This window comes from Sapajus apella, unplaced genomic scaffold (genome assembly GCF_009761245.1).
Source record: "Sapajus apella isolate SASKATOON/1434 unplaced genomic scaffold, GSC_monkey_1.0 scaffold7, whole genome shotgun sequence".
NCBI classification, from domain to species: domain Eukaryota; kingdom Metazoa; phylum Chordata; class Mammalia; order Primates; family Cebidae; genus Sapajus; species Sapajus apella.
Window position 1 is genome coordinate 31,480,535 of NW_022436947.1, and position 72,089 is coordinate 31,552,623.

The 72,089-nt window shown below is 36.4% G+C and overlaps 1 long non-coding RNA gene across 1 annotated transcript; it reads right to left on the reverse strand.

The window, feature by feature from the left end:
- Nucleotides 1-8,658: 8,658 nt before the first annotated feature.
- Nucleotides 8,659-24,714, reverse strand: LOC116550308. The gene is made up of 4 exons (XR_004268323.1): nucleotides 24,704-24,714; nucleotides 22,383-22,389; nucleotides 22,161-22,165; nucleotides 8,659-8,821 (listed from the first exon to the last, which is right to left on the reverse strand). It is a non-coding gene; the product is annotated as an uncharacterized LOC116550308 (long non-coding RNA).
- Between the last annotated feature and the right edge of the window lie 47,375 nt (nucleotides 24,715-72,089).

Here is a 72,089-nt window from a genome sequence, read left to right on the forward strand (position 1 = left end):
ACAATAATGGAATGCATAATCAATTTCCTACATAGGAGAGATTTCCCGTGAAACTTCATGCTTATGCAGGATGTAATAAGCAGTAAATGCTTACTGAAAGAATGCAGGCTGAAACAATCTAAAGTTTATAGTGAAAACCAAGTAGCTGTACAATAATTGAAGCGGTGCCCTCATTTCAAAATAGGAATATATAAAGAGATTGCCTCAAAAAATCAAAGCTAATATTCATATTAACCTGAGTTTATAAAATGTCTTAAGAATGTTGGATTTGATTTTTAAGTTTCTCCTAGAAACTTTTTTGTCTTTTTCAAAAACAACTTGTCAAATAGTCTGACAGATCTTTGCCTACTATGACCCAGTTTTCTTTTTACTGTCATTCTTGTTTGCCTGTAGATTTCAAATATTCTTAACTAGAGCAATTCTGAGGTATATCGTTTAAAAAACAGGATATAATGTGACAAAAGTTACGATTTTGGTATTTCACTTCAGGATTGATACAAACAGCAAAATGTTACACAGTTTTTAAGACTCAGATGTAGGTTTACATCCTATATTGTCAAAAATTAAAGTATTTCTACTTTATGAAAGATAGGAAGTGGACATTTTTGACCTGAATGGCACAGTGAAAGTTACATATCAAATATCATGAAAGGGTGCTTCCAGGACTAATATACTGAGAAATATGGTATTTGTCTCACACGACACTGGTGAGTTTTGCTGACCACACATGGCCAATGAGTCATGCCTGCCTGCGTGATCTTACTCAAAATCTGCTTGATATCAGACACATTTAAACAAGTATTTGTAAACTTTGTATCGCTGGTAAATACTCTAGACAAATAAAGGGAAATTATAAATTAAAAATAATTCACTACAAATGCTTTAGTATTCTTGTTGTATCAAAATCCTGAGGACAAACTTCATCATTCTCAAGCAGGATCAAGAAGAATTAACAGTTTCTGCCCTGTAACAGCTCTCAGAGTTTAAGGAAGTAACTCACTTATGATTACTAAATGAGCATTTTCAACACATCCAGCCACAGTCCCTTTTAATACAGAATTCACATATTTGTTATTTTGTAGAATATCACTGATTACTTCATAATACTGACAATTTTAAAAGAAGAGATTGTTTCAGTGAACGATAAAATCAGAATGATTTTATTTTTAGAGGAGCAAACTTTTATCTGTCCTTGCCTGTTTGCAGGTCATGTTTTCTTCCTTCTTTCCTTCCTTTCATTGTTCTTTTTCTCCTTTCTTACTTATTTCCTTCCTTCCATGTTTAATAATAATTGCCAGTGAGCATCTTTTACAGGTGGGACATTTTATACACTAAATGTTTAAACAAGCTCCTGTCTGCACAGAACTTTATTATGAAATCTAAAGCAGGGCAAAGGAAACAAACATTACTCTTTGCTGGAAGAGTGCAGGTGTTATTTTATATATGGTAGTTAGCAAAGTCCTTTATGACAACATGATATTTGAGCAATGACAAAGGGGAAATGATGAACTCCATGGCTCTGTGGAGGAAGAATAGTCAAAACAGAGGGAGCAGCAGGTGCACAGGTCTGGAGGCAGGAGAATGCTTTGTTTGTTCAACTTCCAACAGGAATTTAAGAGGATGACATTGGAAGGGAAGAATTCAGAGCGGTGGTAGTGTAGGTTTTTGAAAATACATAGGAGTTTGAGATTTACTTAAAGTGATGGAAACCATTGTTGAGTTTTGAGCAGGTAAACGGCAGCATTGGACAACAACTGAGAAATGACAGTTCTAGCTGCTGAGTGGAGAGGAGAACGTAACTGCTCCAAGCATTATAGAGCAACACAGACAGAAAAGCCATTTAGAATGTCTAATAAAGAAAAAACCTAAGCTCTTCATCCACAATATATTCTATTTGTCTTTCTCTGTAAAAGAAAACTTTCCTGTGTTAATAAAGGCAAGAATCTTGAATTTTGGTCAAAGTCCTTATACCACACTGGAAATCTCAGGTGAACATCTGCCTTCCTGATCCCTAAAGAAGCTGCTTTCATTGAGTTTAGTCTCAATTGTCTGTGTTACAAAGTGAGTTCTCTGCATTCTCACTTGATAATTTCTTTCCTCTCCTGTCTTGTTTCTAGACCTTGGCTGCTGCTGCTCTTCCTCTTGCTCTCATGGAAACCCTCCAGCCTAGACACAACTTCTGGAGGGTACAGAAGCCATGAAGTAAGGCCAAACCCATTGCTAAACCTTCATCACTGATATTTTTAAGTTCTGGGATGCATGTACTGAATGGACAGTTTTGTTACATAGGTAAACATGTGCCATGGTGGATGTATGCACCCATCAACCCATCACCCAGATTTTAACCTCTGCATGCATTAGGTGTTTGACTTAATACTCTCCTTCCTATATCCTCCAACATGCCCCGTGTGTGATGTTCCCCTTCCTGTGTCCCTGTGTTCTCACTGTTCAACTGCCACTGATGAGAGAACATGTAGTGAGAACATGTGAGAACATTCAGTGTTTCGATTTCTGTTCCTGAGTTTGCTGAGAATGATGGTTTCTAGCTTCATCCATCTCCTTGCAAAGAACATGAATTCACTCTTTTTTATGGTTGCATAGTATTCCATGGTGTATATGCACCACATTTTCTTTATCCAGTCTATCATTGATGGGCATCTGGGTTGGTTCCAAATGTTTGCTATTGCAAACAGTGCTGCAATAAACATATGTGTGCATGTGTCTTTATAGTATAATGATTTATAATCCTTTTGGTGTATACCTAGTAATGGCATTGCTGGGCCAAATGGTATTTCTGGTTTTAGATCCTTGAGGAATCACTACACTGTCTTCCACAATGGATGAAATAATTTACACTCACACCAATGGTATAAAATATTCCTATTTCTCCATATCCTTGTCAGCATCTGTTGTTGCCTGACTTTTTAATGATCACTATTCTAACTGACATGAGATGGTATCTCATTGTGGTTTTGATTTGCATTTCTCTAATGGCCAGAGATGATGAGCTCCTTTTGTTTGTTGGCTGCATAAATGTCTTCTTTTGAGAAGTGTCTATTCATATCCTTCACCCACTTTTTGATGGAGTTGTATTTTTATCTTCTACATTTAAGTTCCTTGTAGCTGGATATTAGCCCTTTGTCAGATGAATAAATTGCAAAAATTTTCTTCCATTTTGCAGGTTGCCTGTTCACTCTGATGATAGTTTCTTTTGCTGAGCAGAAGCTCTTTACTTTAATTAGATCCCATTTGTCAATTTTGGCTTTTGTTGCAATTGCTTTTGGTGTTTTAGTCATGAAGTCTTTGCCCATGCCTATTTCCTGAATAGTATAATCTAGATTTTCTTCTAGGGTTTTCATGGTTTTAAGTTTTATGTTTAAGTCTTTAATTGATCTTGAGTTAATTTTTGTATAAGGTGTAAAGAAAGGGTCCAGTTTCGGTTTTCTGTATATGACTAGCCGGTTTTCCCAGCACCATCAATTAAATAGGGAATCCTTTCCCCATTGCTTGTTTTTGTCAGGTTTGTCAAAGATGAGATGGTTGTAGATGTGTGATGTTATTTCTGAGGCCTCTGTTCTGTTCCATTGGTCTATATATCTGTTTTGGTACCAGTATCATACTGTTTTGGTTACTGTAGCCTTGTGGTGTAGTTTGAAGTCAGGTAATCTGATGCCTGCAGCTTTGTTCTTTTTGCTTAGCATTGTCTTGGCTATATGGGCTCTTTTTTGGTTCCAAAATGAAATTTGGAGTAGTTTAAAACTACTTTAAATAAAATTTAAAGTCATTTTTTCTAGTTCTGTGAAGAAAATTAATGATAGCTTGATGGGGAAAGCACTGAACACATAAATTACTTTGGGTAGCATGGGCATTTTCACTATACTGATTCTTCCTATCAAGGAGCATGGAAGGTTTTTCCCTTTGTTTCCTCCCTTATTTCCTTGAGCAGTGGTTTGTGCTTCTCCTTGAAGAGGTTCCTCATGTCCCTTGTGGGTTGTAGTACTAAGTATTTTATTCTCTTTGTAGCTAATTGTGAATAGGAGTTCAGTCATGATTTGGCTCTCTACTTGTCTATTATTGTATCCTAAGACCTTGCTGAAGTTGTTTATCAGCTTAAGGAGTTTTGGGGCTGAGGCAATAGGGTTTTCTAAATATACAGTCGTATTCTCTGCAAACAGAGACAATTTGACTTCCTCTTTTCCTATTTGATTACCCTTTATTTCTTTCTCCTGCCTGACTGCCCTGGCAAGAACTCTCAACTATTTTGAGTAGGAGTGGTGACAGAGGGCATTCTTGTCTTGTGCCAGTTTTCAAAGGGAATTCTTCCAGCTTTTGCCCATTCAGTATGATACTGGCTATGGATTTATCATAAACAGCTCTTATAAGTCTCTTAGACTGACTGATGGTGCCATGGATGCCATGGTAACCTGTGTGACCTGCACAGACACTCTAGGTGAGTTCCTGAAAAATCTAAAGTAACTGGAAGACCATGAAAAGAGGAAGAAATGATCAATCCCTTCGTCTACTTAACTTTGAGACATTCTCTATTGTTCCTTATCCCTGCCCTAATTGATAAGGCCATTTGACTTTGTAACTGACCTTGGTCAATCGTGTAACTCCACACCCTAGGACCCCCTCCCAACTTGCAAAAAAACACGTACGCTGTAGCTTTCCAATGCCCACCCCAAACCTATAAAACCAACTCGTATCCCACCGCCCTTCGCTGATGTCCTTTTCTGCCTCAGCCCACCTGCACCCAGGTTAATAAACAGCCACGTTGCTCACAAAAAGCCTGTTTGCGGGGGTGTCTTCATTTAGCAAGAGCATTTTAACATTTGTGCTGAAACCTGGGATAGGGGATCTCCTACGGGAGATGAAACCCCTCTCCCTGTTCTTGTGTTCCCTCCAGGAAGAGACCTACCTACGACCTAGTCTCTCAGACCAGCCCATGCATCCACTCACCATCCTCATGTCAGGTAAGTGGTTTGCCTCAACTCTCTTCTTTAGCCCCTCACCACCTGTCAACCTATCAGTTTTATTTCCTTCTCACTTTCAAGGGAGACAAGAAAGACAGGACTTTCCATGAGGTTTATGACTGGAAAATTTCCTGTGTATGTCACGGAACCCGTAAGAGTCTTCCCTCAGTGACTCATCATTGCAGAGACGTCTGCTCTGGTTACTCACTCACACTCATAGGTGACAGATCAATGCGGGGGATGCCCCATTTGGCTGATTCACCTCAGATTCAGACCAAGGTTTTGTCCAGGACACCTGCTCAGCTGCTTGGTCGTGCATTCACTTTCTTTATCTCCGCTGCTCTTCTTAAACTATGGGCAACCTCCCGCCCTCCATTCCACTCTCCTCTCCCTTAGGCTGCATTTTTAAAAACCTCAAAACGTCACCGGCTATTACCTGACCTGAAACCTAAGTGTCTTATTTTCTTTTGCAATACCACTGGGCCACAATATAAATTGGACGATGGCTCTAAATAGTCAGAAAACAGTACCTTCAATTTTTTTATCCTGCAGGATTTAGACAACTTTTGTTGTAAAAAGGGCAAATGGTATGAAGTATCCTATGTCCAGGAATTTTTCACACTTCGCTCACTTCCCATCTCTACTCCCAGTCTAACCCCTCACAAATTCTTCTTTGCCTTCCACCCGTGCCCCCTGTTCTACTGCCAAGGCAGATCCTTCACTGTCAATAGACCCTTCTGATCTTTCCCTTCCCCCTCAGGCTGCCCCTTAGCAAGCCGAACTGAACCCGAATCTCCGCACCGCCCCATCCTCTCCTTCATATATCTCCTCTATCACTTCTGCATCCCACACCCGCTCCAGGACACAATTCAGTCCTAAAACTAGATCTCCCTCCTCCGTCCAATGTTTCCCCTTTGAGAGGTGGCTGGAGCTGAGGGCACAGTTAGGGTGAGTGTTCCTTTTGCTCTGTCTGATCTGTCCCAAATTAGTCAGCACTTAGGATGGTTTTCATAGGATCCCACTAAATATATCCAAGAGTTCCAATACCTAACTCAGTCCTACAACTTAACCTGGAATGACTTAAATGTCGTTCTAACCTCTACTCTTTCTCCAGTTGAACAAAACAGGGTTTATACCCTGGCTCAATACGCTGACACCTGCAGATGCCATCAGTCAACCCTCCAAGAAGGTGTCAGGGCAGTACCTAGGGAAGAACCCCAATGGCAATACCAGGTGGGCTTGCTGAGATCGGCAAGCATGACTCTATGGTCTCTTGCTTGGTGGAGGGACTTACAAAGCCGTTAATTGTGACAAGCTTAAAGAAACTACCCAGGGTAAACATGAAAATCCTGCCCAATTCATGGCCTGCCTAGCAGAAACTCTTAGACATTTCACAGCACTAGACCTAGAGGGGCCAGAGGGTCACCTTATTCTTAATATGCATTTTACTACCCAGTCTGCCCCCGATATTAGTAAAAAACTTCAAAAACTAGACACAGGCCCTCAAACCCCACAACAGGATTTATTCAACCTCGCCTTTAAGGTATTGAATAACTGAGAAGAGGCTGCCAAGTGGCAGCATATTTCACAATTACAAATGCTTGCCCATGCTGTAAGACAGACCCCAGCCTCTCCTTCAGGTTGCACAAGTTTCAGACTACCAAATCCAGAGCAACCAGGTTTCTCTTCAGGACCTCCTCCCCCAAAGTGTTGCTTCAGATGCCAGAAAACTGGCCACTGGGCCAGGGAGTCCCCAGAGACTAGGGCTCCATCCTGCTTCAAATGCCAAAAGCGTGGACATTGGCTGACAAATGCTAACATCCCAAGGTCCTCTCTAAGCCGTATCCTGTCTGCGGGGGACCCCGCTGGAAGCTGGACGATCCAACTCAAGTTGCTGCTCCCAGAGCTCCTACCCAAAACTCCCAGAATGAATCCTTCCCAGATCTCCTTGGCTTGGCGGCTGAAGACTGACGCTTCCTGAACATCTCAGAGAATCCCTGGATGATCACAGACCCTGAGCTTCAGGTAACTTTTACAGTGGAGGGTAAGTGCATCTCCTTAACACCGAGGCCACCCACTCCATGCTGCCTTCTTTTCAAGGAGCTGTTTTCTTGGCCTCCATAACTACTGTGGGAATTGATGGCAAGGCCTCCAGGCCTCTCACAACTGCCCAGATCTTGTGTCAATTAGGCCAGCACTCCTTTACACATTCTTTCCCAATCATCTAATCATCCCCACTTGTCCAGTTCCCCTGTTACTCAGAGATATCCCATCAAAATTGTCTGCCTCCTTAACTATTCCTGGGCTACAGCTATACCTCATTGCCGCCCTCCTCCCTGAACCCCCACCTTCCTCAATAGCTCCCCTTACGTCCCCCTATCTTAACCCTAGGATGCGGGAAACCACCTCCCCATCCGCTGCTACAAGTCACTTACCCCTTATCATCCCCTTAAAAACCTAACCACTCTTACCCCGCCCAGCACCAGTACCTCAAAGGAGTATCGTGTATCCCTTTCCAAAGCCTAAATTTCTTCCCCTATCCTAGCTGTCAAAAAAAAATATTCTACAGAGCGAACCAAACAGCTCTCCTCCCACCTTCAGATTGGGTAAGCAGTCTCTCCATCTTTCTCTTTTCCTTCAGAGAAGAGGAGACAAGCCTCTCCCTCTTTCTCTCTCTTTTCCTTTAGAGAAAAGGAGACAAGTCTCTCTCTCTAAATCTTTCTAGTAGAGACAAAGACCCTCTATCCGTGTAGAAGCCAGAGGAGGCAAGTCTCTCCCTCTCACTCTAAAACTCCAGCGTCGGTCACAGACTTGTGAAGATGGTCTCCCCTTGGTGTCTGTTCAATTGCCAGGACGCCTGCCTTGATCACTCACCCACATTACAGCCCAGGAATCGTCAGGGATGCCTACCAAAAACCTGGTAGCTGCTCCTTCTCCTAGTCTCTACTCCTTTCCTTAAAATTTACCTCCTTTGCCAGGGGCAATATTCTGCCCTCTATTCCTCAGTCTGGACCTCTAGCCTGCATCCTAAAAACCTAAAAGCTCTTCAACTGTCACCCAATATGAAACCTAAACGTCTCTGTCACATGGCCTGGCCTCAATCCAAATGGCCAGAATATGGCACTTTCATTTTTTCTTAGGTAAACCTGTCCGGCCTCTTATATGATGCCATCAATAAACTAAACCTGGCTGGACTGGCTGGACACTCTAACTTGGAATCACGGCTCTTCCAATCCCTAGCCCTCTGATACTATCTTTCTCCTTCTCTTATTTGGACCCCATGTTTTCTGATTGATCTCTCAATTCCTACAAAATTTTATACAAGCGACAACCAATCAGTCAATATGACAAATGCTGCTTCTAACAACCCCACAATATCACCCCTTGCCCTGAAATCTCCCAGCAGTTTACATTCTTTCCCATTTTTAGTTTTCTGTGCTGCCCCCAATCCCCCTCAAAGAAGCCCTGAGAAACATCGCCCCATCACCCCTCTTTGCTGCCCTTCCTGATAATCCACTGCCCTCCACTCTTCATTTCTTTTTCCTTTGTATTACTAATAGAAAAAGACAAGAATGTAAGGTCTTTTAGGCTGACTGATGGTGGCATGGATGCCATGTTAGCCTCTGTGGCCTGCATGGACACTCCAGATGAGTTTCTGGAAAATCTAAAGTAACTGGAAGACCATGAAAAGAGAAAGAAATGATCAACCCGTGCAGTGCTTACTTAACTTTGAGACATTCTCTATTGTTCCTTATTCCTGCCCTGATTGATAAGGCCATTTGACTTTGTAACCAACCTTGATCAACCTCGTGACTCCATACCCTATGATCCCCTCCCAGCTTGCAAATCTACAACCGCTTCCTAGCTTACAGAAAACTGTAACTTTCCATTGCCCACTCCAAACCTATAAAACCAACTCCTATCCCACTGCCCTTTGCTGACATCGTTTTTGGCCTCAGCCCACCTGCACCCAGGTGAATAAACAGCCATGTTGCTCACACAAACACTGTTTGGGGGTTTCTTCATTCAGAACACACATTTTAACAGCTCTTATGATTTTTAAGATGTGTCATCAGTACCTAGTTTATTGTTTTTAGCATGAAGGATGTTGAATTTTATTGAAGGCCTTTTCTGCATCTATTGAGATAATTATGTGGTTTTTGTCATTTGTTTTGCTTATGTGATAGATTACATTTACTGATTTCTCTCTATGTTGAACCTGCCTTGCATCCCAGGGATGAAGCCGTCTTGATCACAGTGAATAAGCTTTATGATGCATCACTGATATTTTTAAGCCTCTTATTTGACCCCAGTAAATGTTTGACTCCATAATTTCCATTATGTGAGAAATAGAGACACCTATTTTCTTAATCTATCAAACCCAAATATTATTCTCTGTAAATAAGTAATCTTAACTAAAACAAAGAAAAAACCTCCTTTATTTCTAATCATAAAAGTAACATTTCTATACTTTTATTGTGTGGTAATTATGCATTAACCACTTTAAGTGTCTGATTGCTAAAAAGAAAACAAAAGACTCAAAAATCTGTAGAGATCTTGATTATTCTGTTTTAGAGCTTCGTTTTTTCTTATTAAACAGTTACATCACAGCAAAGGACACAGCACAGCAATAGCATAAGTAGGTTATTCATGAAAAGAGTCCTGAAATTTTAGGCACAGACTTCTTTGCCTTCCCACTACTGCATCACAAAGGATGCACCAGTGATGTCTGTCATTCTGAGTGAATCTCAAAATTTTACATATTTTCAAAAACCTATACTACCACCTCTCTCAATTTTTCCTTCCAATTTCAGTCTCACAAACCCTTGTGGTGACTGACAGTTGGATACATTAAGCATTCTTCTGCCTCAAGGCCTTTGCACCTTTGTCCTCAAGTCTTTAACTTCTGCGTGCCTTCAAAACACATAGGTACCAGGATGCCCAAAAATATGCTAGTGGTGTGGTCTCTAATGAACTGGGCAGGTGGTAAATTCCAGCATTCAGTGTTGAATGCCCCTCCGCAAGGCTACGAGTCATGTATCACCCAAACCAAATGCTCAGAAGATAATATATCCTGCCTGGGAGCAATTCACAGATTCATGCTTATAGAACATCATTTATCTTTAGTTAATACATTCTATGGCATTTATAAATGTCTCTGGAGATGAGCAAGAGACTATTCCATGTCAATTAAGATTCATCCATACAATGTACATCTTCAATGACGTGTATTTTGGTAGATGTTTTTCATCAAATTAAGGAGGTTTTTATGAGCTTCTATTTTCTAAGATATTTCATTATAAGTGCAGAATTTCATCAAATATTTTTCTTTAGTTTTTGAGAGATCTTAACATTGTTTCTTTCTTTAATCTTGTGTAATAGTAAATCATACTGATACCAACTACAATAATGAACTACATTTGCTTTCCTGATATAGCTATTTTAACAAAATATTTTTATATATAAGGTAATCAATTTTTAAATATTTTGCTTATCAAGTTTACATCAATAACTGAGACTAATATGTAACTTTCGAACTGACCTTGTTCAGTTTGGGAATCAAAATTATAATAAACTCATGAATGAGGTCTGAGACTTCCCTCAATTATATGTTTTTTAAGAAAGCCTAAAGATTTTTGTAAATTCTGTCTTTCTACTACAAAAATTAAGATTAGCATTATTTACTTATCTTCCTTTATTATTACTTAGAGTTATAGCTCATTGTTTTAAACAAATATTGGTTATTTTTGGATTATAAATCTGCAAGACGAAAATACAGCAATGAAGTAATACCAAGGGATACTGTAACTGTTTGACTGAATTGACTATCTACATTAAAATATACTTTACAAATAAAATTCTCATACTTATGCTTTGTAGGATATAAAGTAAGTCCTGACAAATCCAAAGGTTACATACAGAAGATGCCTCTTGCACATTTGTTCATTTTATTTTCAAATTTTATAAAATTTTAAAGTATACATAAGGGCCAATATAGTATAAGTAGGATGGTGGAATGTTTGGCAGCCTTGTACCTTAACTTTTTAGCTTAAAAATCTAAGATATATTTGATGTCAAAAAATATACAAATAGCTTATTTATACATAAGCAATTTATAATATACAATATTTTAAGAAATATTTATAAAGAAACTAACACAAATTCGTGTAGTGAAATTCAATGTTTTTTAATTGGAAATACCTATAAATACGTTTTCAAAATCCACACTGAAGGAAAAATGGTGAACAAGTCAATGAAACTCAGTCCGTCCTCACAGTTCATTGAATTAAATGCTGTAATTTCCTCTACCAGACTGCACAGAAAATGGAATCTAATTTCATCAGAAACATTACAGATCCATCTAGCTAATTCATTTAATAGTAAAGACTGGATTATACCTCAATATTTGACATTGAAGGAATGTAAATTTTGGGATCACTAAACAAATGAAAACATTTGCAAGTAACAAGTATTGACTTGCTGTCAAGTAGCAATCACAGAATTGGCTGATAAACAATACACTAAGTGGCTACAGAACACTCTGCTATTACCCTTTCATGGTGACATGAGAAAGTGATAACAAGCTAAAATCATGCATTTACCTGGCAAAACAAAGCTTCATTTATCCAACTTTCATCCATCCAAATTTCTAATTACTTAAAATGTGGTCTTTAAAAACACAAAATCCTCACCTGCCACCTATTAGCTACTGATTCTGGGCATGTTATTTAACATGCCTCTCAGATTCCTCAGTTGTGAAATGCAGATAAGAATAGTACCTGTCTAGGGATTATATAAGAGGAACAAGTACATATATGTGTCTATATACATACACATATGTATAAACACACATGCAAACATATTTACAAAGGTAAATACATGTATGTTTACAAAGATAAATATATATATACATACATGCACATGTTTATGAAGGTAAGTATATGTTTGCAAATGTGAATATATATGTTTACAAAGGTATATATACATGTTTACAAAGGTAAATATACACATGTTTACAAAGGTATACATATATGTATTTACAAGGTTAAATATATATACGTATTTATGGACTATATGCATATAAATATATACTTTATGAATATATTATATAAATAAAACATGTTAAAAATGTATAAGGTATATATACCTTACATATTTATAGACATATAAATATAAAATATATTTTTATGCAATTTTTATATATTTGTGTCTAGTGTAGATATATGTAATCATATATGTAAATATACATAAATATTTACATATATAAAGCATATAATATATATTTGTATAAAGATATACAAAGTATATAAATATATAAAGGTATATAAGGTATAAATATATACATATTTAAGGCGTATGTATACATAAGCATACATATTTATATATACACCTTTGTATATTATTTATATACCATATATAGTACATACCATATATAAAAATATAAGTTATATAAATATGTGTACACATATATAAATGTATAAGTACACATAGATAAATACTATATATTTTTGCCATATATTTTATATATATACCTTTTCATATATGTTTTTATGTTTATATGCATTACATCTATATTATATATACTATATAAGGTATATAAACATATATATATACATATATAATGGTCTATAAGGTCTATATTTAAGTATATGTGTGTGTGTATATATATATATACACACACACACACACACACACACACACAAACCCACCATATATTTTTATATGTATACATCACATATTTATATATTTTATATAGCATATATTTAATATATATATACTTCTGTAAATATGTATCTTTACCTTTGTAAATAGATGTGTGTATTTACTCTTGTAAATAGATATGCATTTACAAAGGTATATATATATATAAATACATAGTACTGAGACTGTTGGAAGCAGCAAATCCACAGGGTCCAGTAGCAACCTCAGTTCTTGCCACCTCAGAAGAAAGAATTCCACTGAAGGGTCTAAGGCAGAGGGAGAAATTGAGGCAACTTTTAGAGCTGGAGTGAAAGCTTATTAAAACATTTTAAAGCGGGAATGAAAGAAGGTAAAGTTGGAAGAGGGCTAAGTGGGCAACTCGAGAAGTTCATGTGGAAACTTTGACTTTTGAGTTGGAGTTTTTATATGTTGGCATGTTTCTGCAGTGTTACATCCCTTCTTCCTTGAATCTTACCTTTGTGTGGGCTGTCTGCATGTGCAAAGGGTTGCCAGCACTTGGGACGGGCTACAAGTACAGTGTGTGTACTGAAATTGTACACATGCTCACCTGGGGCATTTTCCCCTTACAAGTTGAGTGTTCCAAGAGGAAGGTCATATACCAGTTAAATTCAACAATTTGGGCTCTTAGCCTGCATGCTTAAGATCACTTGCTCAGTTCCTGGGATCTTACCAGGGAGCTTCTGATCATGAGTTTCAAGTGTTTTCTATCTATTGGGAGACTGTCTTTCCCTGGCACTGACTGCAACCAATCATTATTTTAGAGAGACAATATAACAACCACCTGACCATCACTTGATTGCTGCCTGATATTCTTGGTATAGGGGGAAGCCTCTCCTGCCCTGCTCATGTCTGACTCCCTACTGTACCAAGACCAGTTCCGGACACATAGTAAGAGTTATGTAAGTGCTACTTACTATTATTATTTATTTCCTTGTGCAATATGGTCAGGTTTCAGCCCAAGCTGGGGGTCTAAGGAGAGCTGATGGACACGCGGCAGGTAGCTAAAAGAACACTCCAGGGATTTTATGCAGTTGGGACATGGCTTTACTCTCTCTCTCTCTGCTACAGAGTCAGCAGTGCAGTTATATTTCTCACAGACAACAGTGGCTCAAAGCTAGATATGAGTTTCTATGAATAGCATATGTTAAATGGCTACATAAATGTGATCACATTGTGCATGGGATTGTACACCTGCACTCCAAACCTGCTGCGTCACGCTGTACCAGATGTCTGCCATGGCCTACACCTGACTGAAGCACAGCTATTTTCCTTACATATATGGACTAGATTGTTTGAGGGTAGTATAATTACCTGGAAATTACATAAGAGAGACTTGTGGAGATCACAAGAGACAAAGACCTGCTAAACAAATGAGATTTAATAATAAGAGCTTCCAATGCTTCCCCTCCTCCTTACCTTATCATCAAACCAGCAGGTGCCAGTATAATCACTGTAGATTTTAAGTGAAAGAGATGCAAAATCCAAATTATTTCTGAAGAGGAAAAGTCTAATGTCAAGAGGAAAGGCAAAAATAAACACAATAAAGGAATTTGGAACTTCTGGAACATATAGGAACAATAAACATTAAACACAGCCAAACTCCTAACCAGATTAACATAAATTTTCACACTAGAGACCCATTTAACTCTGTTCCTATCACCCAAAACAACATGTCCCTCATTCAACAAAAAATTACAAGACCCACTGAAAAGCAAGAAGAAAGTATAGGCTTTAGGAACAATTTAAGTATTGGAATGAGGATCAGACATAATGGAAATGTTGAAATTATCAGGCAGGGAATATAAAATAAGGGTAAAAATGTTATGGTTACTATTGGAAAAAAAGATAATATGCAAGAATAGATGAATAATATAAGCAAGGGGTTGGAAATGTGGAGTTAGAATCAAAAAGAAATACTGGAAACAAAACAAAATCACAACCCTGATACAGAAATAAAGAATGTCTTTGATGGGTTCAACAGTAGACTTGAAATGGCTGAGGGAAAAATCAGTGAGCTTGAGATATAGCATTAGAAACTTCTAAAACTGCAACATAAACAGAAAAACAAAATGGAAGAAAGAAAACAACACCTAAGAACTTTGGGTGATATTTCAAAAGATGCAATATGTAAGTATTTGAAAAAACAGAAGGAAGAAAAAGAACAAACAGAATGCAAAAAACTATGTGTTTGAAATAACAACAAAATTAATGAACGCCTCACCACAAACACAGGAAGTTCAGAGGAGATTAAGAAGGTAAATAACTAAAACCGCACGTAGACCTACTGTATTCAAACAGCCGAACACCAAATACCAAGAGATCATCTTGGAAGAAGACGATAGGAATGGTGGGGAAGTATTATCTATTGAGGAAAAAGCTTAAAAAGCAAAAACTTCTCCTCTAAAAATATACAAGATTGAAGAGTGGGGTGATTTAAACTGTTAGAAGAAGAAAATAATCCTACAGTTCTATGCCAACAAAGTCATTATTAAAAGATGAGGGAGAAACAGTTTCTCAGACAAACAAAAAAATTCCGTTGTGATTTTCTTTTTGATCCATAGGTTATTAAGAAGTAAATGAATTAACTATCATTTGGATAATTTCTATATATATGTTACCAGTGTCTACTTTGCTTCTGTTATAATCAGAGAACGTATGCCATGTTATTTCAATGCTTTTAAAGTTTTTCTTGTTGTTTGCTTTTAGAGACAAGGTCTGACTCCGTCAACCAGCCTGGAGTGCAGTGGCAGGAACTCAGCTTACTCAAACTTCCCCCTCCCAGGCTCAAGAAATTCTGCTACCTCAGCCTCCTGAATAGCTGGGACTACAGGCATGTACCACCACACTCTGCATCACATTGCTGGTTTTTTATTTTTATTTTTTTTATAAAGACGGGGTTTCACCATGTTGGTCAGGCTGGTCTTGAACTCCCAACCTCAGGTGATCCACCCGCCTTGGCCTCCAAAGCACTTGGGTTACAGGTGTGAGCCACTGTGCCTGGCCTATTTTTTATTTTTATTTTTGTAGAAATGGACCTGCATCATGTTGCTCAGGCTGGTCTCAAAATTGTGGGCTCAAGAGATGCACCAGCCTTGGCCTCTGAAGTGTTGAGATTACAGGCATAAGCCATCGTGTCCGGAAGGAAATGTCCATCTTGATCTATGGTAATTCTCTTTATTCTGAATTCTATTTTTTATGATGTTAATATAGCCACTGTAGTTTTCTTATAGAGTTTATATGGTACATTTTTTTTATCCTTCAACTTTTAATCTTTTTCTTTATACAGTTAAGTCCTCACTTAATGTCATATATAGGTTCTTGGAAACTAAGTTTAAGGAAAATGATATATGAGACTAACATGTTTTTCTCATCAATGTTATAATGAAACAACACTGAATGAAAACATCATTATGGGGATCTGTTGTCATCATTTCCTTTAAAGTCATAGTTTCCAAGAACATATCCACAGTTAAATAAGACCTTAATATATATTTACAATGGATTCTGGTACCTAATATGTAGTGAGGACTTGCTCTTTCTTTCCCTAGTCTGACAATTTCTGTGTTTTATTTGGAGTGTTCAGTATATTTACTGTACATTTAATGTAATTAATTATATAATTGATTTTCTTCCTATCATCTTACTATTTATTGTCTGCTTAACTTTTCTGTCAATTTTTTCTCTTTGTAGATTTTATAATTGAATTTAATCTCCACTCTTGGTGCATTAGCTGTACCCCTGTTTTCTTTAAGGCATTTTTCAAGCATTTAAAATATGCATCTTTAACTTATCGACCACCTTCAAATGATATTATACCTCTTCACATATCATAAGAACAGTACAACAATTTGCTTCCATTTTCCTCATCATGTCCTTTGTACTGTTATAGATTTTACTTCTATTTGTGTTACAACCTCCACAATGTATTATTTTCTGTGAATCAATGATCCCATAAAAGAATATTTTAAGTGAGAAAAATAGTTTGTATTTCCATATATTTTTAACTTTTCTTGTTCTCTTATTTATGTAGGCTTAATTTCTGTCCTTTACCATTTTTCTTCATCTTAAAAAACTTCCTTTAAACACTCTCCCCATGAAAGTTTGCTGGCAATGAATTACTTCTGCTTTAGGTTTTCTGGGGGGAAAATAGGTTTTATTTCTGTTTCGTGAACTCAGAAATATATTTGGCTCCTCAATACACTCTTCTCTACTCTAAGGTCCAGAATGTGCGTTCAGGGATCACCCTGTTGACTCTCCTTTTCATAGAGCTTAAAGTCTCTGCTGCTTGTTGCAACATTTCCTAAAAGGTTTTTGATTTGCTTTGTTTTCAAATGTTTGTCCAGATTTTCGGTTGTTTCAGATGGATGTAATGAATCTGATTATATTACTCCATCATGGCTTAAAGTAGAATTCACTAATTTATGCTAAAACATGTTAGTAATCATACAGGAAATGTAAATATTAAAAAATATTGAGATTACAGTTAATTTACAGTTAAAAAAAAAAAAAGACCACTTAAAAAAAATGAAAACATTTGTTTAGGAATCACAGTTCTATCCAGGACTACTGTGTAAACATTACATAGCAGACAATTTTCCCCAGATGATCTCCTAGGTGACATATGCCAGGTAAGGAAACATACGACTTAGCTGAGATGATTTCAGGAGTCTGAAACACTCAAATAAAAGGAAATGATTTCTGACTGTGCCTTCCATTGTAAGTTGGCCAAAATCCATTTTTGAAGTAGGAAAACGAGAATAGCAAACAATGAATTAATAATAAATCAAGTGATAAAAGTTTATAATTATTGTTCTTCTGTTAGCACCTGGCCAAAAAAAAAAAAAAATTCTATTCAGTCTCATTAATAACTTTTACCAATGCTTCTCTTTTCTTTTCCTGTCACTAAGGAAAGTATGTATCACTTTAGGACTAAGTGTCGCCTTATCCAGTCACCAGCCTTGTCTCTTTTTTCCTTCTTTTCTCTCTCCTTACTCCTTCACCTGTGGACAGAACAGCAATTTGTGGAAGGGTGGATGGCCACATAGACCTTTCAATCATGGGTAATAAGTTTAAGTCCTTGATTTGTCCAAGATAAATGTCAAACATCAGTCGAGTGTTTAACCTATATGGATGAGTCAATATTAATGTTTCTTTCTTCCCCTTAGCTTACAAACATACTCAAATACATTCTACTACAACCTTTCTTCTCCCTTTCCTTCCCTCCCGAACCTACCACTGAGAACGACTTTCAAAAACATGAGAAGCTACCTGCATGTATTCTGTCTCCACTTCTCCACCCTCAATCCCTATGGATAGCATTCACTCTCACTAATCCCTCACATTATTTCAAAAGAAGATAGTTGCTTCAGATTTTCAAGTATAAAGGCCACTTTTCAGTTTAGGTTGGATTTATTCTGGCATATGTTTGCTATTTTTGTACTGAAGTGTTTTGATAAGCAAATAAATTCGTGTTCTCTTATCCCTGAAACAATGCCATCAGTTCTTGGTGAATAAAGCATGTATTAAAACTGATTCAGTTAATCCCTAAGAACCCAATTGTTTATCTAATGTAATTTAGAGAGACCTTAACATAAACTACAATCCTTAAAAAAAAAAAAAACAAAGTATCGAGTTAAAAGATTTTATAGGTTATATATTCAATTATTATTCAAGTAAAACACAAATTCAATTAAAAGAGACTCTGTCAACTCAATAAAAATCTTCCAAAGGCTATTTCTTGTCTTCTTACTGACTCAGCATATTACTGTTGTTTCCTTTTTTGATAGAAACACATTAATGAAAAGTACACTGGAATTGCTCTACTTGAGGAGTAGGCTGACCTAAAATTACTTGACTGTCTCCTTTGAAGCAAAGTTAAACACCAATCAAAAATGTTTTGAAACAATCTTAATGGTAATGTCACATTTATGAAAATCACTTTCACAATTAACTACAAAAATAGACAAAGTCAAATGAAAGTCAGTAGAGCTAATGGTAATTTTTTAAAATTATTTTTGAGGGTAAGAATAATAAACAGATCTAAGTGAGATTTTAGCACTGATTGTGTTCATAGGGTTGTCAGTGGAACTAATTACGATAAAACAAAAGAAAACACCTCCTTTAAATACCCCACTTTACTATGATAGGTGAGCAATTTGCCAAAAACAGTGTTAAAATCTATTCTCTCTGAATTTTTTCCTTGCTATTTGAATATTGAACATTTTAAAATTATTTACAGCATGAACACCAACAGTTCAAGGTCAAATGTAAGTGTGAATAACAAACTTTTGAACTTGCCTTATTTACCAAAAAAAAGTACAAATACTAAAATTAATCATGATTTTTATTGTGCCAGTTATTTTATGGTCACAAGTAGAGGCCTATTCAAATGGCACTAGTTCTTGTTGCAAGCTTACCATGATCCATTCAGAAACATTTTAATATTATCTGCATAATCCTCTCAAAAATCCTCCTATGGTAGCTATTAATAACCCCATTGAGAGAGGAGATAATTGCCTGATTTGCCCAAAGTCAAACATCTGGTATCAGCAGCTTTGAATTCAAATGAGACTGGTCCAACTTTAGTGTCCATAGGTATACAGTATATTCATTTGCTCAATAAATGAGAAATCTGGGGGTTAGCTTGAGTGACAAGAATATAAAGAAGTCACATGTCTACTCTTTATCCATTAAGGAGAAGTCTGATTCCCTGCTCAATTTCTTGTCTCTTCATTGTGTAGGATTAGGGTGATGATTGACTGGGAAAATTAAAAGGCACAAATTTGACTTTATCTTGTTTATTCTGGGAAGGATAGAAGGCCACTGGTGGGGCTGGTGCCTGTGAGAAGCCTAGACAAGAGAGAAGAAAAACTTTGACAGAGACTGAGTAGATGAGAAATTTTCCGGGAGTCAGACAAGAGAGGGGTTTCAGAGAAGGTTCTACAAAACCCTAAGCGTTAGAGAAATAGGATTGTCAGTAACTTTCTTTTTGTTGTTTGTTAAGAGAGTAAAAATCAAGGCGCGCTTAAGATCTAAACGTTTTTACTTTTAGACACAGGCATGCAATGTCATAGAATGTAATGATGGGTGAAGAATGGGTCATGATGAGACTTGAGTTCATTTTAATTTTATCTAATATTGAAACGGAACTTTGCATTTTAAAATGCATTCCCCTCTCTTTATATTACAATCAATGCCTCCAGCAATTAGTTAAGACAGTGAACCTAAAATTATCTAGTTCTGCAAGCTACCTCCCCTGGGTCTTCTCTGAAAGGCTGGAGACCAACTTTTCTCTTTAGGAAAGCAAATTTCTAGCCATCAAATTGTGCTCCAAGCTTTAGAGATATTATCTGAAAAGTCAGTTGCCTAGAAACAGTTGACAGCAGTCTAGACAAAAACGTGAAATTCCCTGTCAGCCAAGCTACAGATAGAGGGGCAGCCCTTTTTGGGGACGTTTACAGTTCCACTCATTATGGATCAAACAGGAAAATCTGGGGAAAGATGTTTTAACATTTGGTCTGAAGTACAATGAAACACCATCCTTGGAAATTATTTTATCGTTGGGAAATTTACAGTGATCCAATCTATCTAAAAACTAACTCAGATGATGAAAGTGAGAAGCTGGGGTTTTTGAGAGGAACTGGTATGTGATGAATGTTGGAAGCAGTTTACCAGCCTGGTGAAGTGCTATACTACCTTTATTTGCTAACACAGCCTGTTCAAAGCAACACACAGAGTCTTCAAGGACTCTGAATATGTGATGCATGATTACTTTCCTTATGCCTGCACTAAGCAGCCTGAACTTCTGAACCTCGCATATTTGGACACCAAGCGACCTTTCTTCACAGATTAGACTGCAGCAAGCTGACTGAAGGACACTTCACTGTTCAGTAAAAAAATCATGTTCGAGCAGGCCCAATTCAGTGCTATACTAATAAGGCAAAGATAGATCTTACAAAAGGTGATATATTTCATCATCCTCTGTGCTGGTGCCCTTTTTAAATAAATAAAACTGTCCCCTGTATGTCTATAAATTAAGTTTTGGAGGAAGACTTCCACTCTTCTCTGCCATCTCTTTGATAGACAAACTTCTCGAACAAGTGTCTGTTCTCTGTTTTTGCATATCATAAACTATTTACTCTTCAATGTCTTTAATTCATCTTTCATCACAATGCTTTACTGAGTTAGCTCTCCCTAATTTCACACATGAGTTGCATGCTGCTAAATCAAATATTATTTTTCTATCATCAATCCATCTTTCTTGTCTTGAACAGGATAAGAACACTTATTCATCTATGTATTTGGATTGTTCTACTAATATTGTTGAGTGCCTACCTTCCACAGACAGTATTTTAAGCAAAGAAAATTAAGCAGTTATCAATAGACATGGTTTGTGTTCTCAAGAAGCATATATCTTATTGTGTAAGTCAAATACTAGACAAATAATCATAAAATTATATCTAATTTAAATACAAAAGAAGTCCTCTTAAGAAAGGAAACTTGAATCTATAAAGAGTCTAGCACACATTCAAAGTTGAGACCAAGCATTTCTGAAGAAGTGAGTCTTGAGCTGAGATACAAAAATGAGTAGAACTTTATCTAAAGAGGTGAGGGGCTGGGAAAGCTAAGCAAAGGCCCTGTGCCAGGGGCATGTTTTCTTGTACACTGACTGTTAGGAACACACAGCAAGCCAATGGCATGCTTAAGAGGGTTTTGGTATCCAAGGACCTTCAGACATCATTATATTGCCTCCTTAAAACCCCTTGACAGAGCTGGGTGTGGTGACTCACTCCTGTAATCCCAGCACTTTGGGAGGTCAGGGTGGGCGGATCATGAGGTCAGGAGATCGAGACCATCCTGGCTAATATGGTGAAACCCCATCTCTACTAAAAATACAAAAAAGTAGCCAGGCATGGTGGCACATACCAGTAATGCCAGCAACTCAGGAGGCTGAGGCAGGAGAATCACTTGAACCCAGGAGGTGGAGGTTGCAGTGAGCCGAGATCCCACCACCGCACTCCAGCCTGGGCAACAGAGCGAGACTCCTGCTAAAAAAAAGAAAAAAAAACCTTGAGAGACATGGGTTAAGTATTCTCATTCCCCATTTTATACAAGAGGAAACTGAAACACAGAGAGTTCATAAGGTGAGTTCGTAGAGGGTTCATAGTGGCAGTGCCCTGATAAAAAGCCTGATTTCTGAAACCCCATGAGATTCTTACATTCAGATCTGCCAAGACAGTCTCCTTTTCCTTCTGTATCTCTGGTAAGGCCTCAGTCTCCTTTACAGGCTCTTCTTCATCTGATCTTTACATGTTGTAGTTCTTCCAAGCTTGATGCTCTGTGCTACTCTTTGTTCACTTCACACTTTCTCCCAGCCAAGCTCATCCACTTCTATAATTTCAATTACCCTTCAAAAAATACTGACTCACACATTGAAGTCTTTAGCCTTGACCTCATCTGAGTTACAAAACCTCATAGCCAGCCACCTATTTGGCATCTCTATTTGTAGAAACACTTCTATATCTTTGTATATAAAATTTCAATAACAATTTGACCCTGAAAAGGGAAATAATTTCAAGTCTCTTATTTCAGTGATTAGCATGATTGCTAGCCAGTTATGTAAGACAGAAATTTGATCTGTCCCTCTCAGTCACTTCCTATACCCATCTAAACATAAAGTTCTGCCACCACCCTACTCTAAATCTTCACTCCCACCTTCCTAGGGATAAAAATACTCTCCTAACTAGTCTCTTAAATTCAATGCTGTCTTTACCCCAACACTCCTGCACAATGCAAGTGATTCTATGAAGACTAGTCTATTCACATACCACTGACCCCAAACCTTCAACAGATGCCCATTCTAGTGGGGTCTTTAACATGGCTGACTAGAGCTTGAAGAAAATGCCTACTACCTATCCCTCTCTGCATCCCATTCACGCAGGCACCATTCCTCAATTCAGTTACTCACTCACCATGCTCTATTGGTGAGCCCCAAAAAACTCCACAAAGAGTGCTCCTTCATTTTTTTTTTTTTTTTTTTTTTTTTGAAGTGAAGCCTTGCTGTTGCCCAGGCTGGAGAGAAGTGGTGCAATCTTGGCTCACTGTAAAACTCTGCCTCCCAGGTTCAATCAATTCTTTGCCTCAGCTTCCCAAGTAGCTGGGATTACAAGTACCCACCACCATACCCAGCTAATTTTTCTTTCTTTCTTTCTTTTTTTTTTTTTTTTTTGTATTTTAAGTAGGGAGAGGAGTGTCATCATCTTGGCCAGGCTGGTCTTGAACTCCTGACCTCATGATCCACTTGCCTTGTCCTCCCAAAGTGCTGGGATTACAGGCATGAGCCACTGTGCCAAACCCAAAGACTGCTCCTTCTGACTCTTATTTGTCTACCCCTCTTTATCCATTTCCTAGAAACTTTTATTTACTCTTAATTCCTTAAAGATGCATTTCCAAATGCCCTAAACTAAGCTAGATACCCCTTGTCATATACTCTTCTCATATCCCAAAGCTGCTTTTTTCAGCAATCTTGACAGTGATAATAATATAATAAACTGTGTTCGTTTTTATCTCCAGTTACTGTATGAGCTTCACGGTGAAAAGAACCACATTTGCATCTTTCAGAGACTGGGCCATCAGTACTGATTTGTCAACTGGATAATCAATTGCCATTATTCCTGGCACAACAGGGTTGTTGATGGTGTGAAATATGGGTGCTCCAATATTTCACAGCAACATCCCCTTATACTGATTTGTGTACCCTACCCCTGCCTTAAGAATGCCTACTTTCATAGATTTCATAGACTTCTTACCCGCTCGTTGCAGTCTTTTGAGGAAAACTACAGTTCCTATAGGTTCCTCTGAGGATCTCTAGAAAACTACTGCTTCATGAAGATCTGGCCTATGCATATTCCACTTGTTTTACTCTGCCCTCTGTATGCGCAGCAAATGGATAGTAGCCTCCCAACCAGTACATCAAATTCTAAATTGATGAGCCAGGATTGATGGGAATGAGCTTGTAAGTTGTTCAGCCTCTGAGCTTCATAACAAAGACTATATTTATTTTAACTTTAGTCCCAACATCTAGTATAGCCCTTGACATTTGATGAGCACTCATTTTATTTTTATTATTAATTTTGAAAACAAAATGAATGGAGAGACAGGTTTTCATTAGTACATTGGCAACCTCAATCCTATATAACTGAAAAGTCTATCCCTAAAGGTGCACTAGTCAGAACCCATTTCTCTACTGTGGAATATGCAAAGAAATATTTAAACTACCCACTGGGAAAACCCATTTTCATTCTTCTTTGGATTAGGGGTTTCTAAACGAAGGGTAGCATTTCAAATTAGCCCACTGCCCTTAAGAGTTCACTTTTTGCCAGAGTCAGAGAGTATAGACACCTGTAAAGGGCATCTCTGACCAAATTCCTCTGACACACAGAATTTCTCCAGACTATCTTTTCTTTGGACAATGACTCTTATCAGAACTATTCATTTATCTCCTTGATGTTATCTGTATTTTTCCTGTTATTTGTTCTCCTTGGCATTCAATGTCAGTTTCTCAACAAGATGTTAACTCTGTCATCCTTACTTTATCAACATGTAAAATAGTCTTCACGTACATTCTCCGCCTGTTGCTTCCTCTCCAGCCTAGGCTCCTCTCTGGAAAACCACATCTCCAGAAATGAATGTCTGACAATATATTTACATGCAACTGCTTTTCACAAAGATTTCAAGACCAGAGTTATTTATGTTATGACTATGTCAGTAGTGCTTCGGTAAAATCATAGAAATAACATTGGTTTGTGTATAATAGCGTGAAGAAAGGCGGAAGTAGAAAGACAGATTATTAAAACCCAGACAGACCTGTTGGATGACAGAGTTGAAATTAAGCACTTGTCTAGTAAACAGTGATCTAACAGTTCCAGAATTTCTCCCCCAAAGTAAGAGAACACGAGCTTAAAATTTATGAGCAAAACTATGATGAGATGAAGGAGGAATTAGAGGACAACTATCACTTGATGAAATAGTTTGTCTGAAGAATCCAAGGCACAGAAAAAGGCTGCCCTGAAGACAGTTGCCTTGGGAATGGGGTGCTAATTTAGAATGTGGCATGTTCCACAAGAAATGATAGGATTGATACTGAAGGAATCATAATAAGCAGCTCCTTGGAGAACATACAATTTAAGAAAATGTTACATTCTGCAAGTACGTCCCCCACCTCCTCATTAATCACCCTAACCTTCCTGTCACTGTGTTAATGGCCACCAATCCTATGTCACACATGCTCATAACAGAGTGTTACACTTTGTCGCATCAGAGTAATTCACAAGATTTCGAAAATGATTACCAAATACATTTTCTCTGTGTACAAAGACAAAGGAAGACAATATTTCTTGGTAGCTGTTATCTATTAATTTAGCTTTATTCTCTTATAATTGAAAAAGGTATAAGTACTATTACAAAACATTGTTTCTTTATAGTAATATCCAGTATATAGGAAGAAGATTCTAATTAGGGGAGATAAATATATATATTTTTTTGCCTTAGCAGGTATAGCATACTAGGTATGTTTGTATTAATTAAATTTTGATTCTTTTATTTCCCCAAAGAGCACAACTATCAGCACTGTTTCAGATTATACATGCCTTAAGGGCAGGAGGAGTATTGGCACAAATAAAATTAAAATGCCTTGAATGAATTTTAAGGGGGCCAGAGTCAATTTTCTCTATCAGAATAGATCCTCAAATATTTTATCAAAACCAAATCAAAGAAGTAAATTACGCCATTTGACAAGTTTGTTGTTTTCACTGACCACACCCCACCACCCATCCATTACCTACCTGCCACACATGGTTTCTTACATATCCAATTCTTATACATGAATTGGCTAGTGACAAATATTACTTAAAATTATTATAAACTCAACTATCTACTCCTCAGCATTTGAGTTCAGCTCCAGAATCACGTTTTGTTTGGAATTATTTTCTTCTGAAGTTCAGTAGTAAAATACGGGTTTCACTTTTTTTGGTCCCAGTTGCTTTGTGTATGTGTGTGTGTGTACGTGGGTGAGCACACACATATGGTCCAGGTGGGGTGGAGCTAAATGTTGAAAGATAAGTTTAGAATATTTCACTGTGGAGATTTTCAAAGCTATCATTGAATGTAAGACAGAGTTTTAAAAAAGATTTCAGCAGATACACTAGAAGAGGGCTGTAACCTAGGATACATTCAGCCACACTTAATAGCACAGATTACAGGGAGTTCCATGGCTCATTAGTTGAATCATTCAATTCACAACTCACTGATGACAGGAGTTAAGCATTTCTATATAATACTGCTATCTCATAATGTACATTTCCCCCAAAAATGTTTTTAAACCATATCTATGCATTGCTCTGAAGCTGTGGGAATGGTAACACTTTCTAGAGCATAAGCATTTAATTAAGATACCAAAGTCAAAATCTTCATCACATTCCTTTAGAAAATCTGTGAATTAAATGGCTAAAATCAAACTCCTGTGTTAACCTATTGTACGGTAAACAAAACAGTAGTTTATAGACACACGTATGACTAAAACAAATGAATAAAGTGGGGGGAGAAAACATCTTATTTAATTTGGCTCATTTAATTCACATTGATTTTCTTCCTGTTATCAGAGTAAATCTGAAACATCACCAATAGTGACCCTATAACAGCAAATAAGTCCCCAAATTAAAAATTCTACTCTGTCATTTCATATATAGAACTAATGGAACTTAGTTCAGAAGGTTGGCTTTAAAAGACTACATTTTCCTTAAATGCTTGAACACTTTGTGATCATCTTTAGAGAAAACTTTTAAATACATTTTTGTTCGTTTTCTATACTTTAAACTCATTCTGAAATGACTTTATTTTTGCTGTTTTATTGAATAGATTCATGGAAATTGTTGATTGCTACAGTTTTTTCATTGTTTCAGATTGTGCTGCATGTAAACACTCCTACATGTGTGGATTTTCCTATCTCAGAAGCAAAAACTCCTCCCACACAGAATATTGGAGATACTTATATGCCTAGTTTCTCTTAAAGCTTGGATCTGAGCACCTACTCTTAACCCTTAATTGGAAACTAGTGATACGAAGAAGCAAGAATCACATGGCATCCATGCCAGGGGAGATGGTCACAATGGCAGGTGCATTCTCCTTCTCCATGCAAGAATTGAGCAGTACTTGAAACAGAATTAAGAACCTATAGATAAATGGCATTAATGGTATTAGTGGTGGTGCTGGTGTAGACTATGGTGTCTGTATCCAGCTGTGAGATCAGTCAGTCCTAGTGCATAATAAAACTGAAAGTTGTGTTCTTCTGATTAGTCTTAAATCCTGGCTCTCCAGATCTTCCAGAAATTTTTGTGTCTATTTGCTAAGTTTGTTTTATAATTTTCTAAACCACTTTTCTCCTAGTATTAGTCTCAGTTAATTTAGTCTCTAAATTTAGATACCTGTTCAACATATTGGTGACTGAATAAAATAAAGAGAAAGAACAAGATGGGAGGGAGTGTGATGAGAATAAAGGTATGTTATTAAAGAGATTGCTAAACTGCCACTTGTCTTTGGTTGGGAGAAGACTCCATACAATGGTAAAATTTGCCAACTGGGATTTTGGGCAGAACTAATCATATCTAGTAGTGACAATTCAGGTGGTTGCAGAGGAGGTCTGTACATCTTACATAAGTAACATTTAGTGAGCATCCATTATTGCAATTTTATTCTTTTTTCTATCTTGTTTTTTCACTCCCAACAAATGATGAACTCTGCAAATATGTTTATTTATACAAATTTAAACAGGCATCACAAGCAATGAAAACAAAACTATAGAAATCATCTGGTTTAGAAAACAACATGCACGCACGCACACTCTCTCTCTCTCTCTCTCTCCAGGGAGGATATTTTATTGATATCTATGTAAGCAAAGAGATTAGTATTGAGCACTCCCTTGTGACCTTTAATTACTTAAGGTAACTCCAATAAGAACCTCTAATCTAAAGTATACAATACAAAGAATTCAGAGGAATCTAAATCCAGTTAAAATAATATAAACTAGTATAGTTTCACCAAGGAATTATTTTTAAAATCTATGCAATCTTAGACATCTTCAAAGGCCCAAACTAGAAAGTCTGAGTCTGAAATATTACTATCAATAGTGTAACAATCTTAACTAACATGCAAATGGATCATATAGAGGTTTGCCTAAAATGTTTGATTAGTGTAACCTCAAAATCCCTAAAAAATCTTTGTTCTTGGATTTCCTTGACACAACCAAATGACATTTTTGGGGATGACAATAGAGTTGTTAAGATTAGATTAGAGAAAAAAAAATTGGTGCTTATTAAAAGGTCAGTAATGACAGTGTTTCTTATTTACATATGATTTGAACAATTTCATTAAAATCAAGTGTCTAATCAACGGCGCTGGGGAACTGAATTCTCACATGACTATCCACACGGATGTTCAGCTTGAAACTGACCCCATACTATGGATAAAAATGGATTCAAAATGGACCATGGTCAAAAATATAAGAGGCAAAGCTATACAGCTCTTTATAAAAAAGCATGGGAGTAAATCTTTATGGTCTTTGATTAGGCAATGGTTTCTAAGATAGAGGTCCAAAACTATAAGCATACAAGAAAAATCTAAATATGACTTAAACAAAATTAAAAACTTTTATGCTTCAACAGGCATCAAGAAAGTGAAAAGGCAGCCCAAAAAACTGAAGATTTGAAAATTTTACATTTGATAAGGGACTTGTATCTAAAATATATAAAGAATTCTTACAATTCAATAAAAGTACTACACAATTTGAAAATGAACAAAGGATTTGAATAGATATTTCTCCAAAGATATACACATGGCCATCAGCACGAGAAAAGAAGTCCAACATCATTAGTCATTAGGGAAATGCAAATTAAAATTACAATGAGGTATTTCTTCACACCCACTGAGGTTGCTAAATAAAAAAGAGACATTAACACATGTTGGTGAGAATGTCGAGAAATTGGAACCTTCAAGGTGGGAATGTAAAATAGTATAGTCACTTTGGAAGAGAGTTTGGCAGTTCCTCAAAATGTTAAACATAGAGTTTCCATATGGCCTAGCATATGTACCCCAGACAATTGAAAATACAGAAACTTAAACACAAATGTCAATAACATTCATAATAGCCAAAAAGCAGATCTAAGTATCCATCAACTCACGGATGAATAAACAAAATCTGGCATATCTGCATAATGGAATATTATTCGACAATAAAAAGAAATGAAGCACTAATACATGCAACGGTAAAGATGAACCTTGAAAACATAATGCTAAGCGAAAGAAGCCTGTCGCAAAAGAGTACATCTTGTATGCTTCTATTTATACAAAATGGCCAGAATATGGAAATCTACAGAGACAGGAAACATATGACTGTTTGCCAGGACTTTGCTTGTGGAGATATTGAAATTGCTGCTGATAGGTATGGAGTTTATTTTGGGGGTGATAAACAGTCTCAAATTAGATAGTGTTAATACCCGCGCAATAGTGTGAATATACTGAAAACCAGTGAATTGCTTTAAGAGAGTGAATTTTATGGCATGTATACTATATATAAATAAGGTTGTTTTAAAACAAATCAAATCTCTAAATGCTCAGAAAGTAGAGTCTTTTCTCCAAAGCCCAGTACCACTGCAAATTTTCTGACCTAGAACAGAAATTGTTATATGAAGCAGAAATATATAACATGCAAATTAAACTAAGGAGAGAAAGGAGAGAACAGTGTATTTCCTTTATTTAAGTTGTGAAGTGTCTCACAACCAAGCAGTGAGAATTTATTTGTCATATGGATAAGGGAAGACTCAGAATCCCACTGATCTGAACACATAGGACACGTGGATTGATACCAAACTTAGTAACTCAGGACACACAAATATGAAGCCCATATTTAGATATAGACATCTTCTTTCCTTTCGTTTTGTCTGCCTTTCATATCTCTGTCTGTCTGTCCGTCTGTCTACCTACCTACCTATCCAGCTACCTATTGTGTCTATGTTTTCCATTTTCATTAAGTTATATATTTAATAGTGAAGTTTTGCTTCTCAGAAATGTGTTTTAATATGGCTTGATCTTCTAATTTCAGTTACGCTGAAAAACATTCCTGGATAAAAAACCATATGTTGCATCCTAAATTGTTTACAGTCTTCTTAAGGAGAAGCTAACTTGCCAAAGAATGGATACTATAGGGATTACAAACACAAATTCCTACATGACTCAGGCTGGTAACTAACTGGCAAGAGGCAGTATACTTAAGGTGAGGATTGGCAAAGAATCTTCCAAGATGTGGGCTAGAAACTTAATTTCAGTTTCCTCATCTTTAAAATGGCAATCATAATAGTACTTGTAACAGTTATCAACTGTGGAGCAACAAAGTACCCCCAAGACTTGGTGGCTTATGACAAAATTTCTTATCTCACAGTTTCTGGGGATTTGGAACATGGGTGTGGCTTAGATGAATCCTCTAACCTCTGCCTCAATTTCTTACTCAAACCTTCAATCAAGGTGTGGGCTAGGGCTTGCCTGAGAAAGCTTCGGAGTTCACTCATGTGGTTGTCGGAAGAATTCAGCTCCTTAGGGATTATTGGATTGGGGCCTTCACTTTCTCCTTGCTCACTGGCCATAGGCTGCCCTCAATTTCTTGACTCCTGGGCCTCTTCTCAGGACAACTTCCAACATAGCTGCCTTCTCCCAAATGAGCAGGTGAAAGAGAGCGGAGTAAGGAGGAAGTCACAGGCTTATATAACTTAATCTTGGAACAAATATCCCATCGCTTTTGTTGTATTGCTTGTGTTATAACTGAGTCACTAGATTCAGCCTACACTCAAGGAAAAGGGATTACACAAGAGAGTAAATGTAGGAGCTGGGGATAACTAGGGGATATTTAAAAGGCTGCCTTGCAAACTTCCTTACAGAATGTGTTGGGCTAACAAATTCAATGAGCTAACACATGTACTTAGAACAGTGCTTGAATGTAGTAAGCACTATGCATTAAATTTTATGATGATAGAGGCTGACTTTAAGGCAATAAAAATGGATCCTGTTGGAACTGGAGCATGCATGTGCCACTTAAAAATATTTATCAAAATATCTCAAAATGTATCTATATATTTTTTTTCAATACTGGAGGTGCCAGTTTACGATTTCCAGTTAGGTAATAAAAGCTCTTAATAAGGCAAATACCACATATGCTAAATTTCAAGATGAGTATTTTATATCTTTTTGAACATTTTATTTTGAAATGATTTCAAATTTTCAGCAATGGTACAAAAATAGTAAGAAGAACTTCACTATATTCTTCATTCAAATCTTCCCATTTGCTTTATTACGTCTCTCTGTCTCTCTCTATATGTAAAAATAAACATATCTATATACATGTATTTATATATAATGTGCTTTACCACCTGACAAAGTTGAAAACACAATGACCCGATTATATCTTAATACTTTCTAAAAAATATACTTTTTCCTACATAACCACAATGCCGGGGAAATGAACACTAGTGCATTAGATTATCATCTAATTCATAGATCTCACTCAGATTTTATCCATTATTTAAGTAAGGTTCTCCCTATGTCCAAGATCACATGTTGAATTTAGTTGTCATGTCCCTCTAGCCTTCTTAAAACTGGAACAGCTCTTCAGTCATTCAATTTGTTTCATAAGTTTCACATTTTTACTGAACACAAGTTTGTAGTTTTGTAGAAAGTCTCTCATTTGGGGTTTGTCTAATTTCCCTTATGAATAGATTATTGTTTGGGAAGGAAAACTAAAGATAAAACGTTGTTTACTCCACATCGTATCTAAGGGCACATGATGTTGCTATGTTTCATTACTGATGACGTTACTTTTTATTACTTGGATAAGATGGTATCAGCCAAGTTTTTCTACTGAAAACTAAATGTATATTTTATATTCATTAATCAATGACTGATAGTTGTTTTATATGGAGGTACTGTGAGAGAGCTTTCACTCTACTAAAGATATTTAGGTTTTTTATTATTCATTGACAGCAGTATGGACTCACGGTTTCCAGTTATGCTTAAAGATTTTAAGATCAAGACATTTTTCTTTAATATTTAATTTTTCCTCAGAGTTGGTGAGCTATTCAAATTAGTTCTATTATAAGTTATGCCCCCATTATTCTGTGAGCACTTCCTTACTTTCTGGTTCCCAAACATGTTCCAGTATCACCTTGCATTTTCCCTGCACCACCAATAGTCAGGTATTTCTCTAACATATTATTTGGTTCCTTTAAGATGAGATTTAAAAAACCATGATCTCCCAAGGGAAAAGTTCTCCAAAGGGAAGTTTACACACCTTAGTGGCACTCCAAGCAACCACTGGACAGTGGGGAATAAAATTAGAACATATTTATCTTAACTTATTCTTGGTCTCCAAAGGGTAAAGTTCTTCAAGGGGTGAAGGTCACCTAGTATTTTCCCTGCACCATCAATAGAGTCAGATATTTCTCCAATATACTATCTGGTTAATTTCAGAGGAGAATAGGATTTAAAAACCGAGATCTCCAAGGGGTTAAGTTCTCTAAAGGGAAGTTTGCCCTCCTCAGTCATGCTCCAAGCAGCCATTGGAATGTGGGGAATAAAGTTAGGACGTATTATTTTAACTGATTCTTGAAGAATTTATTTTATCATATGATTGCTAATGTATACAATATTATTAGTAAAATGATGCATACATATAATGGAAAAACAAAACATATTGAAGATCATGTTAAAAGACTTACTAATCAAGTTCTTAACTAAAAAAAGTTGTAGAACAATTTTTTTTAACATAGCAAAGATATATTTAGCTTACAAAAAATTTTAGGCATAATGTCACCCAGTAGAATAACCAGAAAAACTCATTTTCAGTAGGCAGCAAATGCTAAAAATAAATCATCTCCTAATATGTCTACCAGAAAAAAGTAATACCTTATAGATCTTTACTCAATATGGATACCCACTTGTGGATATGGGCCACCACAGTGAATGACACAGGAGAAAAAGAATGTGCCTTTCTTATGGGCAACTCTATATCCAACACCTGCTTTACTTCTGATGCCCTCTTTAGACCTAAGCACAGATAAACTACTTCTTTCTCACACTCCATACCAATAATCATGATCCTGGGTCATACAGCTTGTTGTAAAACTTCCTAACCTAAGCCCCAACTGTATGATATTTTCTATGAGGTAATTGGGGACATCTTATCTGGGGTCTCCATGAGCAACACAAGTTTGGTGATTGGCTAGAAAGAGTTCCATAAGTTTGGTGATTTGCTAGAAAGGGTTGCAAGATTCAAAGTTTGGTGATTTGCTAAAAACAGTTCCAAGATTCAAATATACTTTCTTCAAGTCTGGTAATATGAACTGTACTCATAGCTATGGTTTATTACAGCAAACAGCAAGGGTAAAATACTTAGTAGGTACAGTCTAGAGGAAGCCATGCCTATGTATATTACTTCCTCCAGCAACAAAATGTTGCAGTACTTGGGCACTGTTTCTGCCCTGGTGAGCCCATTTGAAACTCAGATTCCAAGATTGTTGTTGTGGGTTGATCATTCAGACACACTCTGCCTGGGTATTAAACCAAAATCGTAAAAATCTTAGACTCTCAGAAGGAAAGCAAGTGTTCACCATTAATCACAATGTTTGTGTACTGTCTAGACAGGTTGTACAACTGAATTCACAGGGACACAGAACAATGTTATCACTCAAGGAACATTTCAGAAGCCAGCCAGCCCAGGCAACGTTATAAGCAGGCTCTTCTCACAATCAGGCCTTCCATGGTAACTCTTTTCTGTACACTGGCTAAGGTATCAGTTGTGACAAAAATGGCTTTTTGTAGTGTTTCACTATTACATATTTATAATTCACTATCTATGAAAAAGACAATATTTAGTGTTTAGGTTGCTAACATATGATTTTCAACTTCAGCTTAATTAATAAAAAGCCTTCAAATTAACTTTCTAAAGAGAATAATTAAACCAGATATATCCTTCAGGACAACTTATCATTGCCAAAAGAAGAATAGCAGTAATCAGAAAATCATTCAATTATTTGCAATAAAACAACTGTTAAATAATCCTTTGCTTGGTCCCAGGAATTTAACTAAGCCCTGTATATAACCGGTTTTAATATAATCTCCAAACAATCCCATAAGTAAATTTTCATATTTACTATTTTACAAGTAGGAAACTGAGTCTTAATGAAATTAGCTCCTAAGGCTGTGTTTGCCCATCTGTAAAGGATAAAAAAACAAGGGAATCTGATTCCAGATACTAACTACATAACCATTAAACAACATTGCCTCACTTTTTTGAATTACTGTAAGCATATTCTTTCATAGCTCAGTTCTTATTATCTTTTCTTCCTCATTTATATACTTTATTCAAGTCTGTTAATATGAACTGCTCTTTATGACAAGTTTTGGGAGTAAGAAGCATGCATTTACTATCTGCTATATTTTCTCCAAAAATTAGAATTTATTTGCAAATATATAAACTCCTTTTACTTGTATTACATGTAGAACAGGAGTTCAAAAATACTAATAAAATACAAGGAATCCCTGAATTGCCCTCTTTTATGGCCATTTCTTTCAATATTTCTAATGTAAGTAATCGTATTCATGAGTAATATATTTTAAATTAATTTGGCAAATATAGTGATCAAAAGTCATAGTTTTGATGTGCTTACCACATTTTTTAAAAGACAACTTAACTCCTTTTAAATTTCCAATTTCTAATTCCCAACATAATTTTGGAAATTGATCCCATGTCATTGTTATCTGGGTTCAAAAAATTATAATGCAGCAGAAAAAATGTCTGAAGTTTTTAAGCAGTGAATTCAAGTACTTTTCAGGACGAGACAGTAAGAAACAAAAGATTAGTTACATCTGTAGGGGGTAAATTGTCCTTGAAAGAAATAAAGGAAGCATAAAGAGGAATTTATAATATCTCCTGGGTTCAACAATATTAATTTATCTTAACCATTTTTGAAGTCCTGACCACAGTGAAACTTTCCTAGGTGCATTTTAATTAGGGTGATACTGTCTCAATAAGCTGCCCAGCATTCATAAGAGAACCATTATCTCAAAAACATTTGTCATAAAATACAAACTGAAATTAATAAATTAATGCCCATAAGAGAACACAGTGTAGCATTTGAAAAAATTAGAAAATTATTTCAACCATAGTTCACAGTGCCCTCAATGATTTTTAATATATACCATTCTTGGGGGAAAAAAAGGATCTTGTGAGAAGAGGTGAAGAAGTATTTTCCCATTAGTGTCTTAACTTGAGGTTTTGCATCAATGTAAGGTTTCCAACAAGATGAGTGTTGTGTCTTTCACCCCCAAAAGTCCTATCTTTTTCATCATTTTAAGTATTGAATCATCCTCACTTGTGAATAAGCCATCTGCTAAAAGCAATAATTTTTGGAACAACGTCCCAAAACAGCTTCCCATAGATAGCTGCTGGCAGCTCTGGCATTTGGGAGCATAATCCTTTTAAATTGAAATCTGCCCTCATAGGTACAGGTTTCTAGATCCTCAGAGCCTCACGAGTTCTTTATACTTGTGATGAAGGTCAAATTAGAGAAAAGGATATTTAAGCTGAAATTTAGCTGACTTTCTCAGTTGTGTTATCAAATTTCAAAATCCAAATAACCAAAAATATGTGGAGAATCTTAATGAAAAACCTAACATTCATCTTTTGGAAACTATTAACATCCCTGATTCATGAGAAATTGGATGATCATATATTCCCTAAATCATAGATGAGTAATTCATCTTTCCTGTTATTACATTTTGTCTTTCAGCCTTGATCTCCACAACTCTTCTCCTGCAATACATATCAGTACTTGGTAAGTTCTTAATCCTCAGTGCCTTATTCAAAGGGTCACTGAACAGGTGGGAAATAAACCTAGACTGAAAGATCTGGTTTCAAGCCCTTATTTTCCTAGTAAATACCTACATGATATTAGAAAAAGCACTTGTTTTATGAAGTGAATAAAGTGTCCCATAATCTCTAAGATACTTTTAATACTAAATATACTGTCATGTGCTCTAATATTTATCATGTCAAATCATTACACTTATCAAGCCAAATAAGGTAATACAAAGATCTAAATCCAAATGATTTGTAAACTTACACAAAGTTAACATTTGACCATTAGATTGAATTTACATCTCTTATAGTTAGTATATTTGGTGGGAGAAACCATGTAGAAAAATATACTATATCTAAATTCTCAGGCATAAATTAAAAGAAAATGACTATTTTCTGACTCAGTTCACTGGCCCTATATGTTCTTCAAAAAACACTATTTCAGAGGGATATAAAATGCACATAATAAAAAAAAAATCTGTAGCCAAGGTGTGCCAATGGCAAGAAAAAAAATTCTTAACTTGCTTTTAATGTTTTGGTTTGTGTTTAAAAATTATTGAAGAAAAAATTCCATCTACAAGTAAAAATAGTATTTACAGATGAGAACATACCCATGAATCCTCTTTGGTTTTGGCTCTTAGCTAAACTGTTTCTTTTAATCAAAAAACAAATCATGCAAAAAAGAAAGTTCTTCTTTGTTATAAAATAATTTTAATGGTTGTAAAATTCTTCTGCATATATTTATTTCAGGTTTTGACATACAAGTTAAACTTATAAGCAACATGACACCTTAAATAGGAAAATGGTTTTAGAAAGTCCAAATATCACTTCAAGTACAATTGAAGAGTTTTACTTATGTTTTTTCAAATTATGAATTGACTGTATTTAAAAATATTTTGTCAACTCTTTATACGATAGAAATATGAAAGTAATATGCTTCTGATAAAACTATCAAATTTCCTATAATAGGCTTACAGTGTTTAGCATTCAGCATTTTAATTAATCTATTACACATATCAATTTTGTTCTTCACAGATAGTATTTAACCTAAAATTTTGTATATATATAAAATATATTTTAATTTTCACATGTGTTGTCTTTTCTTTGGGTTTTTATTATCTCCCAAAGCATTAATTAAAATTAAATATCTAGAAAGTTTAAGCAGATGATATGAAATTATCTGCATAATTCTGGCAGAAGAAACAATTTTCTTCCTCTCATAGTATTTCTATGTTGCCTATCCTATATGGACATTAGCTCCCTTCCAAGTACTGGAAAGACTATCTTTTAGCTTCTTTCCACTTTCTCACTCAGTCACCATCTTGGAAAAATCTTTGACTTAGCTGCTGATTTTAGGGAAAAGAAACCTGAGTAAATGGTGGCCCAGACTTTTTTTCTTTTAGAGAATCTGTGTCTAGGACATTGGCATTCTCTGTTCCTTTATTTTGTAACTTTACCATGAGATATCCTTCATCAGCAACCTGAAAAGTGTGCAGAACTGCATAGGTAATTTCAATTTATATGTGAAGAGTAAAATTATCATGTGGTCTGAAAAACAGATATATTGTTTTCCATTTGCATTATTCCTGAACCTACTTCTCAGTTTGGGCTTCAGGGAAGAAAAAAAAAAAAAAAAAAAAAAAAAGGTTTGAAAACCATCAAGATTTCATCAAAAGCCCAGGGCTTTAACCTGAATGTCCCCCAAATTCATCTGTTGAAAATGAATCCCAGTGTAGTGGGAGTATAAGGTGGGACTTTTCAGGAAATAATTAGGTAAGGCAGGCAGAGCCCACATGAATAAATTAGTGTGTTATAAAAGGGCTGGAGGAAACTAGCAGAGGACCTTTTTTCTCTCTGTTCCTTCTGCCCTGTGAGGACACAACATTTGTCCCCTCCAGAGGATGTAGCCACAAGGCACCATCTTGGAAAAAGATATAACCAGCCTGACCTAACACTGACCTTGGACTTCTAGCCTCCGGAACTATGAGAAATAAATTTGTGCTCTTTATAAATTACCCTGTCTCAAGTATTGTGTTATAGCAACACAAACAGACTAAGACACCACATAAAGTAAAAGTTTCTAAGGTGTGGATCTGATGAGCCTTTATACTATTAAGAATGAAATGACCTTTTCAGAAGAAAATATAATTGACTAATTTTAGGCACAATTAATCAATTACCTCAAAAAAGGTTAATTCCCTTTGAAAATAATCATTACACCATTATCATTTAAATCACATTTTCTTTGAGAATATAAAACTGCCCTCCATCTGCTTGTTAATTAAGTTATTAATCTTTGCGGCATTTTAATGAAGTAGTAGTGAATGTTAGAGAAAAAGAAGAAAAATTAAGAAAATGGAAAAAAGTTCATTTACTTAATCTAAGAAGTATTCCTACCTAACCATGATACTTGCTTTCATATTTTATTTTTATGTTTTTATTTAACAAAATATTACCACATATACTGAGATAATCTTAAGAAAATTGATTATACTATTTTAAGGAGACTCTGAAACCAATGATACCAATTATCATTTTTAAAACTATGGTTGAAAATGTAAAGGAAAATGTGACATGAATATCTGATCAATGAAAATGTTGATATTTACATAAAGGTATGGCAAAATGGATGCTCTTCTTTCTGGAACACTTAAAAGCACTCAATAAAATTACATCAACATTTACACGTCTACCTCTGAACAATTTCAAGTCACTTGATAAAGAATATTTGTAATAAAGAACACTAAGATACTAGTAATTTTCATATGATAGTTAATTTCCCAATATGGTTCTTCAGTTGACCACACCTAATTATTATGTTCTTGTATAACGTTGCTCACTGCAGTATGTGCTGGTCTTGAGGCTTGCTTTTGACCACTGAAACACAGCGGAGCTGGCTGGGTGTGATGGCTCATGCCTATAATCCCAGCACTTTGGGAAGCAGAGGCCGGCAGATCACTTGCAACCAGGTATTTGTGACCAACCTGGCCAACATGGCAAAACCCTGTCTCTAATAAAAAAAAAAAAATTTGCTGGGCATGGTGGGACATGCCTGTAATCCCAGCTACTTGGGAGGCTGAGGCACAAGAATGACTTGAACCTGGGAAGTGGACATTGCAGTGAGCTTAGATTGCACCACTGTACTTCAGTCTATGTGACACGGCAAGACTCTCAAAAAAAAAAAATAAAAGAAACCACAGTGAACACAGTGAAGCTATGTTTTCATAAGAAGACTTGCAGGTTCTAACTGTGTCACTTGTAATGCAGCTTCTCAGAACCCAGTCATAATTCTGTGCAAAGCCCACACAATTATGTACATTTCCTGAGACCAGAGCCAACAAACAATATTAGCTATCAGCTATGTGAATTATACATCTTGGGCATTCAACTTAATTTAGTCTTTAATGTTGCCAAATGCTATCTGATGGCAACTTCAGAAGAGAACTCAAGTGAGAATTCCTCAACTGTCACAATTAAGGCAATAAAGCCACAAAATCATGACAGGATGTTTCTTATTAGTATCTTTAGCAATAAAGTTTTAGATGATTTATTATAAAGCAGAAATAACTTGGGGACAAATTGCTACCGAGAATGGGGTGCTACAATTGAAGAAAGAAGTCTTAAACTACATGGCATTACCTTTAAGACTGGGTGACTATTAGAGGTCTAAAAGGCATCAAGAAGATTGGTAGTGGAAGCTAGAAAGACAGTAAAATAAATTTTCTTGGAGGCTGGGAGAAATATTATCTTGTTATATAAGGATGGAAATTTTAGTAAAACCATTACCTGTGATAACGTGAAAAACAAACATTTTAAACTGGTACATTTGACCACAGAGACTTCCACCTAAAAGCTACAAATGCCAGCTGGTTTTCCATAGCAGTATATTATAAGATATGAATAGAAAGAAATCAGATAAAAACAAACTGTTCTATTTTCAAGCAAAATTTACAAGAGACAAAAAGAAGTCAAAAGTACATGTGTTTAAAAAAAAAATGCATCATATTCTCAGGTTCCCTAGATGTCACAGGGATATCAAAGTAAGAAATGTGCTTAGAGTAAAGGCCATCTCTCAGTGTGGCTGTAGAGCCCTTTGTTAAGACTTGGGAAAGATTCAAAGAAGTTTTTACACACTCAAACAAAAATGTTTGTAAGAATTTTAAAAGCATTGCATCCTGGAAAACGTGGGCCTATCTTAAATTTGTAGCCAAGACTTTTATCTAATGAATGGATTCTATGATATTCATAGGAAAATCACAAGAATTTTTAAGGGTATAGAATTTAAGAAAACACTTTAGGTTAGAGTAAAATGGATGGAAAATTCAAAATTAAGCAATTCCTTTGTGGCCCAACTCCATGTATGGCTAGAAATCAGGTTGAGGAAGTTACTCAAATCCGCGTTGCCCATTTCTTGTGAAAAAAGAGAACTTTGAATGGGAAAGTACAGCCAAAAGTGCAGATGGTGGAACTAAGACTCTATACAGAGAGAATTAGCTAAGAGCCTGGAGAACAAGTTCCAGGTAATAGAACTGAGATCTAATGAAGGACACAGTGATCTGCATCTGGTTAGATTTGAGAATTGCTATGAATAGCTTATTGGTATGTGTGATTATTTCTACTATTCTTATACAAGAATAACTGTTGCATTTCTTTTATCCTTGTATCACCATTGTACGTTGGAAGTACACTTTGTCATTGAGATAAATTCAGATGGAGAAAAATAATATTCTAGAAATGATACACCCGAAACTGTGTTAGGCTAAATAATGTCTCCAAAGATGTTTATGTCCTACTCCTCAGAATCTATGAATATGTTACCTCACATAAGAAAAAGGGACTTTATAATTGTACATTATATTGACATGGGGAAATTATTCTGGATTACCTGGGTAATCACAAGTGTTTTTATAGAAGGGAGACCACAAGCCAGAGAAGAGAAAAGATGTTAAGCATCTGGCTTTGAAGATAGGGTAAGGAACTAGAAACTAAGGAATACATGTGATCTCTGGAAGCTGAAAAAGGTAAGGAAATTCATTTTTCCCTCAAGACTTGAGAATAACTATAGCCAGTCTCAATTTGAAGCTTCTGATTGTAGATTTCTAACCTAGGTTATAGACTTCTCACCTCCAGATCTATAATAGAATTGATTTGCATTGTTTTAAACCACTAAATTTGTAGTGATGTGTTCTGGCAGCAACAGGAAATCAATACCCTACCCCTAAGGAATCTTATCACCACCGTGCTGTCACTTGAGTGTCATATCCTGGACTTCAATCTTGAAACTAATGCTATAATAGAATAAATCTTTGGGTTTCTTAAGAGAATGAGAGTATATTGCATCTGTAATGCACATGATAAGGGACTGAGGAGAAAACGGTAGTATCTGGTCTCCAGAGATGGCCTCAATAAACCACAACTTTATGGTATTTTTGTACCTTTGTGTAACCCATTACGCTTGAGTCTCTCCTGGTCTTAGGGCTGTGACTCACTTCTGACCAACAGAATGTGTAGAGATGAAGCTGTAAAATGCTTTGCAATATCCGCATGGGTCTTTCCGAATGCTCATTTTTGGAATGATTCCTCTCAGAACCCAACTACCATGCTACGAGAAACCCAAGCCACATGTAGGTGATCTGGTCAGCAGCCATATCTGATACGATCCAGCCGCTAGCATCAGCTGCCAGCCATGGAAGTGAACCACTGTGGATGTCCAGATTAATCAAAGGCTTCAATGACTCTAGCCGCAGCCACTATTACAAATACATGAAAGGCACTAAGAAAGACTCCCTAGCTAAGCCTGCGATACTTACAGAATTCTGAGATATAATAACAAATGCTGTATTTTACATTACCAGATTTAGGACTGTTTTACTACATAATGATAATTTAATGAAATATTCTTTGTCTATGATCACAGTTTACAGAAGTGTAATAATAAGTCTTCTCATCTCTTTATAAAGAAGTAAGGCACCAATTACTAAGTGATTGAAGTTTTACCTAAAGATTATAAAAATTAGAGATAATAGGAGAGAAAGGCATTTTTGCCTTATTTTATTAGGTAATGACTAAATTACTGTATAGAGGTATACACCAAGGCTATGAACATCCAGAAAGGAAATATCTAATCTAGAAAAATTTTCAGAGGAAATAATGCCAAAAATAATGACTGAATATGCTGGCTCATTCCTGTAATCCCTGCACTTTGGGAGGCCAAGGTGGGAGAATTTCTTGAACCCAGAAGTGCAAGACCAATCTGGACAACATAGGGAGACTCAGTGTCCACCAAAAAAAAAAAATTAAAAATAGCCAGGTATAGGGGTATATGGCTGTGGTCCCAGCTACTCGGGAGGCTTAAGTGGAAGGATCACTTGAGTCTAGGAGTTCAAGTCTATAGCAACCTGTTATGCCACAACAGTCCAGCCTGAGTGACAAAGACCATGTCTCAAAAAAATGAAATAAAAACAGTACTTACAATACAATGTAAAATATGAATCAAAACTACACTGTAGAGAGAGCTATAGTTGTTCAGACTAAACACTAATGAAATTGTGCACATTTAAAGAGAGAATAAATGAACAAAATATAAATGTAAAGAAATTACCAATTACAAAAAATACAGAGCAGATACGAAATAAGATAGTTAAAAAAATTCAGGTTGTTTAACATGCATATAATTAGTTCTTGCCATAGAGTTGTTTTTTAGATATAGTGCATGAGAAAGCTTAGAATTAAGAAAATATCCAAATAATCTTGTTTTTGAAACATAAGCAACGAATAAAGTTTAAATTTTTATAAATCTGTACAAAAGAGAGTCTCAGCAGCAAGATGGTCAAGTAGGACTTTCTAGTGCTTGTTTCTCTGCAGAAACGTCAATTTGAACAACCACTGATGTATGGAAACACCTTCACGAGAGCTGAGGATTCAGATGAGAGATTTTAACACCTGGATATAGCACAGAAATAAGACAAGACACGCTGAAGAGGATAGGAAGGATAGTTTCACATTATCCACGTCATTTCTTCAGCATCCCAGATAGCACAGTGTAGAGAAAGATACCTTTTGCTCGGAGGAAAGAGAGGGACATAAGATTAGGACTTTGTTTTGAACCCCAACATGAGTTCCCCATACCAAATTTGTGACTAAGCCTACTGCCATGGCCTCTGACGCCAGGTCAGCACCCACAGATTGAGCTACGTGGCTAGCCCTGGTTCCAGGCAGTATCCCGCAACCTCAAAGACTAGGCCTGCCCGAAGAACTCAGCTTTTCAGGCTTGTCTCACTGCCAGAGCAACCCCAGTGACCAAGATGGTGTTCAAGCCTCAGAACTGGGTCAGCCCCAGTGGCCCTGAGCTGTAGGCCTGCTCTAGCACCAGGCCAGCCCCCAGTCTCAGGCTCTGGACTGCATCGAGTACTAAGCTTGCCCAATAGGCTTCACTTATTAGGCCAAGATCCACAGACCTAGCCTCCAGTCCTACTCCAGGTTCCAGACCAGTCCAGAACAATGCTGGATAACACAATCCCAAGCTGCAGGCCCACCCAGGTATCAAGTCAGCAGCAGCAACCCATGGCCTCTGGCACCAGGTCAACACACGCAGCCACAGGCTCCAGGCCTGCACCATGCTTGGCTGGTTCTTGAAGCCCTACTCTGACTAAATGTACAGGCCCTTCTTCAAGAGGTCTACTCTGTCAAACTTAGGACTCTGCTAAGGAAATTGTGTGATACTAAGACTAGAGATACACAATTGGCTGGACGAGTTTGTAAATTATCAGTTTCCTTTACCTGACTGGGCCAGAATTCCATGTCTCCCCGTACTGCACAAAACTTAGTTCAACCTCCACTGCCACAGCAATCACTCTGTGATAAGCTTCAGATACTCTTTTTAAGCGTATCACACAGCTCTTCCTTAGCGAAGTTCTTACAGAAGACCTCCAGAGAGACTTCTGCTCCCCTCCACATGCATATATATTCTTCTTCTACTCTGCCTCATTTTGTGGATTGCAACCTGCTTCAGATGCCTAAACTGCCATGCCTGCTTCCTCAGCTCAGTGGGCTGGCTGTTATGTACCAGGGCTCCAGCCTGCTGTTTCAAGGTAAGCTCAATGTCTTCAAGCAAAGAGCTGTGGGCACCGTGGGGTGCACTATATTCACTTCCTCTCTCTCATACATTACATTAATAAGTTGTCCGTTGTTCAAAATCTGAAAATTACGGTCTCATATTTCATCCACTTTTATATTTCTTTGTATTGCAATGGCCAATCTGATACTAATTACTGTCATCAACAGAAGGAAAAGGCATGTATACCTCTAAATAAACATTGTATCTATTTTTTAATTTAAATTGCACACCTATTGTACCTGAACTTGGGCAATAATTAAGAGCTATCAAAGATGCCTATTTAATAGCTCAATTGAGCTATTCTCCAATGCTGTATTTTAAAACATGTTGCACCAGTTTTTCTTTGTTAAGAGCTATTATATAGCTTTATATCAGGAAAAAATAAATATACATTTTAATAAAAATTAGAGATACCATTTAATATACTTGGCATAAATAATACAGTATACTAAAGGCAACGTTTGCAATTCATGTAACAATGCTGTAAATCATTCCCGCTTTATATATGAGAAAGCTGATCACACCAGATATTTGAGAGTTTTAAAAGCATGGGCTGTTTACAGGCATTCGTCAGAGATACTGCAGACTCGGTTCCAGACCTCCCCATTAAAGCAAATATTGCAACAGAGAAAATCACACAAATTGTTGGTATCTAGAACATATAATAGTTAATATTGTATTGTAGTCTACTAAGTGTGCAAAAGCATCATGTCTACAAAACAATATGCAAAACGTAATTTTAAAATACTCTACTGCAAAAAAAATGCTAACAATCACCTGAACCTTCACGGAGTAATCATCTTCTTGCTGGTTGAGGGTTTCGCCTTCATATTGATGACTGCTGACAGATCAGGGTAGTGCTTGCTAAAGATTGGAGTCATTTTGCCAATTTTTTTAATGTAAGAAAATAATCAAGTTTGCTGCATCAATTGGCTCTTCCTTTTACAAAAGATTTCTTACAGCACATAATGCTATTGTATAGCATTTTACCCAAAGTAGAACTTTCAAAATTCGGGTCAATCTTTTCAAATTCTGCTGCTGCTTTATCAACCAAGTTTATGGAATATTATAAATCCTTTGCTGTCAACATTGTTGTGAATACTGCTTCAAATTGCTTCAATATTGTTCACAGCATTTTCTCCAGGAGTAGGTGCCATCTTTAGAAACCACTTTTTTTTTTTTTTTTGCTTATCTGTAAGAAGCAACTCATCTGTTCAAGTTTTCTCATGAGGTTGCTGCAATCAGTCATGTCTTCATGCTCTACTTCCAATTCTAGGTTTCTTGCTATTTCTACCATATCTGCAGTTACTATCCCCACTCAAGTTTTGAATCCCTTAAAGTTCATGAGTGTTAGAATCAACTTCTTCCAAACTTCTGTTACTGTTGATATTTTGATCTCCTCTTATGAATCCCAAATGTTTTTACTGGAATCTTGGATAGCGAATCCTTTCAAAAAGGTTTTCAGTTTACTTTAGTTTACTTTGCCCAGATTTATCAAATGAATGACTATCTATGGCAACTATAGCTTTACAAAATGTATTTTTAAAATAAGACTTGAAAGTCAAAATTACTCCTGAATCCATAGGCTGCGGAATGGATGTTGTGTGAGTAGGTATGAATATAGCATTCATCTCCCTCCACATTTTCCACCAGAGCTCCTGGGTGACTAAGAATATTATCAATGAGAAGTAATATTTTGAAATATTTTTTCCTGGGAAGCCGGTGCTAACAGTAGCCTTAAAATATTCCGTAAATCATGCTGTAAATGAATGTGCTGTCATCTAAGCTTTGTTGTTCCATTTATAGAACATAGCCAGAGAAAATTTAGCATATTTGAGATCCTTAAGATTTCTGAAATGGTAAATGAGCATCGGATTTAACTTAAACCACACACTGCATTAGCCTCTAGCAAGAGAGTCTGCGTGTCATTTGAAGCTTTGAAGCCAGACATTGACTTCTTTGTAGCTATGAAAGTCCTAGGGAGGATCTTCTTCCAATAGGAGGCTGTTTTGTATACATCGAAAATCTGTTGTTAATGCAGCTACCTTCATTAACAGTCTTAGCTAGATCTTCTCAGATGATCCTCTGCAGCTACTACATCGGCCATTGCTGCTTTACCACGTACTTTTACCTTACAGAGATGGCTTCTTTCCTTAAACCTCATGAACCAACTTCTGCTAGCTTCACACTTTTCACGTGCAGCTTCCTTGCCTTTCTCAGTCTTCATAGATTGAAGAGTTAAGGACTTGATATGGATTTGGCTTTGGCTGCAAGCAATGTGGTGACCAATTTGGTATAGCTAGACCACTAAAACTTCCTCAGCATCACTTTCTTATCATCTACGTGCTTACTGGCATAGCATTTTTAATTTTCTTCAAGAACTTTTCATGTGCATTCACAATTTTGCTAACTGGTATAAGAGGCCTGGCTTTCAACCTATTTGCCTTTTGACTTACCTTCCTCACTAAACTTCCTGATTTATAGTTTTTGATTTCAAGTTAGAGATGTACAACTCTTTCTTCCACTTGGACACTTAGAGGCCACTGAAGGGTTATTCATTTGTCTAATTTCAATATTAGCATGTCTGAGGGAAAAAGGAGGCCTGAGGAGGGGGAGACAGGGTAATAACTGGTAGGGGGCAGTCAAAACATGCATGACGTTTATTGATTAAATTTGCCATTTTATGTAAGCGTGGTTCGTGACATTCTAAAACAATTACATTAGTACCATCAAAGATCACTGATAACAGATCACCATAACCAATATAAAAGTAATGAAAAAGTTGGACATATTTAAAATTTACCAAAATGTGAAACAGACGCAAAGTGAGCACATGCTGCTAGAAAAACTTTGCCAATACACTTACTTGATGCAGGATTGCCAAGAACCTTCCATTTTGAAAAGTAAAATATCTGTGAAGTGCAATAAAGTGAAGTCTAATAAAACAAAATATGCCTGTATTTGTGTCTAGGCTCCACGAGTTACTAGCTGTGATTTTAGAAAAATTATTTTTAATTTTTATAGACTTCAATTTCCTTATCTGTAAAACAGGCATTTTATTGCCCAACTCAGAGTTGTTTAGAAGATTATTTACATAGTAAGGGCTTATGATAGCATCTGCCTCAGAGAGAACATTAATAAATGTGAACTCTTGGTGGTATAATTTGAGCTTCAATCTGATTTGCATACAATGCCAAAATCTTGTCCTTAACCACTTGCTATTACTTCTTTTATAAACTCTGATGCTATTAGTTTTAAATTTTATTAACATTGTGAGAAGTATCTCAATTTTAACAACTCAACTTTTAAACTAGTTATTCTCATATTTGGAAGATATATGTATTTTTCAATTACCAAATTTCTTGGATTCTATTATAATAGTTTTTTTATTTTTTTACTTTAAGTTCTGGGGTACATGTGCAGGTCCTGCCGGATTGCTACATAGATACATATGCCTTGGTTGTTTGCTGCCTCCATCCCCTCTGTCACTTACATTAGGTATTTCTCCTAATGTTATCCCTCTCCAATCTCCCCACCCCCTGCTATCCCTCTCCTAGTCCCTCACCCGCCAAGAGACCCCAGTATGTGATGTTCCCCTCCCTGTGTCCAAGTGTTTTCATTATTCAGCACCCACTTATGAGTGAGAACATGCAGTGTTTGGTTTTCTGTTCCTGTGTCAGTTTGCTGAGAATGATTTTTTCCAGCTTCATCCATGATGTCTCTGCAAGGGACATGAACTCATCCTTTTTTATGGCTGCATAGTATTTCATGGTGTATATGTGCCACATTTTCTTTATCCAGTCTATCCTTGATGGGTATTTGGGTTGGTTCCCAGTCTGCTATTGTAAACAGTGCTGCAGTGAACATACATGTACATGTGTCTTTATAATAGAACAATTTATAATCCTTTGGGTATATACCCAGTAAGGGGATTGCTGGGTCAAATGGTATTTCTATTTCTAGATCCTTGAGGAATTGCCACACTGTGTTCCAAAATGGTTGAACTAATTTATACTCCCACCAATAGTATAAAAGTATTCCTATTTCTCCACATCCTCTCCAACATCCATTATTAAATTCTTGAAGTTTCTTTCACAAGTAATAATGTAATACAAAAACAAAATTTACTTTCTTCCAATTCTTACAAATCTTCTTTCTCCTAAATATTTAAATAACTTAATTTTCAGAACACTGTTATATGATAATTAAGAAATTTTTTTTGTTCCTGATTTTAATTAAGATGATTCTAATTTTTCATTGAGTATGATGCTCATTCTTATTCTCAAAGAGTTATTTTAATCACATCTTTAAGCCTTATTTTAAAAGTATGTGTTTAACTTTTTTATACAAATAATCCAAAATGATGTTGAAATTTTTATTACTTCATACGCATTTTGGGCATTAAAGTCATGACCTGGATTTCTTTTATTTGACCTAAATAGTAAAATTTGAAAGTTTTTAAATGTTATTGTATTGAATCAAACTTTTGTGCTATTTGTCTTACTATCACCATCCAGCAAACACAGAAAACACACATTAAAAATTATTGTTAATAGTAATTAATTATGATCACTATAAAATATTGAATACTTTACATAGCCCAGGCATTCTTTTAAGTTTTTTATACTCATTTTGTTAGTATTTACAGAAATTCTATAAATTTAGGACTATCTTAATTCCTATTTTATGGCTGAATAAGCCAAAGCTCAGTCAATTAACAATCGTGCACAACCTCAGTCACCTAGCAAACAGCACAGATGGAATTTGAGCCTAGTCACATAATTCTAGAGTTTAAGCTTTTTAATGTGTTATTCTACTTAACTTTCATTGTTCAAGAAACAGTGAACTAAGCTGTCACCCTCTGAATGACCAAGTCTAAATCTCCTTGCAAAGTGTTCCCCACTTATGTCTGTATGTCCAGGAAAAACGTATCAGATGTGTGCTCTCTACTGTCTCTAACTGGGTTATGATGCAGTCTCTTTTTTTTTTTTTTTTGAGACAGAGGTTCGCTCTTGTTGCCCAGGCTGGAGTACAACGGTGCTATCTCAGCTCATGTGTCCTCTACCGCCTGGGTTCAAGGGATTTTCCTGCCTCCACCTCCCATGTAGTTGAAATTACAGGCATGTATCACCATACCTGGCTAATTTTGTATTTTTAGTAGAGATGGGGTTTCTCCATGCTGGTCGGGCTGGTCTCAAACTCCTGACCTTAGGTGATCCACCCACTTCAGCCTCCTAAAGTGCTGGAATTACAGGCGTGAGCCACCATGCCCAGCCTGCAGTCTCTTCTCTATCTCATTACTATGCTCTACTAACAACTTAATTAGAAAAAAAAAAACAAAACACTTTTCAGTTAAACTCAGCAGATCAAACACACATGTGTATATGTAACTCTTTCTGAGTAGGAGATGTCAACACATTTTTGGAAAGTGAAATGGAAAAAGTGGTAACTGGTTCAGCAAAACAGAAAAATGCAGAAATTTAAGTACTATGGTAAGCAGCAGTCAGGTATGGGGTGTGTGGGGTGTGTGCATTGAGAAAGGGTGTAAAACCAAAGCTAGAAGTCGGCATTGACATAGTTTGCCCAAAGCTGTACCAAAGAAAATATACAGATGGCAGAGAAGAACATTAAGACTCAATAACTTTAGTCATTAGTGAAATACTAGCTATAAGCACACAAGATACAACTTTACGCTTACTATGATGGCTAAACAAATGGCTGACAATATCAAGGGCTGGTGAAGATAGGGAAGAACTGGAATTGTCCTGCATTGCTGGTGAGAATGCAAAATGGTACAACCACTTTATTAGAAACTGTCAAACTGTTTTCCAGAGTTAAATATACACTTGCCATGTAATCCAGCATTCCCACGCTAGATATTGTCCAGCAGAAATGAAAAGTTTATGTCTATAGAAGCTTTAATCATCATTGCCAAATCTGGGAGCAATCCAATTATTCTTTAACTGCTGACTAATATATCCAAACTAATGAAATACTAGCAGCAACCAAAAAGGAACTATTGATATATGCAATAACATGGGTGAATCAGAGTAGCTACCGAATGACTCCATTTATATGACATTCTGGGAAAGGCAGAATTTTAGAACAAAAAACAAATCAATTTTTGTTAGGGTTTGGTTAAGAAAGAATTTTGGGGGCAATAATGGCATTCCATTTCTTGACTATCAGGCCACTTACACAACTGTATTTATTTGTTTGAAATTGTGAAACTATATATATGAAAAAGTGAATTTTGCTGAATGCAAACACAAATGTTAGCAAATTTCATAAAAGCCCTATTGATTAAAATGCATTTTAAGAAAAAAGGAAAATAGAATTTCTTGCTTTTCCAAACTAGATCAAGTTCTAAAATAAGTTAGTTATAGGGGAAATACAAGGCAAAGTTCACTAGCATTCCTGCAGCTCTTAATACTCCACTGGCATATTTATCAGTGAGATGAATGTGTACTAATGATACTTGAACAGATAAACATTCTCTTTCTCCCCCAGCTTGCCAGAGCTGTCAAACCTTCTGGACAGACATGTAAAGGATTTCACACCTGCTACAGAAATAATTTTCAAATATCATAGTACCTGCAAACAAACTGCACAGTACAAACCAGTGACTGCAACCAAAGGAGGAAAAAAAATGACCTTGGCATTTCAGACACCATAGTTTGTCTCTGACACTAATAGCTAATACTTATTCAGATTATCTAATCCAACAAGCACTTTCTTAAAACAATCCCAGGAGGTAGGTGTATTATTATATTTCCTGTATGACGGATGAGAAAATTGAGTCTCAGAAAATGTAGTAAATTGTTGAAGGCAACAAGAGGATTCTAGGAGTTTTTTCCTGACTCACAGTATCGCCACTCTTAACCACTTGGCTATACTTATATTTCAGAGAAAGTTTGGGGATTGAAAAAGAATCCTTAAAACATGTACTAGATTCTGGATATTAGTCCTTTGTCAGATGTATAGATTGTGAAAATTTCTCCCACTCTGTGGGTTGTCTGTTTACTCTGTTGACTGTTCCTTTAGCTATGCAAAGGCTCTTGAGTTTAAGTTCCAACTATTTATCTTTGATTTATTGCATTTGCTTTTGGGTTCTTGGTCATGAAATCATTGACCAAGTCAATGTCTAGAAAGGATTTTCTGATATTATCTTCTAGAATTTTTATAGTTTCAGGTCTCAGATTTAAGGCCTTGATCCATCTTGAGTAGATTTTTGTATAAGGTGAGAGATGAGGATCCAGTTTCATTCTCCTACCTGTGGCTTGCCAGTTATCCCAGCATGACTGGTTGAAGAGGGTGTCCTTTCCCTATTTTACGTTTTTGTTAGCTTTGTCAAAGATCAGTTGGCTGTAAGTATTTGGGTTTATTTCTGAGTTCTCTATTCTGTTCTATTGGTCTATCTGTCAATTTTTACAATACCATGCTGTTTTGGTGACTATGGCCTTATAGAAATTTGCAATCAGATAATTTGATGCCTCTAGATTTGCTCTTTTTGCTTAATCTTGATTTGGCTCTGCAGGCTTTCTTTTGATGCATATAAATTTTTGGATTGTTTTTTCTAGTTCTACAAAGAATGTTGGTGGTATTTTGATGGGAATTACATTGAATTTGTAAACTGCTTTTGGCAATATGGTCATTGTATTAGTCTGTTTTCATGCTACTGATGATGACATGCACAAGACTGGGCAATTTATAAAAGAAATAGGCTTAATTGGACTTACAGTTCCATATGGCTGGGGAAGCCTTGCAATAATGGTGGAAGACAAGGAAGAGCAAGTCACATCCTACATGAATGAAAGCAGGAAAAGGGAGAAAGCTTGTTCAGGGGAACTCCTCTTTTTACAACCATCAGATCTCCTGAGACTTATTCACTATCATGAAAACAGTAGGAGAAAGACTTGCCCCATGATATAGTTACCTCCGGTCCGTTCCACAACACATAGGAATTATGGGAGCTACGAGATGAGATTTGGGTGAGGACACAGAACCAAAGGGTAACAGTCATTTTCACAATATTGATTCTACCCATTCATGAGCATGGGATGCAATTCCGTTTGTTTGTGTCATCTATGATTCCTTGCAGCAGTGTCTTGTAGTTTTCCTTGTAAGGGGTATCTCACCTACTTGGTTAGATACATTCCTGAGTATTTTATTTTTTGTTGCTATTGTTAAAGGGGTTGAATTCTTGCTTTGGTTCTCACCTTGGTTGCTGTTGGTGTATAGGAGAGCAACCGATTTGTGTACTCATCAAAAAGTGGTCAAAAGACATGAATAGACAATTCTCAAAAGAAGATATACAAATGGCTGACAAACGTATGAAAAAATGCTCAACATCACTAATGATAAGGGAAATGCAAATCAAAACCACAATGCAATACTTACCTTACTCTTGCAAAAATGGCCATAATCAAAAAATAAGAGATGTTGGTATGGATGTGATGAACAGGGAATAATTCTTCACTGCTGTTGGGAATGTAAACTAGCAAGGCCACCATAAAAAAACAGTGTTAAGATTTCTTAAAGAACTACAAGTAGAAATATCATTTGATCCAGTAATCCCACTACTGGATATCTACCCAGAGAAAAAGAAGTAATCATAAGAAAAAGCTACTTGCACACACGTTTATGGTAGCACAATTCACGATTGCAAAACTGTGGAACCAACCCAAATGCCCCTAGGTCAACAAGTAGATAAAGAAACTGTGGTATATACGTACATGATGTAATACTACTCAGCCATAAAAAGGAATGAATTAATGGTATTTGTAGAAACCTGGATGAGATTGGAAAATATTATTCTAAATTAAGTAACTCAGAAATGGAAAGCCAAACATCATATGTTGTGGTCACTCGTATGTGGGAGCTAAGCTATGAGGATGCAAAGGCATAAGAATCACACAAAGGAATTTGGGGACTCAGAGGAAAAGGCAGGAAGGGGGTGAGGGTTAGAAGACTACAAATGGGGTGCAGTATATACTGCTTAGGTGATGGTTGTGCCAAAAATCTCACAAATCACCACTAAAAACTTACTAATGTAAACAAAGACAACCTGTTCCACAATAACCTATGGGGGAAAAAAACCATACTAGGCTCTCCATGATTTTCCCCTTGTCCATTTTTTCCATCTAAATAAAGGGCATCATCATGCCCCCAACCTGTTGTTTGAGCCAGAGACCTAGGGAATCACACGATTCTTTTCTTTACATTTCTATCCTCCAGGGAATGAACCAGTTGCTCATACAGGTTTTACCTCCAAAATATGCATTCAATGTTTACCTCTCTCTGACTCATCTTTACTATATTATGCGGGTCAAGATACTATTATCAGTCACCCCAAAAACTGCAAGTAGCTCTGAGGTGGTCGTCTTGAGTCCACTGCTACCTCTGACAGTCCACTGACCAAAAGATGTGCGTAAAATCACATTACTTACATGGTCAAAACACTCCAGTGGCTTCCCACTGCATTTATACTAAAATCAAAGATTCTAGACCTACAACGTCCTTCCACGAGGTTGCCTTGTCTCCCTTTTCAACTTCTCAGCACATGATTCCATGTGTACTGTTCTAATTATACTGCAGTCAAATCACTTTTATTTCTATAACCTAAACATTTCTTGACTTAGAACTTTTATTGTTCTTGCTTTGTTTCATTGTTTTTAACTACTTTTTCTGTTACTTTAATGGCTATACTTCTTCTCATATTTTATTTGAAATGCAATGTCTCTATTCTAAGATGCCTTCTGTGACCTCGATAGCTACAAATGTGTAACTCCCATTAATCACTACCTCAGTTCCTAACTGCTTCCTTTATCAAAATAAACAGAGGACTTTATATTTGTTTCCACTTATATGTCTGTCAATTTTTCATACTACAATGTCAACATTAAAAATGAAAGTATAGGTCTGTCACGTACAACAATGATAATCCTGAACCCAGCAGATCTTAGCTCAGATGTATACCAATAAAAACTAATATAGTAGATAAATAAAGCTTTAATTTTCCAATTTGGCCCTTAGAATGCTTCAATCATATTATTTCAGGGCTTCCTTAACCCAGAATTAATCATTTCAAAACCTGTATCAGGGACAAATCAAGTAAATTATCTATATCCCCACACTGTTCTATGACAGTAGAAGAATACATAATCTTTTTTATCTTGACCCACTGCCGTATCTATTAAGTTCAGCTGCTTCCTCAGATCTGTGTGGGACAGTGGAGAGCTCAAAGGTCAGGCTAACAGGATAAACAGTAAGTAAACTGTCTTTTAGTATGGAATAAAGCTCTCAGATCACTCTTGTTAAGGACCCAGTTTAAACTAGAACATTAATGAATTAAAGCCTTTAAAATATAAATTAAATAAAAAATCACATTTAATATCTTCACTGTTCATTCCTTCTGATTTAAATAAAATATTTCCATTCTAGACAAAAGGAAGGTGGTTGTGGCAGGGAGGGTGATACATACAAACGTCTAAATATACAGCAGTATAGATTTTTAACGGAATTTTCTGCTTTGCAATGATGCTAATGTTTTATTGTTTTAGATTTTATTTTAAATGATCCTTGAAGTGTATAAGTGCCATATTAAGAACTTTATGCCTTGAGTGGTTGTTGCAACAGAAGTAGAAATAAATTTCTCAAGATATTTCAGAAACCCCTCCAGCTTTTACTCTATTACTGTTACTAATATACTACTTCGAATAGTTTTACTACTCAGCTGGGAGTATAAGGAAATCGAAAACAATATGCATGCCTTATGTGCTAAGTGAACTGCAATAAACCATGCTACAAATCCTGACCACTCTAGTAAATCAGATGTTAATAGGTTTTTCCTATTTATTATTATTGTAAAATTGCCTTTAAATGGCCATCTCAATTTGAGGACTTGAAGATAACTTTTGCTCCCACTTTCCATCACAGAAAAATATTACAGAAAAAATATTTCTCAGTACAAAAGCTGAACATTTCCAGGACTACTAAGTGGGTTCTTCTTATGATATTGTCTCTGATTGATGCACTGCATACAATTATATTAATTATTTTGAAATGATGTATATGTACATCTCAGCACTACTTTGTAGGGCTGTATTAGACAATTGTTCACATTGACACTAAAGCTCAAGACATTTGTGTGTTTCATTCTGGTTTTTCGTGTTGTTGGTTGATGCAACTTTTCAGAGAACCTATTTAGATTTACACAAAGAAAAACAGGTATCAATAGCATAGATTTTAGCCATAGTATCAGCTAGCTAGATATTAAAACAATTCTACTAATTAGAAGGGGATATAGTAAATAGAAAATTTTCAAAGAACCAATTATGAAAAAAATAATTCAAAACTATTGTCCTGTACCCATCAGTCTGCAAGTGGACAGGTAGCTCTAATTAAGAATTCTGAATAATTACTGCAATATTAAAATTTTAAGTTTCAAAATGTCTGCAATTACATACACATATGTGTTTTTTGTTCTGTTGAGAAGACATTTAATTTTAAAATAGGTATTAATGTGTTCCTATGGAGATACGGTTTTAATAAAAATAAACCTTAGTGATGTAAACATTGATGGGAAACTCAGACATTTTTATGAGTTTTGGACACATTCCTTTTCTCTTTACCATAATCATAGGTAAAATTTTACAAAGATCTAAATTCTAACATTTCACAATGTGACTACACCTTTCCATTGTGCCAATTATTGATATCCCCATGATTCAATTACCTCTCAGTAGGTACTCCCATGACACATGGGGATTATGAGAACTGCAATTCATGATCAGATTTGGGTGGCAACACAGCCAAATCATATCAATAGCATAATACAATCCCTAGTCATACTGGAATTCATCTTTATTCACTTTAATCCTCAGTTTATTGCATCTTCTTCCTTAACAAACCTCTTCCTAGTTCTTCATCTCTATAATTCAAGTACCTATTCATAAACATTAATAAATATTTGCTTACTAAGTAAACTTGGAGAAACAAACTAGAAGATGACAAACACCATTGAAAGGGAGCCATTTCCTCTTTTTACCTCTTTACAACAGGTTAGAGCCATAAAATTATCTACATAAAAATATGCATTAGTTGTCTTTATTTTTTAGAAATCCTTACACTTTTAAGAGCTTATAAATTGTATTTTTTTTCGGGAGGCCAAGATGGGCAGAGGTCAGGAGACCGAGGCCATCCTGGACAACATGGTGAAACCCCATCTCTACTAAAATACAAAAGATAACTAGTGAGGTGTCATGGCCAATGCCTGTAGTCCCAGCTACTCAGGAGGCTGAGGCAGGGGAATTGCTTGAACCTGGGAGGTGGAGGTTGCAGTGAGCCAAGACCATGCCACTGCATTCCAGCCTGGCAACAGAGCAAGGTATCATCTCAAAAAAAAAAAAAAAAAAAAAAAAGCATTTCTTTGGTTCATCAATATTAAAAATATATTTATTGTATCTGGTTTCAAAAGAAAAAAGTTGTAATATATTTTAAACAACATTTCTGAAAGGGTTTCAACTCTTAAGAGAATGCTTCATTTATCTGGAAAATTCATTTGTATGGAAAGATTTCTTCAAATAAAAACAGATAAATCAGATATTAGGTGTTTTATTTTCATGCATTTTGTCCTTACTTAAGGGCATACACATGTATGTGCAAGTTAAATTACATGTTTGCATACATTTATAGTATCTCCTAGTAATCACTGATTTTTAAACACAAGCAATCGGCTGTGCATGTATAAGGCAGAATAAGGTTAAAATTCTACTCACGTTACAGTGGTATAGTCTATATAGTTTAATGAAAATGCAAATAAGATAGCAACTTAGATAAATAATACATGTCTTTATACACTGCATGTACTAAAAAAAAAAATCCTCAGATTAATGAGTTATAAATTTTCTCTAAATTCTAGTATTTTATGGTATAGTATATACTTTATGGGATAATTTTAAATATAATAAAAATTGGTTATTGTCTCAAACCAGTTAAAAGGCCCCATTTATAAACAAAATATTAACATAAAATAATTACTGTTAGCAGCTGTTGCAGAATACTTTATATATATGTTGCATTATTTCCATAAGATAATTTTGACACAGTCATCACTGCTAGCATAGAAACCCAACTACAGGAAATTCATTTTTCTCTTCAAATGTGTCTTTTCTCCTCTGTCAAAGCCAGTTTATAGGTTTCAATTTTCAAACATGTACTTTTATTATGGAGGGAAAACAGAAGGGAGGTAGTTAGTAAAAAAATAATTTCTAAAAACGTAACAAAAATTTCTTGACTTAAATATTACTATTAGCCTTTGCTTTCACATAAGCCCTTAACAATTTATAATATTGTAACATTTCCTTTACAGTAGCTTCCTTAGTTAAGCTAAGTCAGTGTCTACCTTCATTTAAGATAAGAGATACATATTAAATAACCTCAAAATTTCCTGTTTAGCATGGCTCTAAACTTCCTATAAGATGATTTTCCTTTAAGCAGCATGTTAATGCTTCTTACAGTTGTACCTATGCCCAACTATGCAGTTGTTGTCATAATCTTATGCCAAGATGATGGTGTGCAAAATATGCTTATGTTACCGGCCTGCTCATATCTACTTTAAGAGGAAGTATGAAACCCACGTTCCTTGCTAAAAGGTATGGTGTTCATTGTCATATTTTTTAATACATGGACCTAACTGCAGCCTCTACCACTGCTAACTGGGGCAAGGTTTGGTCCTGTTCAAAAAAGCTTAGTTTGAAAAGATGACGGAGGTTTCCTCCTCTAGATCAGTGCAGAGAAGGGGCTTTAAGAAATGTAGCTCCGAGGATCCGATCCAAGATGGCCGTTTAGGAACAGCTCAGGATTGCAGCTCCCAGTGAAAGCGCAGAGGGTGAGTGGACGCCGTGTTTTTATTGCCCACAGACTAGGAAATTCCCGGGCAGAGGAGCTCCACGGTCGCCAGCGCAGCTGTTTCGGCGAGCGCGGCTGTGCCGGCCAGCACCGCTGCTTTGCCCCGCGCGGCTGCTTTGTCGGCGCCCCGGAGCCGCGGTTCTCCGTACAAAATACACCGGTCCGGGGGCCCTTTTGGCTGGCGATTGGAGCCACGGGAAGTCGCCCATACACTGGTTCAAAAAGGGAACTGAGCAGAGAACCAGGACAGTAGATTTCAGGGCAGAAAAAAAAAAAAAAAGCGCCACAAACCTCAGTGCCGCTGTTTAAGCCAGCGCAGTGAGTGGCCGCAGGGGAAAACAAACAGACCCCGGCGCCTCTTCAACAGGCGACTGGAACACCAACTTAAAAAAGGCTCTGAGGCAGGGAGCCAGGCGATCAGGCTCGGCTGGCCCCACCCCCACAAAAGAACAGCAACCAGAAACTCTGGATTGAGAGTTTCACAGCAAGCGCAGCTGAACCCGGGACGGTCCAGCTCTGTCGGGGAGGGGCGTCCGCCATTACCGAGGCAGCCCGCCGTTGCTGAGGCAACCCGCCATTGCTGAGGCAGCCCGCCGTTGCCAAGGCAACCCGCCACAGCAGAGACTCCGCCCCAACAGAGGCGGGCCACCATCGCCAAAGCAGTTCTAACTACACCCATATAATCAGGACTGCAGGAAAGTTCACTTGGCAGCGGGGCGCAGCCCACAGCAGCTCAGCAAAGCTGCCATAGGCCGACAGTGACTAGGCGGCCTCCTTGCTGGGCTGCGCAGGTCTGAAGGAAAAAAAAAAAAAGAAGGCAGCAGCATAACGGAAACTCATAAATAAAGCCCTAAATCCCTGGGACAGAGCACCTGGGAACAAAAAGCAGTTTATGAGTTCAGCTGCAGCAGACCTAAAAGTACCTGCCCAGCAGCTCTGAATGAACAACAACAGAGCTCACAACTCACCATTTGAGCTCCTATAAAGAAAAGACCGTCTCCTCAAGCAGCTCCCTGACCCCTATATATCCAAAAAGACACCTCATAAAAGAGAGATCAGATTGACACTAGGCGGGTATCCTTCTGGGACAAAGATAGCAGAAGAAGAAAACTGGTAACAACCCTTGCTGTTCAACAGCTGCTGCAGGTGAACCCCAGGCAAGCAGGACCTGGAGTGAACCTCAGCAGACCTACAGCAGAGGGGCCAGACTGTCAGAAGGAAAACCAAGAAACAGAAATAACCTCATCATCAACAAACAGAACGTCAATCTGAAAGATTTGAGACCCAATCTGAAAGCCAGCAACTACAAAGTCGACAGGTGGATAAATCCTTAAGGATGGGAAGAAACCGGCGCAAAAAGGATGAAAACACCCGAAACCAGAACACCTCTCCTCCTAAAACGGATCACAACTCCTCACCAGCAAGGGAACAAGGTTGGATGGAGAACGAGTGTGATGAAATGACAGAATCAGAATTCAGAAGGTGGGTAGTAAGAAACTTCTGTGAACTTAAAGAACATGTTCTAAGCAAATGCAAAGAAACTAAGAACCTTGAAAAAAGATTTGACGAAATGCTAACAAGAATGGACAAAATAGAAAGGAATATAAGTGAATTGATGGAGCTGAAAAATGCAACACGAGAACTTCGTGAAGCATGCACAAGTATCAACAGCCGAATTGACCAAGCAGAAGAAAGGATATCAGAGGTTGAAGATCAACTCAATGAAATAAAACGGGAAGGTAAGACTGGAGAAAAAAGGGTAAAAAGGAATGAACAAAGTCTCCAAGAAATGTGGGACTATGTGAAAAGACCTAATCTACGTTTGATAGGCGTACCTGAATGCGACAAAGAGAATGAATCCAAGCTGGAAAATACTCTTCAGGATATTATCCAGGAAAACTTCCCCAACCTAGCAAGGCAGGCAAACATTCAAGTCCAGGAAATACAGAGAACACCACAAAGATATTTGTCAAGAAGAGCAACCCCAAGGCACGTAATCGTCAGATTCACCAGGGTTGAAATGAAGGAGAAAATACTAAGGGCAGCCAGAGAGAAAGGTCGGATTACCCATAAAGGGAAGCCCATCAGACTCACAGCAGATCTCTCAGCAGAAACCCTACAAGCCAGAAGAGAATGGGGGCCAATATTCAACATCCTTAAAGAAAAGAACTTTCAACCCAGAATCTCCTATCCAGCCAAATTAAGCTTCATAAGTGAAGGAAAAATAAAATCCTTTGGGAACATGCAAGTACTCAGAGATTTCGTCACCACCAGGCCAGCTCTACAAGAGCTCCTGAAAGAGGCTCTACACATATAAAGGAACAAGTACCAGCTCAACTAAAGGGCAAAACAGCCAGCTAGCACCAAAATGGCAGTATCAAATTCACACACAACAATATTAACCCTAAATGTAAATGGACTAAATGCCCCAATCAAAAGACACAGACTGACAAATTGGATAAAAAGACAAAACCCATCGGTGTGCTGTATCCAGGAAACCCATCTCACATGCAAGGATACACAAAGGCTCAAAATAAAGGGATGGAGGAAGATTTACCAAGCAAATGGAGAGCAAAAAAAAGCAGGAGTTGCAATTCTCATCTCTGATAAATTAGACTTTAAAGCAACAAAGATCATAAGAGACAAAGAGGGACATTACATAATGGTAAAAGGATCAATGCAACAAGAAGAGCTAACGATCCTAAATATATATGCACCCAATACAGGAGCACCCAGATACATAAGGCAAGTTCTTAATGACTTACAAAGAGACTTAGACTCCCACACAATAATAGTGGGAGACTTTAACACCCCATTGTCAACATTAGACAGATCAACCAGACAGAAAATTAACAAGGATATCCAGGACTTGAACTCAGACCTGGACCAAGCAAACCTAACAGACATTTACAGAACTCTCCACCCCAAATCCACAGAATATACATTCTTCTCAGCACCACATCACACCTACTCTAAAATTGACCACATAATTGGGAGTAAATCACTCCTCAGCAAATGCAAAAGAACGGAAATCGTAACAAACAGTCTCTCAGACCACAGTGCAATCAAGTTAGAACTCAGAATTCAAAAACTAACTCAGAACCGCACAGCTTCATGGAAACTGAACAACTTGCTCTTGAATGTTGACTGGATAAACAATGAAATGAAGGCAGAAATAAAGATGTTCTTCGAAACCAACGAGAATGAAGACACAACATACCAAAATCTCTGGGACACATTTAAAGCAGTCTCTAGAGGAAAATATATAGCAATAAGTGCCCACATGAGAAGCAAGGAGAGATCAAAAATTGACACCCTATCGTCAAAACTGAAAGAGCTAGAGGAGCAAGATCAAAAAAACTCCAAGTCTAGCAGAAGACAAGAAATAGCTAAGATCAGAGCAGAACTGAAGGAGATAGACACACAAAAAACCCTTCAAAAAATCAATAAATCCAGGAGCTGGTTTTTTGAAAAGATCAACAAAATAGACAGACCACTAGCCAGATTAATAAAAAAGAAAAGAGAGAATAACCAAATTGATGCGATAAAAAACGATAAAGGTGATATCACCACAGATTCCACAGAAATTCAAACCATCATCAGAGATTATTACAAACAACTCTATGCACACAAACTAATAAACCTGGAAGAAATGGATAAATTCGTGGACACTTGCCTCCTGCCAAGCCTAAACCAGGAAGAAGCCAAAACCCTGAACAGACCCATAACAAGGTCTGAAGTTGAGGCAGCAATTAAGAGCTTACCACCCAAAAAAAGCCCAGGTCCAGATGGGTTCACAGCTGAATTCTACCAGACATACAAAGAGGAGCTGGTACCATTTCTTCTGAAACTATTCCAAACAATACAAAAAGAGGGAATTCTTCCCAAATCATTTTATGAGACCAACATCATCCTGATTCCAAAACCCGGCAGAGACTCAACAAGAAAAGAAAACTACAGGCCAATATCTATGATGAACATAGATGCAAAAATCTTCAATAAAATACTGACAAGCCAATTGCAACAGCACATCAAAAAGCTTATCCACCATGATCAAGTAGGCTTCATCCCGGGGATGCAAGGCTGGTTCAACATACGCAAGTCTATAAACGTAATTCACCACATAAACAGAACCAAAGACAAAAACCACATGATTATCTCAATTGATGCAGAGAAGGCCTTTGACAAAATTCAACAGCCCTTTATGCTAAAAACACTCAATAAGCTAGGAATCAATGGAAAGTATCTCAAAATAATAAAAGCTATTTATGACAAACCAACAGCCAGTATAATACTGAATGGGCAAAAACTGGAAGCATTCCCCTTGAAATGTGGCACCAGACAAGGATGCCCTCTCTCACCACTGCTATTCAATATAGTATTAGAAGTTCTAGCCAGAGCAATCAGGCAAGAAAAAGAAATAAAGGGCATTCGAATAGGAAAGGAGGAAGTCAAATTGTCTCTATTTGCAGACGACATGATTGTATATCTAGAAGACCCCATCGTCTCAGCCCCAAACCTCCTGAAACTGATAAGCAAGTTCAGCAAAGTCTCAGGATACAAAATCAATGTGCAAAAATCACATGCATTCCTATACACCAATAACAGACTTAAAGAGAGCCAAATCAAGAACAAACTTCCATTCACAATTGCCACAAAGAGAATAAAATACCTAGGAATACAACTAACAAGGAATGTAAAGGACCTCTTCAAGGAGAACTACAAGCCACTGCTCAACGAAATAAGAGAGGACACAAACAGATGGAGAAACATTCCATGTTCATGGTTAGGAAGAATCAATATCGTGAAAATGGCCATACTGCCCAAAGTAATTTACAGATTCAATGCTATCCCCATCAAGCTACCAATGACCTTCTTTGCAGAACTGGAAAAAACCACCTTAAACTTCATATGGAACCAAAAGAGAGCCCGCATAGCCAAGTCAATTCTAAGCAAAAAGAACAAAGCGGGGGGCATCACACTACCAGATTTCAAACTATACTACAAGGCTACAGTAATCAAAACAGCATGGTACTGGTACCAAAACAGAGATATAGACCAATGGAACAGAACAGAGGTCTCGGAGGCAACACAACCTTTCTACACCCATCTGATCTTTGACAAACCAGACCAAAACAAGCAATGGGGAAAGGATTCCCTGTTCAATAAATGGTGTTGGGAAAGCTGGCTAGCCATGTGCAGAAAGCAGAAACTGGACCCCTTCCTGACACCTTACACTAAAATTAACTCCAGATGGATTAAAGACTTAAACATAAGACCTAACACCATAAAAACCCTAGAAGAAAATCTAGGCAAAACCATTCAGGACATAGGTGTAGGCAAGGACTTCATGACCAAAACACCAAAAGCATTGACAACAAAAGCCAAAATAGACAAATGGGACCTAATCAAACTCCACAGCTTCTGCACAACAAAAGAAACAATCATTAGAGTGAATCGGCAACCAACAGATTGGGAAAAAATTTTTGCAGTTTACCCATCTGACAAAGGGCTGATATCCAAAATTTACAAAGGACTAAAGCAGATTTACAAGAAAAAAACTAACAAGCCCATTCAAAAGTGGGCAAAGGATATGAACAGACACTTCTCAAAAGAAGACATACGTGAGGCCAACAAACATATGAAAAAATGCTCATCATCACTGGTCATCAGAGAAATGCAAATCAAAACTACACTGAGATACCATCTCACGCCGGTTAGAATGGCGATCATTAAAAAATCTGGAGACAACAGATGCTGGAGAGGATGTGGAGAAATAGGAACACTTTTGCACTGTTGGTGGGAGTGTAAATTGGTTCAACCATTGTGGAAGACAGTGTGGCGATTCCTCAAGGACCTAGAAATAGAAACTCCATTTGACCCAGCAATCCCATTACTGGGTATATATCCAAAGGATTACAAATCGTTCTACTATAAGGACACATGTACACGAATGTTCATTGCAGCACTGTTTACAATAGCAAAGACCTGGAACCAACCCAAATGCCCATCGACGATAGACTGGATAGGGAAAATGTGGCACATATACACCATGGAATATTATGCAGCCATAAAAAACGATGAGTTTGGGTCCTTTGTGGAGACATGGATGAACCTGGAAACCATCATTCTCAGCAAACTGACAGAGGAGCAGAAGATCAAACACCGCATGTTCTCACTCATAGGCGGGTGTTGAACGATGAGAGCACATGGACACAGGGAGGGGAGCACTACACACTGGGGTCAGTTGGGGGGAAATAGGGGAGGGATGGTGGGGGGTGGGAAGCTGGGGAGAGATAGCAAGGGGAGAAATGCCAGATGTAGGTGATGGGGAGGAAGGCAGCAAGTCACACTGCCACGTGTGTTCCTATGCAACAATTTTGCATGTTCTTCACATGTACCCCAAAACCTAAAATGCAATAAAATAAATAAATGAAAAAAAAAAAAAAAAAAAAGAAAAGATGAGGGAGAATTATCGGATTTGCTGTCATTCATCTGGACTGGGAGAAAACAAGTGAAATGACTCTCAATGAGAGTCAGTGTTAAGTGTGTCTAGATGTAAATTAAGGGTCATGGTGAGCTAAAGCCAGGTACACATTAAAGGCATAGAGAACACAAAGTATATGTAAGCAGAGGGAAAAAATCAATTATGAAGAGCTCACGTGGTATACTTGAGACAAGTCCATGGTAGGGTACAAATGCTGAGATTGCTGTGGCTGAGTCGCCAGTACAACTCAGAGTTTACCACTAATATCCTATCCAAGTCGCATTAGGGTTGACCCTATAACGTCCCTCTTCTTGAATTTCCATTATATTTTACTTTTCTCCTTACAATAAATAAAACTTTTCTAACCTGGTATCATTAGTGTTCTATCCTCAAGACCAAAAAAAAAAAAAAAAAAAAAACCTAAGACATGTATAGCATGTGGTTAATGTAACCTTTTAGCTCAAATTAAAATGCAGCATTTCAAGCAAACGTACTTTCAGAAATCTTCATTTGAAACTTATCATTGCTCATGTTACATAACCCCAGATGGTACTTCATTATGTCCTTGAATAATGTAACTTTAAGTCTAAAAGTAAGATTATACATTATCTATTTTTATAACGTCATTTTCAAAGACAGAAATTTAGAATCAAAAGTACATTTTGTGACATGCCAAAGGTTACAGTGCTCTAATTCAATTTAGCAAAAACTAGAACTCAAAAGTTCTAATGCCCAAATGAAAGGCCGAAGAGGAAAAGAGAAATAGAGAAAGAGAATGAGGACAAAGGAAACAGAAAGGATGAAATAAATAGCAAATGTCAGAGAGATCATAGAAAGGAGTTTTTTCAATTGCTTAAGAAAATAATTTTAGTGTGTATCAAATTTTAATTTTCATATTTTTGTCAGCAATAAGGACCTATTTAGAGAGAATCATCTTCCATTCTGATGTCTGAAACACCTAGAAATTTGACATAGAACATCAATATTGTTTTGACAGAAGAAAAAGCAGTGTCTTATTAAGAATAGAGTTTTTTGAATAATCTCGGGGAAAAAATGATGAAAACTAGATATTGGAAAGACTGTACAGTCTTTAAACCCCACAAGCAGCACAGGTACATACCAAATAATTTACAATAAACTATTCATATTATTATGTGTGTATATAGTTAAAGTAGGTGATTTAAAATCCATTTAAAGCACTTATCATTGTCCCTAACTCATAGGAAAAGTTTAATATATATTGTAGTCTGTTTTGTGCTGCTATAACAGAATACGCATGCTTGGTACTTTGTAATGAACAAAAATCTATTTCTTATGGTTATGGGGTGAATGAAGTTTAGATCAAGGGGATGGCATTTGATGAGGGCCTTCATGCGGTGTCACATGTGTCATGTTAGAAGGCAGAAGGGCAAGAGAGTGCATAAGAGAGAAAAGAAAGGGGAGCAAATATCATTTTAGCAGGAACCAACTCCTTTGATAACAGCATTAATCCACTTATGAAAGCAGAGCCCTTTTGACCTAATTAACTCTTAAATGTGCCACTTCTCAACTCTGTTGCACTTGGGCTTAAGTTTATAACACATATTTGGGGTGATACATTCAAGCCATAACACCATGTCAATTTTGGAAATACATTGTTAAATTTTGTTTTTCATAAGGATGGATGTGAGACTAAATACATAGCTCTTTGTTTTTCTCATCATTAATGCTAACGATGGTTTTTGCAGAATGTACTTCAGGAAGGTGAGAAAGGTACATATAAGAGAAGATTTTACAAGAAGAAATTTAATAAATGTTCCTTTCTATTTATATTATTGTCAGAGGATAATTTATATGTCAGAGGAAAGTCAAGGTACTTTAATGCAGAAGGCTGAGGAATAAGAAAGGATGGAAAGGCTCAAACTGAAGATGGCATTCATAAATTAAGGCCTGGGATGGGAAAATTTTTGATGATCCAACATGTAAATCTAATCGTGAAGTCAAATTATCTAGCTTTTTGGTCCATTTCTACTTGTTATTTATGCTTTTAATTTTGGTTTAGACAGCAGCCATACATTTACTAAAAGAAATAAATATAAGACACTCCCTGGGTTTGCCTTGGGGAATCACACTGATTTCATACATCTTTTCCTTTTCCTTGAACTGGATTAGACCTTTTGAAGATATTAAATGTAACTGTGGAATGGAAAAGAGATTGTTGAAGACCTAATGTGATTAGTTTTATCTTCAAAACAGTTATCTTTCCTTTATAGTTAAAAAATAACACATTTTTGGAGTTCAATAGAAAAAAGAAATTATTTTTGATAAGTACAAAAAACTAAGTAGTACAGTTTTTAAGGATTGGAAATCCTGGAGAGCAATAATCAGAACAAAGTAAGTAGAGCACTAGCTACTTGAATTTGAGCTTAAAAAGGAAACTTGTAGAGTTACTTATCCCACTCTTAAAGATATAACATTTCCTAAGACCACCGTAAGAAAAGCTTACAGTGGCTGACCAATTAGGCTTAAAAAATCTTGTTAATAATTTTCATGGAAAAATTTAAAATATAATTACATCTTACTTTATCCAAAGCAAAACATAAGGCACTGAAACTTTTTTTGAAAGCTATATTTGGTGTTCTGTTAACTAAGAATTAGAATTTAAAATTTACTTCTAGATGCTAAATGTATTTACATCATGTTAATAAAACCCTTGTGAGAAACTAGAAAACTTTTAGAAGCTGTTAAGTGTAATAGTTATAAGGGTAGAAATGTCAAGCATACTATTAAAGCTATGAAAATGAAATTAAGTGTGTTTGATATTTGACAGGCACCGTTTAAATTTGTGTTATTTAGTTACAAAACGCAGGTTCCAGGTTTTCTTTAGGGAATTTTATACATAATGTTATCTACTTTTACATTACTCTTTTTCGTAAGCGTAATTCTCTTTGTATAATAGAAATAGCAGTATGTAGAAATAAATCACCACGCCAAGACCATATATCTAAAGAATAGCAAAACTTTGATTTCTTTCACCCCAAATCCATGCCATTTATAACATAAGCCTTTCTGAGTAATTATCCCTTCCTGGTTTTAGGTGAAAATTGGGGATTTCAGTGATATGTTGTAGAATGGGGGAATTCCAGAATATCTTCAGAAATTGAATAATTCATTCCTATATGTCTTTTCTTACAAGTGTAGGAAATTATCTCCAGTATTTCTGTAATGTAGTCCCCAACCTCACTCTCATATTAATGTTGGAGAATTTTCTGAATAAAGGCCACATCAGGAACAAAACTACAGCTTAGCTTTCCTCAAAGAATCATGCTCGCTTCTTTGATTCCACCTTACACACACAATACACGTATATCCTCAAATAACTTCTCTCAGCATCTATAAATCCTTTCACCCTGTTTCAAAAAAGAAGAAACATATTTCTACCAGACCAGGCTTAGTTAACTTCATGAAGCTTAATAATTGACTAAAGATTACAATTCTCCAAAGCATGAGAGGATTTTCAATATTAGTATGCACAAAAATCAATTTGTGTTTAAATAATCAAATTTAATTTTATGAAGATCCTTCTTCAAAGTAGAAATATTCTCAAAAGTCCTTTAAAATAAATAAAACAGTAGAAAAGAAGAAAATAAAATAGAGGAAAGAAATTTACATTCCAGTATCTCAAGAGCTAAGATACAAAAATCCTTAATATTGTAGTACCAAACTGAATCCAGCAATGTAAAACTGAGACAATGTTTATACCAGGAATGCAAGGCTCATTTAACTTGATAAAATCAATCAGTACAATTCAACATATTAATAGAAGGAAGAAAAATGAATGCAGAAAACGAATTCAATAAGATCGAACTCCAATTCGTGGTGTAAAATTCCAACAAATGAGGAAGGAAGAAAAGTCCCTTCAGCTGATGAAGGCTTCAACACAACAAAACAAACCCAAAACACATAAGACTATAGTTATCATCATGCATAATGGTCTACAATTTAAACTTTTCCTTTCTTATTAAGAACAAGGCAAGGATGTCTACCATTACATCCATCCAAAATTATAACATAAGTACTAGCCAGTTAATTAAGGAAAGAAAAAGTAATAATGGTAAAATGACTTTTAAAAACCTGCCAATTTTTTTGGTAAAATGAGTTTTTAAAAGCCTGCCACATAATGATCATGCACATGGAAACCCTACTGAATCTTCTAAAACATTCTGTAACAAATAAGTGAATCTAGCCAGGTTATATGAAAAAGCTGTGATATTATAACAATTAATGATACTTTTCCATATCAGCAATAAACAACTAGAAAACAGAATTAAAAACATACCACTGAAAAGAGCACCAAAACACATCAAATACTTAGTGTTAAGTCTGATAAAGACTATACCAGACTTCCATACTAAAAATATGAAATATATTTGAGGCAAATTTTTAAAAACATAAAATATAATCAATGAAAAGATATACCATGTTCTTGAATTGAAAGATGCAAGATGGTGAATTTGTGTACTCTCCTCAAGTCAATCGCTCCATTTAATGAGCTCCCTGTCAACATCCCCGGAGCGTTTTATGAAGAAAACAACCTTTTTGGGTGTGGTTTGGACCAGAAAAACTTTCCCATGCAATGCAGAAAAGCATAAGAAATAATAATAAATTGTGTTACTATATTTAAAATATTTTCTTATTAAAAATAGGATTAAGAAAGTCCACAGATTACTAAATATATATTTATAGCATGTAAACTGACAAATGCCTGATAGAGTATATAAAAACACCAATAAGTACATAATGAAAAAGACAATCCAAATAAAAATGAAGATAAACACTGTAACAAACATTCTACCAAAAAATGCCAATAATCACAATATAGTGCCCAAATATCATTACTTATCAGAGAAATGAAAAATAACACTAGAACCAATTACAATTCTACACCAGCTAGAACTGCTAAAATTAAAAAGATCCAGAGCACCAAATTTTGCTGATGATGTGGACCACCTGAAACTTTATATACTGTTGCTGGGAATGTAAAATGGTAAACCACTTAAGTGCTTAGGATTTTGTTGTAAAATTCAATGTACACTGAATTTCAAAGCCATCAATTCCACTTTTGATTACTCAAGAGAAATGAAAACATAGATCTCTTAAAAGACTTGAACAGCAAGACTCATAGCAATCTTATTTATAATAGCCATAAACTGGAAACAGCTAAAATATTAACAAAATTATGGATAAACTATGATGTATAGTTACACCAAATAAAACTCAGTAATTAAAACGAATGCACTACAGATACATATAACAACAAACATTAATCTAAAAAATATGATGTTGAAAGAAAGAAGCTGTACATAAACTGGACCCCTTCCTGACACCTTACACTAAAATTTACTCCAGATGGATTAAGGACTTAAAAGAAAGACCTAATACCATAAAAACCCTAGAAGAAAACATAGGTAAAACCATCCAGGACATAGGCATATGCAAGGACTTCATGACTAAAACATCAAAAGCAATGGCAACAAAATCCAAAAAAGACAAATGGGATCTAATTAAACTTCAGAGCTTCTGTACAGCAAAAGAAACTCATTCGCATGAACAGGCAACCAACAGAACAGGAAAAAATTGTTGCAAGCTACCCATCTGACAAAGGGCCAATACCCAGAATCTGCAAAAACTAAAAGGGATTTGCAAGAAAAAAACAAACAAACCCATGCAAAAGTGGGTGAAGGATATGAACAGACACTTTTCAAAAGAAGACATATATGAAGCCAACAAACATATGAAAAATGCTCATCATCATGGGTCATTAGAGAAATGCAAATCAAAACCACATTGAGATACCGTCTCACTCCAGTTAGAATGGTGATCATTCAAAAATCTGGAGACAACAGATCCTGGATCTAGAAATATAAACTCCATTTGACCCAGCAATCCCATTACTGGGTATATACCCCAAGGATTACAAATTGTTCTATTATAAAGACACATGCACACGTATGTTCATTGTGGCACTGTTTATAATAGCAAAGACCTGGAACCAACCCAAATGCCCATCTATGATAGACTGGACAAAGAAAATGTGGCACATATATACCATGAAATACTATGCAGCCATAAAAAATGATAATTTCATGTCCTTTGTAGGGACATGGATGAACAAAGAAACCATCATTCTCAGCAAACTGACACAACAACAGAAAATCAAACACCACATGTTCTCACTCACAGGTGGGTGTTGAACAATGAGAACAGGTGAACACAGAGAGGGGAGCATCACACACTGGGGTCTGTTGGAGGGCTGTAGGGGAGGGATAACGTGGGGAGAAATGTCAGGTAAAGACGATGGGGGGATGAAGGCAGCAAATCACCTTGCCATGAGTGTACCTATACAACAATCTTGCATAATCTACACATGTGCCCCAGCATCTAAAGTCCAATAAAAAAAAATACCTAGTGCATGATTCCATTAACAAGAAGTTAAAAAAAAAAAAAGTCAAAACTAGTCTATGGAATTAGTCTATGGAAAAGGCAAAACTAATCGATGGAAGTAATATGGAAGCATTTAATTCAGGTTGGTTTACATAGGTGTACACAACTTTCGAAACTGTTGAAATGTCAGAATAATACATTTCCTATTTTTGCATGTAATCATACTTAAAATCTGGAATGTTACAAAGAAAAAAATACTTTTTTCATTTTTAGAAAATACCACAAAGAGAAAGCAAATATATGTCTTTTTCTTCATCCATTCCTTCATTCAACAGACACTAGTTTTCTATCAGCCATGTTCTGGGCACTGTTCTAGAGGCTATGAGTTGGGTAGTGGACAAAGTCCCTGCCTTGATACAGAACTATGGCATGCACAATGTATTGGACAAGACATAGCACACATATATACAAATAAACACTTAGTGTAGAGTGCTGATATGTGTTCTGAAGAAAAATAAAGCAAAAATATGGAACAGAATGAGCTAAATGGAATAATCAGGAAAATGCTTTCTGATATTTAGCATTTTAGGAGAAATCTAAAGACATTGAGAGAAGGAGCCATGAAGATATCCAGGGAAATCTGTCTGAAGCAGAGTAGGAGGGAAGAATAAACTTAAAGCCCCAGACACAGGCGTGTTCTTGCTATTCTTCAATAACATTGAGAAAGTTAGTGTGACTGTCACTAATAAAAAAAAAATTAGAAATTGAGTTCAGAGGAAGGAGGAGCAAGCAGCCAGGCAGAGGGTAAGCAAGCCGATGGTGCAGTGAAGCACACAGGGGAAGAAAGGGTGTTTTGAAACATATCCCCTGGGGACAGAGGGGACCACTGTTCAAGACCCCCAGTCGATGCACAAAACGGCAGACAATGTAGTACCAAAGCCTATATATACTATGTTTTCTTTTCCCTTTACATACAGAACTATGATCAAGTTTCGTTTACAAAATAAGTGCTGTTAAGAGACTGACAATAACTGATGATAAAATAGAACAATTATAACAATATACTGTAACAAAAGCTTTTTCTCTCACACAAAATATCTTATCGTACTTTACTATGGGTAACTGAAACCACATAAAGCAACACTATGAATAAAAAGGGGACTACTGTATTATCAACTGCCGCTGACAATGAGGAAAATGAATTATAAGTAACAATTACTACATGATAAAATCTCAGATTCAAATATGGCTTCAAAGACTACAGATCCAGTTCTTAAATATGCTGTTACTCACTTGCACACCGGTCAAATTCATGTGTTCAATTGGTGATTATCAACCTTGATATATGTTAAAATATCTGGGATATTTTAAGGAAACACCAGCTCTCAGCCACAGAAATTGATTTAACTTTTTTTCTGGGATGGTATTGAACTTTGGTATTTTTTGCAGTCCTTTTGTGTTGTCTAACATAATATAGTCAAGATTGAGCCAAAATTTAGATAA